This window comes from Cupressus sempervirens, chromosome 1, assembly GCF_028749045.1.
Source record: "Cupressus sempervirens isolate cs-2001-9-10 chromosome 1, ASM2874904v1, whole genome shotgun sequence".
In the NCBI taxonomy this organism is placed as follows: domain Eukaryota; kingdom Viridiplantae; phylum Streptophyta; class Pinopsida; order Cupressales; family Cupressaceae; genus Cupressus; species Cupressus sempervirens.
The window spans coordinates 813,355,221-813,427,309 of record NC_143118.1 but is presented as its reverse complement, the minus strand read 5'-3'; the positions used below and the strand labels follow the sequence as shown (position 1 = coordinate 813,427,309).

At 34.8% G+C, this 72,089-nt stretch overlaps 1 protein-coding gene across 1 annotated transcript; it reads left to right on the top strand.

Annotated features, from left to right (window-relative positions):
* The first annotated feature begins 35,810 nt into the window (after positions 1–35,810).
* LOC149580359 (large ribosomal subunit protein eL24-like) lies at positions 35,811–60,282 on the top strand. The gene is made up of 5 exons (XM_089790437.1): positions 35,811–35,890; positions 59,204–59,279; positions 59,536–59,637; positions 59,720–59,868; positions 59,957–60,282. Exons 1-5 carry the CDS (start codon positions 35,880–35,882, stop codon positions 60,105–60,107), a joined length of 489 nt encoding a protein of 162 aa, XP_089646563.1. The 5' UTR covers positions 35,811–35,879; the 3' UTR covers positions 60,108–60,282.
* The last annotated feature ends 11,807 nt before the right edge of the window (positions 60,283–72,089 follow it).

Below are 72,089 nucleotides of genomic sequence, written 5' to 3'. Positions count from 1 at the left end.
ATAAGTGTTAAAATTCCTCCATGAAGGAACTGTGGTGGATGAGTTGGAGGTGTTACAAAAGAGGGTTTTAGAGCCTTCCAACGACAAGTGGAAGCCTTGCAAGAAAAACTACAAAGAGGGATTGATATTGGTGCAAGAGACAAAAGTGAGGAAGAATATGAATAAGAGGGTTAAGTTGAAGAATTTTAAGAGGAAGATAGGGATCTAGAGGTCGATAGGCTTCTAAGGGTTATTTATGGAATTGGTAAAATACCCAAAACTGAAGTTTCCACATTTTCTAGAATCCTAAATCTAGAAGAGTTAATCGATTGGGTTAATGATATGGAGGAGTATTTTGAGTATGAGGATGTAGAAGATCTTGAGAGGGTCAAGTTTTTAAAGGCCAAGTTGAAGGGTTATGCTAAAATGTTGTGGAAAGAGTTTCAATTAGAGAGGAATCAAAGATGAAAGGTGAAGAAAACAAGATGGGATCAAATGGTGGACAAAATGAAGAAACAATACATTCCCATTGACTATGAGCTTGATTTGTTCAAGAAGATGCAAGGGTTGAGAAAGTGGGGAAGTTTATCCAAGAATATATAGAGGAGTTATCTCAAGTCCTCATTAGGATAGGTTATGCAGAAGCTAACAAGGAGAAGATTACATGTTGTAATAATGGGTTGAGCTTGGTCATTTAGGAGGAGTTAAGTTGGGTCAAAATGAATAGTATTGAAGAGGCGTAACATTTTTCCTCAAGGGTCAAGGAGAAGACAAAAAGAGGTTTGAATGAAAGAAAAGAGGGTAAGGCCAAGGAAGAAGGGACAGTGGTAGGTCCTTTGAAATTCAAAATGAGGAGATGTGGGTACCAATTGAAATCATAAGAATGCGGATTTCAACCACTTTCGTGATAAAGAAAACATGGAGACCAAAGAGGAATAGGGAGAGGGAGGACTGGTCAAGAACTAGGGAGAGATATTTTTAGAGAAACTTATTTCTGTTGTGGTGAAGAAGGGCATCAGACCTAAGAATGTCATCAACCCTAAGGAATGACAAATATGAGAGTTGAAGGCTAGGAAAGAGTTACGCATGCAGGTGAAAAAGAAGAATATGAATATTCAAATGACGTAGAGAAAGGATAAACCCTCATTGATAAATAAAGAGGACGAGTTAGATCACAAGAAGAGTTTGTTTTGCACTAGGTGCAAGTGTGAGGATAAGTGTTGTGGTTTGATTATCCCTCCTAGATTATTTGGGTATATTATGACCACACGAGCATGGTCAAAAAACAATTCTTAGTGAATTTCAAGATTAGAATCTACCATAATGAGGTACTATGTGACATCATACCCTTAGATGCATGCCATATGTTGCTCTAAAGGTCACGGTAGTATGATAGGCATGCTAGAAATCATGGCCATACAAACACCTATTCTCTGACAAAGGATAAAGCTCATCATAAGGTGAAACTATTAGAAAGTAAATTTGACCCACACAACTAAGAGAGGGGGTGGATCAATTGTGAGAAATTAAACTTATATCCAACTTATTAAATCCAACTTTAATAACCAAAAAATGAAGCATAAAAAGAGATAAACATATACAATGACACAATGATTTGTTGATTAGGGAGACCCTTTATTAGAGGAAAACCCCTTGTAGGGATAGTACCCACAAGATAGGTAATAATGTAAATATTCCTTGTGTAAGGATGTGACTCTATTAGGAGCCAAATATAATGTTAGAAAAATAGTTTGTATTAAAGGGAAAATCCATGTTAGAAGACCTTGAATCCTTATTAGTTTCTAACCCAATTAAATGCTGATAGGAAGAAAACTAAACTTGCTTCCCAAATTGCTTCAATCAATAATGAAGAGTGGATCTTCAAGATAAAAATGTAATATTCCAAATTGTCCAATACTACAACTCAATTTCCAATAGAGTTCCTTTAAAGTTCAATACCATCAACAAAATCTATATCTTCTTTTCTTTGATATTCCACCCTTCAAGCTAGCATCAATTGGCCATATACATTACATAAATAATACGTGGTAATTTCCCAATCAAGGAAATAACTTTCCTTTATACCCTATCCAAATAACTAATTAGGTCAGTATGTTATGGCTTCCATAATGTATAATTGATTACAAATGACAACACAAAGGAATATAAGCCTTCTTAAGTATTATTAGAAATATTACAATAAGGTTCCCACATGTTACAATATAATTAACACTTTATCAGATAAAGATAAACATGTTTCATCAATATAATTTAATTGTGAGTAAAACATATGATAAATTTTACGAAGGGACGGGAGTTGATTCTACTGTTGGAAGAATTATGAGTAAAAATATCATAATTTAACTGTTAAGGTGCTTAGTGTGTGCTAAAATGTTGTCACACTTCTATGAATCATTACATGTAAGAAAACTCAAGAATGAGCCCTCACAAATCGATCCATAGCTCTCTACTCATAGAGTGCAAGGGTTTGCAATGGAGGCCCTCAGTTTGACCTATTTTTGTGCCCATGCAAGTACACCATGAGATGAGAGATTCAAAGAGGAAAAGCAAGAATGCTAGTCTCCATGATCTTCAAATATGCATGAAAATAAGATCTAATCTATGAAAGAAAAATCTAATCTATAAATGCAAGATCTAAGCTAAAAGCCCATGATGGGTGCAAGAGAGAAAAAGACAAGAAAATAGAAGTTCTCCACAAAAAGCTTTTGTATTCAAACTCCTTCAAAAATTGGTCTTCAAACCTGCAGCATAACGATAGCATAATCATGGGTGTCTAACATGAGGAGAGGGCTCTCCTTTATAAAGGAAATTATGGAGGTGAGAGGCTTCTCACAACCAATATGGGATAATAGAGCTTGATCCATGTGAGACAAAATTCCACTAATGAGAAAAGAGGAGTAGTTGAGAAGAAAGTGGTGATCCATGTGAGACAAGATTCCACCAATTAGAAAAGATGAGTGGTTGAGGAGAAAGTGGAAAGATAAATCCCACTTAGATCACATTTTTAAGTGTAGAGAAATTAAATAAAAAGAATTTATTTTATTTCCTTTTTTCATCAAAAGAGATATTTAAGTGGGATTTTTATTTAATTAAAAGGGAGCAAGTTCTTTTTAATTAAATAGAAGATATTTAATTAAATTAAAAGAGAGGTTTTTCTCTTAATTAATTAAATGTGGATGAACTGTTTAATTAAAAGAGAGGTTTTCTTTTAATTAAATGGGGATTTTATTTTATTTAATTAAAAGAGAAGATTTTCTTTTAATTAAATAAGACTTGGAATAAAATGATCAATCTTAGAAATGAAATAAATCAAATTTGATCAAGGAAATTGATTTGAATTGATTTAATAAAATATTACAAATCATTGATTCAGAAAATTTGATAAATTGATAAATTGAATAATGGGGGCCCATAGTCTAGGCGACCATTTTTGGGTGCATACATTTGCCCCTCTTTGACTAATGTGTGATCGATTTGAGAACACATGTAGTCAAAGAAAGAAATTGAAGTGTGAGGTCAATTTGGGATCACAAAACAACCCAGATGTGTGGTCGACTCGGGAACACATCAGGACAAAGAATACAAATAAATTTTAACTTGAAAAAGTTGAGGATAAAATTGATAAAACTGAATCAAGGATTGAAATTGATAATTACTGCCCCCTCGTGATCGAAATCGAAATGAGATAAAGGAGAAACAACAAATTGATAAATTTGATCAAATCGAACAAAAGATAAGGTTCTTGACGTAAGATGAAAGATATAAGAATCATAGAACCAAGGTAGATCATCAAGCATGAAATATTATGCCCCAAAGGTGATTTAGAAGAAAAGAAGTGGGGAAAAAGAAAATGGAAGATAGAAGTTTGAAAGATATGGAAAGAAATAGAAATAAGAAAAGAAAATGCTCCAAAAATCAATCAACTGTTTAAGATAGAAATTTCGATTGAGATCACGAAAGAAAATAAGGAAATGAAGATCAAAATGTGACCACAATTGATTAAATATCCACAATAAAGATGAAAGGAGAACCCTCTCAAACTCATAATGCAGCCTAAAAATGCAAACTAACACGAAGTCTAATAATGCAAGCTACATGCAATGCAATGGTGTACTTGCAAAAGAGCAACTGTAACATAGGATTTTGTGTTCATCATTCATTAGAGAATGTAAAAGAACTTATTTTCATCATTGGGCCATTATTAACGGACATCGAAAAATCACACAATCATCACTAGTTACAAATGTAACTATGAAGATATGAATGCGATTTATATTGGATTGAAATGTGGAAAGATTCTAACATAAGCATCAAAGACATAAAGGTCAAGATGACTTCGATGTTAGCTTACCCAATTTAATATAGAAAAACTATGCTCACATCAAGGCATAGATGCCAAGATGACTATAAGAATGGTTGTGCAAAAACAATCAAGGATGATGTCTCAAATCTCCTAAGTGTTTCAAGGGGACAACAAAAGACACTCTAGAGTTCAAGACCACACCCACAAGCGAAAAATAAAAAATAAAAACATGTCCCATGCCCCAAGTCTTCTAGCGATGCATCATGGAGAGACTTATTAGACAAAGACACTCAACAAAAATCAATAACAGTTAGTACACAGAGAAAAAGAAAAAAAAAAAAAAAAAAATCATGACATAAGTCAAGCATTAAGTGTTGCATTAAAAAATTTAAGTGTGTTAACTGATACTGAGTTCTGAGGACAAGGATCAAATGCTTGCAGGAAGGTAAGATCACATGATGATACTGGGTAAGACCAAACCAATAAGTGTTGAAAAACACTCGATGTCAATGGGTGTTGAAAAACACCATTTGCGAGGTGTCCTAAAGACTCACACATCTAAGAAACCAAAGCTAACATAGTTATGCCCCCTAGACAAAGACCAATTCCAAACCAAGGTAACAAGGACAAGGCATCGTGGAGAAAGGCTAAGTGTTGAGGACATGTGCTAAGAAACGGGGGTGCAAAGGCCTCAAGTAGCACCCGTTTCCAGGTTTTCACCACTTGGATTTTTATTTATTTATTTATTTATTTATTTTCAGGACTTTTTATAATTTATTTTTTTTTGTATTTTTGCTACCAAGGCACCTGTTTCCAGGTTTTCACCAAGGCACTTTTTCTATTTTTTTGAATTTTTGAATTTTTTATTTTTTTTGTATTTTTGGAATATATTATTTTTTTGAAGATACATCAAAGTGCCTTTTGCTAGGTTGTCACTAAGATGATCATTTTTTCAGGACATTTTTCAATTTTTAGAATTTTTACAATATATCATTTTTTTGGATTTTTCAAATATATCAATTTTTTTGATTTTTTTTTTTTTTCAGGATCAATAAATATGTACAAATAATATGCAATGCCCCCAAACAAAAACAAGGGCCAAACTCTCAAGCAGGATCACATCGTGCAGTCTCAATGTCTAACAAGGTGGAGGACATGATGAAGCAATAAGCTAATGGATATGATGGATAAGCAAGGAGTGCATGAAGCAAGTGAAAGTGATCTTCAAAGGTTGACTCCACAAGAGTACACAAGCTAGGGAAAATTTGTCATGTAAAGAACATTTTGACAAGAAATGAAAGGCCAATATAGGATAATTCAAGAAAGCATAATGTAAAGGTGGGAAAGATGCAATCCAAAGGAGTAGACATGTCAAGAGACTTCATAGCATCATATATTAATCTATTTTATTAGATCAAGACCAAAGGGGTAAATGGGAAAAGGGTAGCAAAAGACTAGAATGAATGGAGGAAAATAGATATGAAAGCTAAACATGAAAGGAATGAAAACAAGATCATCATAAGATATCTCACAAGATAGCCAAATGTTTGTCTATAGGTCAACATTGTCAAGATCAAAGAGAGAAGACAAAATGAATGAAAGATGTAGAAGAACTACGCATGATGCCTATTTGTTAGGTTTTCATCATGGTACTTATCCAAGGCACCACAAGGGAGTGGTTTTCACCATAGGATGAATTTATTTCTCTTTACTTTTGCTACCAAGGTGCCTGATTACCAGGTTTTCACCAAGGCACATTTTCAATATTTTCATTTTTTTTTCTTTCTTTTTTTTTTTTCAATCTTTTTCAATTTTTTTTTTGGAAGAAGTCAAGCTTTTGAGATAATTCTCTTTGAATGTTTAAACCATGATATACAAAGGAATTCAAATGATATGCTCAAAGATGCTAATAGGGAAAGGAAGATGGGAGACAAAAATGGAGGATATGGCTTTATGCAAAGTGAGTGAGATTGAAAAATGGAAATGAAGGCAAGATCAATGTCAACACACATCTTGAAGGATGGTGAGAGGATGTAAAAAAAAATTTGAATGAAGGAATACGTGAGTAGAAAGAAGAGGTTGCAATTTAGGCACATGGAATGGAAGAATGCTTTTGGAAGAAGATGAAGTAGAAGTCTTTGGAAGCTTGAATGTCAACTTCAATTGTTGTTCAACATTAGACTCTCTTAAGAGAGACTTTGGAATCCATATAGCCATAGGCATTTTTTCATTTCTTTTTGATGATGTAGAGATAATATCTTCAATGATGGATTTTGGAACCCATACTTGTCTTGTAATTTTTTTCTTAGATATCTCTTTTGACTTAATTCCCCCATGTCGATTAGAAGTGACATGGTGGTCTTCTTTTTTATATGGATTCTTGAATTGCTTCTTTTTCTTGTATTGAACATTCAAGTTACTTCCAAAAGACTTGGGACTTGTGGAAGAAGAAGGATGATATAACTGATTTAGGTGAGTGGGTGGATGAAAAGGATTCAAGGATATGCATCTATGTTGATCTTGAGGAAAGATAGGAGAGGGAAGGACATAAGGACCCAAAATGGATGAAGAACTAGGAGAGTTGGGAGGGGAAAGTGAAGGGACATAAGGACCCAAGATGGAAGGAAAATGTGAAGGATTTAGTATTGGTGGGGGAGGTCCAAGGATGGATGTGGAAGATGCAAAAGGATAATCAATAAGTTCATTAACATCTATATGACAATCAAGGACATCAACATCTTTAGAGTGAGCATCAGAATTTTCAATAGGAACATAAACATCTTTAATAGGAGAAACTTCTTTGATAGGAGAACTTAAAGCTTGAGAAGACTTAGGAAGAGTAGAAAGTGGAAGGGAACATGGAGTGGTAGAACAAGAAGATGGAAGACTTTGATCTCGACAAGGATCTTTGGATAACATAAGCATAGAATTGTTCTCTTGATTTTCAATAGGCTCAACATTGGAAGTAATAGCATCATTTTTAATAACCTTAATGGAAGTATCATCTTTGGAAGGAGAAAGTGTACTAAGGCCATTTTTATTGTCAATAAGCTCAATGGTGCAAGCAGTATCTTGATCTTGCTTAGGAGAAGACTTAAGACATGGTGGAATGAATGAGAAAGGGTGTAAGGGATCAAAAGAACCATGAAATGTATCAGAAACATTATGAAAAGGATTGGATGACATGGAAGGTTCTTGATCTTGATCTTTTTTTATATTCTTTTCTTTATCATTTTTAGAGTCCTCTTGACATGAAGCCAGTGCTAAGGAGAAGGAAGCATGTTGGAATTGTATGGAAGACTTTGGAATAGATGATGAAGGACTAGCTAAAGTAGGAATTATAGTGCATGAAGGCTTAGGCTCTTTAGGTTTAGCATTGTCAAAGGTATTTGTAGCCAAGTGAAGGTTAGCTTGAGTTTCTTTAAGAGGTAGCCCTTGAGGATAACTATAGGGAACTGCATGAAAAGCATTAGGATCTTTGTTGGACGAATGATTGGTAGAAGATTTGAGAGTCTCAGAATCTTTGTTGGGCAAATGTATGGATAGTGGAGGAAGTAGAAGATGGAAGGGGAGCATCAGAAGACAAAGGTTCAACATTAACATGATCTTGCTCAAGAGTGTAATCTTTATTTTCAGCATGAGGGTTCTTAGAAGAGGAACTCTTATCCCATTGATGTTGTATTTCAGCACAAAAAAATGCTTTCTCTTCATCAAAAAATGCAGATTTATCATTTAGGTATTGTTCACAAAATTTATCAACGTTGTTTTCAAGATTTGATTCATGTGAATTACCATCAATATCTTTTTGTGACTCATCCCCTTTAAGAACAAGCATAGGACTAGGAGGACTTTTAGGAACTGTTGGAATGTAATAATTATCACCATCATAATCATTGTCACTAGAAGAATTATAGATAGGCATATCACAAGACTTTTCATGTTGTTCATTATCATATGTCTTAATAAGAGGAATAAGACTCTTGGTAGAAGTAGAAGAAGAATGATATCGTGAAAAAGAGGTAGGTGAAGAACTAAATGGATGATATCTAGAAGAGTCATGGTAAGATTTAGAATATGAAGAATGTGAATGATATTTAGAAGAATTATCATAAGACTTAGAAGATGAAGAATATGAAGGATATTTAGAAGAATCATGATAAGACTTGGAAGATAAGGAATTTGAACGATATTTAGAAGAATCATGATAAGACTTGGAAGATGGAAAATCTGTATGATATTTAGAAGAATCATGATAAGACTTGGAAGATGGGAAATATTTGGAAGAAGGATATTGTGATTTGATCTTGCACATGATCCTAGCAAAGGTGTCTGATTTATCCATTTTTTTAATCATTTTTGTTGCAACGTTAGCATCCATGCATCTATTGGAGTGACAACACTTTTCAAATTCAAGAAGGAGGTGGATTTCATCTGAGCTCAAATGAGGATTCCTAAAAAGATATCCAAGATCCATGGTTCTAGAAGAAGAAGAATCAAGTATGGAAGAAGAGAAAGAATGAATAGAAGAAGGTAGACTATATGATAATAGGAGGAAAAGAATCAAGAAGACATGAAGAAGAGGAAGAGTGGAAATGACAGATTAGAAAGACATGGAAGATAAAGAAGAAAGAAGACAAAGAGTCATTTTGGAAAATTGATACCATTCGAGATCATTTGGATGTTGAGCAACATGTAATAGCACTTGTAATCAACATGAAAGAAAAGGCACTAGTTGATAGGATAACCCTAAGAAACGTTGGTACCAAACTAAGATAGTAAAAGCTCTCACTTGTCCAAAAAAGATGTGATAAGATAGAATTTTGCAATAGGTGTAAACCAACACTGCCATAGAGGTGCCCACAACTTTGGGTAAATACCCTAGCACATATGGACCAGGAGGATGATTGACCCAAATTATAAATAATTAAAATTGAACTTTGATGAAAGTGAATGGACAAGAGATTACTAAGACTCTCCAAGTGTAATATCAAAGGATCCAAGTGTATATCTTTCTCAACAAGGACAGTTTCTAACTTACCAACTCCAAACAAGGTCTCTTGTGAAATCAATGATTACTAATTCAAGAGGTCAAAGCACAATAACCCATAGTGCAAAAAGGCTTTTAACAATGAGAAAAGTAGCCTAATCCAAATAGGATCAACCTAGGGAGACTCGAAATAATGGGATAACAAATTTATTCGATCGTAAAGTCTCAACTCAAGAACTCAGATTTTGTTCATTTTAAATATCCAACTAGATCTATCAATAGATTCTTTATCATAAACCAAGCACACAAGATAGAAAACAAGGATTTCAAGCAAATAGTCTTTAAACAATGAACAAGGGGCAAAGCAACCTTGCGCATGAGCAATCAAGTGACTTAGTTTATGCTAATCCCTAAGAGAGCTAATTGTGTATGTTCTCAAAGAGTTTCACAATCATTGCATACATCCCTAGAAAATAAAAGTTGGCCTCTCTAAGGTTTTTAGTAATGGTTTGACTCTGCAACTTTTATGATTCACAGGGGTGACCTCCAATCCTGGCGCATCGAGGTTTTGACACAGTCTGAGAACTTAATCTTCAAGAGCTACTAGGGAGATCTGACAACCCACAATGAACCATACCCCATGGAGATTTCTTCCACGAGGACATTTATATAGCGATTCTTGCAACCACGGTAGAAGTGGCTATTACCGCTTGAGGTTCTGTCTGCAGTTTTCCCTGTATAGGGATTGTCTGCTATGGTTAACCCTCTCTAAAGGTGACCGACTCACAATAGTGGATCATAAGGGGACTTAGCTTTCAGATCCAAGGTTTTGACACCTTTTCACTTTTAGCCCAATCAAAGCAAGCAGATTAATCTGACACGCTAACTAAGATTATCTCAAGATCTATGATATCAACCCCTAGTGATCTATCAACCTCTCCAGAGAAAGGATGCCTCAATCAACAAGTTGAAGATCCATCTATCTAAGAGATTCTCAAACTATCCTCCCCACCTACAAGGAATCCGTCTTTGAGAGGAGTTTCACTAGGAACTCACTCCCTCAAGATCCACGAATAGTATTCATGGGGCCTAATTACTATCTGTGTACAGATGTTAATTCCCCAAAAGCAAATCTATCCAAGAATAATCAAAAAGCACAAGGTGGTACACTTAACGCTTTAACTAATGCAAGGTGAGTCCAAAGATGTGGAACACTTAACCCCTCATACAAGCCAAAACGAGTCCACAACTCAAAAATTAGTGAGTTCTAGAAAGCACAAGAGGGTTGCCAAGTGGAGCACTTAACGCTTCTATCCTGTAGAGCCTTCCCCTTTAATGTGGTGCTGATCTTGCAACCACGGGGTGGAATGAGGGACCGACGGATTCAGCGAGTCCAATAACCCAATATAGCTATCTAAATCTATCACTAATAATCAAGCTTGCTAAATAAAAATCAATGGAGATTACAACCTAGTATCAATTATGCATGTGTTTGAAAACTAAAATCATAAGCAAAACACACAAGCTAGACACATGAGAGGTTCATTTTAAGGTTCTAAATCAAAGTGTTATCAACCAAAGAAGAATACCTGAAGTCCTCACAACGCGCTTAGTAGATCTTACCTATTTTTAACAACTTTAGCACTTTTTTCCAATGAAATCATAACTTGCTGCTATGTTGTTTCAAAAAAAATCAGAAAACACAAAAAAACCCAAAACAGTGAGCAGTTAGCAGAAAAAACTAGAAAAACACGAAAATCCCTGCAAAAAAAATATGAATAACCTAGTCAACATGATTAGACCTTTTTTTTGCTATGATTTTGAACCCAAAAATAGAAATGAAAAGAAGAGACCCCTGCTAAAAACTAAAGAGCTTTCCAAAAATGTAAGAAATTCAAAAAAAATTCTTCATTTGTGCCCTAGGGACCCAATTTTTCAAAATAGGCTAGATTCATAAAATTGAGTTTTTGATCTTTAATACGGCCTCAAAATTCAAAACACAAAGAAAGAACCCCCCTTAGAATTCAAAAATCTTTCTGAAAATGTAATTTTTTTCGAAAAATAAGCTGATTTGCGATCAGAAATAACTTTTTATGAAAAATAAAGAAAAATTCATAACTCGCGCAAATCATGTCAAAATGATCTGAAAATCGAACTGGGACATGTTGGGCACATAACCAACCCACAAAAAAAAATTCAGAACCAAACTCTAAGTGGTTTAAAAGATATGATTGAATCTTTTAACCAACTAGATTTTTTGCCTGCAAACCAATCTATATATGGGTTGGCCTTAAAACCAAAGTGAAAAATTTACAAAAGCACTTGATTAGATCCAATATGCTGCTGTAAAAAATTAGAGATGAAAAATAAAAGAAAATGGAGCTAGAAACTTGATTCAAGCCCCACGGTGGGCGCCAAAAATGTGTGCTAAAATGTTGTCACACTTCTATGAATCATTACATGTAAGAAAACTCAAGAATGAGCCCTCACAAATCGATCCATAGCTCTCTACTCATAGAGTGCAAGGGTTTGCAATGGAGGCCCTCAGTTTGACCTTTTTTTGTGCCCATGCAAGTACACCATGAGATGAGAGATTCAAAGAGGAAAAGCAAGAATGCTAGTCTCCATGATCTTTAAATATGCATGAAAATAAGATCTAATCTATGAAAGAAAAATCTAATCTATAAATTCAAGATCTAAGCTAAAAGCCCATGATGGGTGCAAGAGAGAAAAAGACAAGAAAATAGAAGTTCTCCACAAAAAGCTTTTGTATTCAAACTCCTTCAAAAATTGGTCTTCAAACCTGCAGCATAACGATAGCATAATCATGGGTGTCTAACATGAGGAGAGGGCTCTCCTTTATAAAGGACATTATGGAGGTGAGAGGCTTCTCACAACCAAAATGGGATAATAGAGCTTGATCCATGTGAGACAAAATTCCACCAATGAGAAAAGAGGAGTAGTTGAGAAGAAAGTGGTGATCCATGTGAGACAAGATTCCACCAATTAGAAAAGAGGAGTGGTTGAGGAGAAAGTGGAAAGATAAATCCCACTTAGATCACATTTTTAAGTGTAGAGAAATTAAATAAAAAGAATTTATTTTATTTCCTTTTTTCATCAAAAGAGATATTTAAGTGAGATTTTTATTTAATTAAAAGGGAGCAAGTTCTTTTTAATTAAATAGAAGATATTTAATTAAATTAAAAGAGAGGTTTTTCTCTTAATTAATTAAATGTGGATGAACTGTTTAATTAAAAGAGAGGTTTTCTTTTAATTAAATGGGGATTTTATTTTATTTAATTAAAAGAGAAGATTTTCTTTTAATTAAATAAGACTTGGAATAAAATGATCAATCTTAGAAATGAAATAAATCAAATTTGATCAAGAAAATTGATTTGAATTGATTTAATAAAATATTACAAATCATTGATTCAGAAAATTTGATAAATTGATAAATTGAATAATGGGGGCCCATAGTCTAGGCGACCATTTTTGGGTGCATACACTTAGTAGGCAATAAGCCCAAGGGATAGGAGTTGATTCTACTATAGGATGAATTTTCTTACAATAATTTTGTGAAAATAAGTACTAGTAGGTCGCCATTCCAAATTGTGTATGGGGGTAGTCCAAGGACTTGACTAGAACTGAGAAATATGGATCAACGAGGCAAGACAAATGTTAAGGTAGAGGACTTTGTTGAAAATGTCAAGAACCTAGATGAGGAAGTGTGTGAGAATAACACCAGAATGACATGAAGTATAAGGCTAGGGCATAACAAAAGAGGAGGCTTAAAGAGTTCCAAGTTGGGGATTAGGTTATGGTGTAGTTATGAGAAGAGTAGTTTCTAGTTGGCACCTACAACAAGTTAAAGATGAAGAAATTTGGTCCCTACAAGATTTTGAAGAAATGTGATTTAGGGAATGCATATGAGGTGAAGTTTCTAGATAAAATCCATAGTTCTTCTATTTTAAAATTTTAGACGTAGCGAGTTATCAAGAAGGTAGTGTAGAGAAGGAATCAGTATTGAGGAATGTCCAATTTGTACATTTGGAGAGGAGGAGATTGAAGAAATATTGGGTAGTTGCATAAGGAGTCTAGGAACAGGTAGTATGAGGAGTACCTAGTGAAGTGGAGAGGATGACCAATGTAAAACTCAACCTAGTTATCTAAGTTGGAGGTTTATTATTTGGGTTTTCCTCAAGCAACTGAGATGTTACAGATTCACTTCATAAAGTACCCTCGGTGTCTAATGCTAGAGCATCCAACTATGTTAGGGAAATTATGTATCACCCAAAAATGTGTCTAGTGATAGTTTCTATTTGACATGTTTTCATTTTTGGATACCCATTTGGGAAAATTAGAGATTCCAACTCTCAAAATTTTCATTATTACTTTTATGGTCAGTATTTTAGCATACATCAGGATTTCTAAAAAATGTGAAATGTAGGAAAATGAGCTATTTTGGTAGAGGGACATAATTGTGAAGAAATAGAGGGTGTGAGTTCAAGGTAAGTTTGTCATTGAAATTTTAAGCACTATGGAAAAAGAATCAGGGTTTTCAATAGAGACCATAACAGTCCTCCCCTCTCGAATTTTCTTGTCCTCAAGCAATTCATAGCTTAGATTCATTCTCTTTCCTATAGTTGTGTTAAACATTATCCAAGGTATGTGTGTTAATATATGATAGCCTATGAAGAAATTAAGAATATATGAAGTAGATACATCAAAGCATAAATACACAATGAAAATATGAGGTAGACACACAAATGCATGAAGACACAAAGAAGCCACAAAGCAAACATATTAATGCATAATGACACAATGTAGACATATAGTATACATGATAATAACTCTATTAGATTACTTTTTATAGTTTGAAATAAGAAGAGGTTAAAGAAATGTTTTACTAACTTTGACATTGAGTATCATGCTCCTTTCCCCTATTTAAAAATAAAAAGTTCTTGGAGATGTGTATTTTAACAACTTTTCTTTAGTAGTACTATAGTAGGGCATATAATTTTGTAACAGATGGTAACTTTGTTAGAAATGTTTAGAATAACTAGGGGGGGTGTGAATAAGTTACTCGAGGTCCTTAAGTACCATTTGAATAATTAAACATCAAAACATTCGTTGTTCTACTTATCATGTTGTTGCTTGGTCTCTACTATACTAATAAACAAAATTATTGTCCTAAACATAACATATTTTGTTGAATGTAAACCTTATCAAATGTAAAACATATAAAACATTCAACACAAGTTTGACACTAGGATTTTATGTGGAAACCTAATTTGGGAAAAAACACTAGCAACATGTCACCACTTTTTCACTCTTTCGAAGTGAGATTTGTTAGGAACTAGCCTTGTTAAGGTTACAATACACAATGTTAAATGTGAACTAGTTAGAGGATTTAATTGCCCTGTTAGGAGTGACATTGTCAAAGGACTTTGATCATTCCATTTAGAATGTCACCTTTTATTAGGAGCCAACCCTATAAAGGTTACAATTCACACTGTTAAATGTGACTAGTTAGAGGATTTAATCATCTTGTTAGGAGTGGCATTGTCAAAGGACTTTGATCATTCCATTTAGAATATCACCATGCTAAAGGATTTACATAGATTTTTAAGTCCTTCAAATGACTGTTAGGTCAACCTTTGTTAAAAGGATGTCAATACAAACAGCTTACAATGATTGGAAAGAAAACATTAGGGTTTTGATTTGTATGATTACAACTCACTTTGCAGGTTCATATCATTGTTTGGTTCATGTGTTGATTCATTGATAAGCTCCCCATTGTCAACTATGTTCTTGATTCACTTGGCAACCCTTCAAGCAATCAATCCTCTCCTTTCAACAAAACTTAAGCCATTTTCTCTAATTCACTTATCAATATCAACAACATCTAAACAAGCAATCTTCTTTTTCTTCCCTTCCACTCTTACACACTTATCTTCACCCTTGTGTGTCTGTGTTCCATATTTCTCTGTGCGCATACTCTCTAAGTTTGTCTCTATACATCCTTAAATAGGTAGTTCTTATTTTTCCATTTTCCATGATCATCATAGATCTTAGGGTTTACGACCTAGTTCATCAGGTTCATTGTATTTGTTCATCTTTCTTCTTTCCTAGAATCTTCTCATTCATTGAATTGGATCATAAGTATTATACCCAGTTATCTCCTTGAATTTAATGATCCAACTCATCAATCTTATCTTCAACATGGTTTACATACCCGAAGAAATCAATCGAGTCAGCTAGAAATCATGATTTTCTCAAATTTATTCAAAATGTTGTTACTCAAAAATCACTGAGTTCTGACACTCAGTCATCACTTAATCACTCGATCAATGTAAAACTTCTGGTTCAGCATCAACTATCTTGCTCGGTCAATACTGATGCTTGTTTAACACTAGATTTTTTGATCACTTACTATGGCTCGGTTGACACTAGCATCAATCGACATTCTTTAATCTTTTACTCTATTGCTTAGCTTGGCTTTAGAAAATAATCACTTTGTCTTGTCAGAGTATAACTAATCAAATGTTCATTGTAGCTTCCTTTCTATAGCTCAACCTTTCCTCTAGGTGCTATTGTTATGAGCAATTCTCTCAAAACCTTTTCATCAATCAAATAGATATGACATTTTGATTAGGTAGCAATGTGTATTATTAGTAGATCTAACATCAATGAAAAAACAACAATTGTTCCAATTGTAAGTTTCCAACAATCTCCCTCTTTGGCATTAATGGCAACACCTCAATATCTTAACATCTCAATGTATCCTACAATTCATATCTTTACAACAATCTACCTCTTTGTTACCATGCAATCCCAAAGATTTCACTTATTATGAGTGATCAATATCCTTAGTTTTATTCTAATTCTCATCTCTGCAAGTTTAGAAACTTCCTCTATCATTCTCTCCCTCTTGGGTACATCTCTCTTTGTCTTTAATGATTCTCTCCCTCATTACCATAACACTCCCTCTATAGTATATATCTCCCTCTTTGATGTATCTCTCTCTTTCTCTCTATAGTATTATCTCTTCCTCTTTGATAACAATGCTAAAGACATTTAGCTTTCTTGGCTTCAACCACTTCATACATCTGAATTATGTAGATATTTGCATGTCTGGTTGATCTTTGTCATCTGTCTATGAATGGTCTATTACATTGTACTTGGTTGCCTACCTTAGGCATCTCCCAAACTAGAGTTGTGTTGCATCAATGTGTAAGATAATATGATTAGCACATTTGATGCAATGCACATTTTATTCTTAAGTTGCCTTGTTTAGGGGAATCACCCCTAATTTACCTCTAAGATATTCATGAGCATCCTTAGGTAAGACTTTAGCGAATATGTCAGCAATTTTTTCTTTGGTGTGCACATATTCTAACTTCACTTCTTTGTCTTTAACTAGTTCCCTCAAGTAGTGATACTTGATAGCAATGTGTCTTGTCTTTGTGTACATCACTGGATTATTTGATATGTTAATAGCACTTGTGTTATCACAATAGATAACCACTGGATTGGTAGTTTCTTCTTTCATTCCTTTTAGTAATTTTTTGATGCACATAATGTTTGAATAGTTCACTCCAACTACTACATACTCAACTTTAGTTGTTGATTGGGAAATATAATTTTGTTTCTTGCTTGTCCATGATACCAATCTCTCTCCTAGAAACAATACACCTCTACTAGTGCTTTTTTTGTCATCAATATTTCCTACCCAATCAAAGTCAGTGAATACCTTTAGTTCAAATCTATCACTTCTCTTGTAATGCAATCCATAGTCTTTTGTACCTTTCAAATATCTCATTATCCTTTTTACCGTCATCATGTGATTTTCCTTAGGATTTTCTGAAAATCTAGCAACTATCCCAACTGCTAATGCAATATCAAGTCTACTATGAACAACATATTGCAATTTTCCAATCATGGATCTATATAATGTTTGGTTCACATTAGCAGATTCATCATTCTTAGATAGCTTATGTCATGTAGACATAGGTGTGTTCACTGGTCTTGAATCTTCCATTCCAAAAGTTTTTAGTATCTCCTTGATGTATTTGGATTGAGTAATGAAAATACCAAACTTCATTTGACATATTTGCAATCCAACAAAGAATTTGATTTCACCAAACATGGACATTTCAAATTCCTTCTTCATTTCATTAGAAAATGATTTTCATAATGCTTCTCTTCCTCCAAACATAATGTCATCAACAAATATTTTAGATAGTAGTACTTCATTTTTCTTACCCTTCTTCAAATATAGATTATTGTTATCATTTGTCCTTTCAAAACCAATCTTCACCAAATAATTATGCAGTCTTTCATACCATGCTTTTGGGGCTTGTTTCAATCCATAAAGAGATTTTTTTAGTTTACATACCATGTTCTTCTTGTCTGGATCTACAAATCCTTCAAGTTGTTCGATGTACACTTCTTCCTCAAGCATACCAGTCAGAAATGTAGATTTAACATCCATTTGATATACCTTGAAATTCTTGTAGGCTTAATATGCAAGCAGAGTTCTGACTTCTTCAAGTCTTGCCACGAGATCAAAAGTTTCTCCATAATCAACTCCTTCTTGAGCATATCCTTTGCATACCAGTCTTGTCTTGTTTCTTGTAACTTCACCATTTTCATTGAGTTTGTTTTTGAAAACCCATTTTTTCCAATAACATTTTTGTCTTTAGGTCTTGGCACTAGGGTCCAAGTATTGTTTTTTTCAATTTGTTCAATTTCCTCATTCATTGCCTGAATCCAATCTTCATTGTGTAGAGAATCTTTTACTGATTTGGGCTCAAATTCACAAAGTAAGCATGTGTCATCTTTGATACTTTTCCTTGTCATAACACTTGATTTGGCATCACCAATGATTTGTTCAGGTTTGTGATGTCTTCTTACAAACTTGGCTACCACAGGTGGTTTCCTTCTCTATTCTTCAACAAGTTCATCTTGGAAAATAATCTCAAGCTCATTTGCTCTTTCTTGTTCAAGTGTTGGTCCATATTTTTCATGCTTGACATTCTCTATTTGATGGTCGACATTGCCTGTCTTTGACTCTGCATCTTCAATTTGTTTCTTGGCACCCACTATCTGTTGCTTAACAATTTGTTGTTGCACTTCATCATTTCCTATCTACTGGGAAACTCAACTTGGTTTGCTTGTTCATTTGGAGTGTTAGGAGCACCATCATCCACATAGATGAATGTACTATAATATTTAGGTTCTTTATTGCATTCAATGTCACTTCTTTCTTCAAAATCATCAACTTTCACATTTGCACTTTCCACAATTTTGTTAGTGTAAGAGTTTAAACACTTGTAAGCTTTACTCTTGGTGGAATATCCTAGAAATATACTTGCATCAATCTTTGGATCAAGTTTTTCATTCCTATTATCTTTAAGTATATGGCATTTACTTCTAAAGATTTTGAAATATTTCGCATTAGGAGCATATTCATACCAAAGTTCAAAAGGTGTAGCACTTTTACCTTTCTTGACTTGTACTCTATTCAAGGTATAGATAGCAGTATCAGTAGCTTCTCTCCAATACTTCTTTGATACACTCTTCTCCATCATTAATGTTCTTGCACAATCATTATTAATCTATTTCTCCTTTTAGCTATTCCATTTTGAAGAGGGGTCCTTGATGTTGACATCTATCTTTTGATTCCTCTATCATTTCAGAATGTATTGAACTCATTTGAAATGAATTCACCACCTCTATCAGATCTCAAACACTTCAGACTCTTCCCTATTTCTTTTTCAACTTTGGCTAAATACCACTTGAATAATTAAAAAAATCAGATTTAGCTTTAAGGAACATCACAGTCATCATCCTAGAATAGTCATCAAAAAATATAATGAAATACTTATCTCCACAATAGATTTGAACATCAATAGGTCCACATAGGTCAGTATGAATCAATTCCAAAATATCACTAGAAGTGTATGTTTTTCTCTTAAAACTAGACTTGGTCATTTTTCCCAATTGACATCGTTTACACATAGCATTGTCAAGCTTCTTCATTTTAGGCAACCCTCTTACTTTATTCATTTTACTAATATTCACCAAATTGTCAAAGTTCACATGACATAACCTCTTATGTCATAACCAAACATCTTCTTGTTGTGTAAATAGACATGTCTCATTAGATAAATCTAGATAGAACAAGTTACCTCTTGTCTGATCACCACTTCTAATCAACTTATTATCAACATCATATATATTATCCTTCCTATGATGGAATTCAACTCTATAACCTTGATTGTTTAATTGTGAAACACTCAATAGATTATAGTTAAGTCCTTCAACCTAGTAAACATTGTCACATTTGATCTTGTCAGCTAGTTGAATGGTACCTTGACCTTTTACAACACATGGGATATCATTACCAAATTTAACACATCCGCCTTTCTATGGACCAATATCCTCAAATTTATCTTTATCACCATTCATATGATTGGAGCATCCATTATCAATTATCCATTTTCCACTTTTGTTTACATGTGAAATTAATGCAATTTTCTCATCTTCATCAGAATCTTCTTTCAGAGAAACATAGACAACTTCATCATCATTACTTTTAGATTTATTATCAATTTCTTCTTTAGCAATATAATAAGATTTCTTACCTTTTTCATCTTTGTTTCTCTTGTAGTCTTGGTCATCTCTTCTTCCTTTGTACTTGCTTTCCTTTCTTTCATCCTTGTCCTCTCTATTAGGACACCTAGCAACAATATGACCAACTTTGTTGCATGAGAAACAAATAATAGGTAGTTTACATTTATATTTACCTCTTCCTCTTCCACATATTTTTGCAATAAGGACTTCAAGTTCATGAAGTTCATCATCAAAACTATCAGTGTCACTCTTCACATGCTTTCCTTTCTTTTTACTAAGAACCAGTTGTGACTTAAAGGTAGATTCAATTGTAGCAAGTGTATAGTTATCAAAGTTAGACATCTCAAAAGCTACAAATCTACTAATTACACCTTCCAAGGTCAAAGTGTTACCTGGTGTGCATCTCATTTCTTGAGTTGCAGACACTCTAATGAAATATATAGGAAGTAGAGTCCTCAACACCTTGCTTATCATTGTTTCATCTTTGATTTCTTCATTCGCACCACAAATAGCATTAAAAACTTCTTTGACTCTTGTGTAGTATTGCACTATGTTCTCACCTTCCATCATTCACATGTCATCAAATTTACCTCTCAAGCTCTCTAATTTTCCTCTCAAGACATTGTCATCACCTCCATATATGGTTTTTCAGCTTGTCCCACATCTTCTTTGCACTATCACATTCTTTTAGACATCAAACTCAACATAACTTAGGGCTAAGGCAATTTCCAACATTTCTTGATTGTGTTCTTGCTTCTGCTTTAGTTGATCAGTTGTTAGAGGAGTAGTTGTTATCTTGACATACTCATTGTCCACAAAGTTGATAGTTGCATCATTGATATTGGATATATGCAACCTCATTAAGGTTTTCCATGTAGGAAAGTTCTCCTTGTTCAACTTTGGTACCTCTATATTGTGAGTCATGATCTTTTACTTCAAGTACCTTCAAACTTTTCTCTGTAAAAACTTAGCTTTGATACCAATTGTTAGAAATGTTTAGAATAACTGAAAAGTTGGGGGGGGGGTTGAATTAGTTACTCAAGGTTCCCATTTGAATAATTAAACATCAAACCATTCATTGTTTTGCTTATCCTATTATTGTTTAGTCTCTACTGTACTTATAAACAAAATTATTTTCCTAATCATAACATACTTTGCTGAATGTAAACTTTATCAAATGTAAAAGATATAAAACATTCAACACAAATTTGACACTAGTATTTTATGTGAAAACCCAATTTGTGAAAAACCACCAGCAACATGTCACCACTTTTTCACTCTTTCGAAGTGAGCTCTATTAGGAGAGAACCTTGTTAAAGGTTACAATACATACTGTTAAATGTGACCTGGTTAGAGGATTTAATCACCCTATTAGGAGTCACCTTGTCAAAGGACTTTTATCATTCCATTTAGAATGTCACCTTGCTAAAGGATTTACATTGACTATTAAGTCCTTCAAATGACTGTTAGGTCAACCTCTATTAAAAAGATTTTAATACAAACTACTTTTAATGATTAGAAAGAAAATAATAGGGTTTTGATCTCTATGATTACAACTCACTTTGTAGGTTCATATCACTATTTGGTTCATGTGTTGATTCACTGATAAGCTCCCCATTATCAACAATGTTCTTGATTCACTTAGCAACCCTTCAAGCAATCAGTCCTCTCCTTTCAAAAAAACTTAATCCATCTTCTTTGATTCACTTGTCAATATGAGCAACATCTGTGCAAGCAATCTCTTTTTGCTTCACTTCCACTCTTACACACTTGTGTTCACCTTTATGCATCATTGTTCCATCTTTCTCTGTGTGCATACTTTCTAAGTTCAGCTCTATACCTCCTTAAATAGATCATTCTTATTTTTTGATTTTTCATGACCACCATAGATTTTAGGGTTTACGCTCTAGTTCATAGGTTCATTGTATCTATTCATCTTTCTTCTTTTCTATAATCTTCTCATCCATCAAATTAGATCATATGTATTATACCTAATTATCTCCTTGAATTTAATGATGCAACTCATCAATCTCATTGTCAATACAATTCACATATCCCAAGAAATCAACTGAGTCAACTAGAAATCATGATTTTCTCAAATTCATTCAGAACACTATTACTTAGCAATCATTTAGTTCTAACACTTGGTCATTGTAAAACTAGCTTAGTGGAGTAGGAGCACCTAGGGTAAGGTAAGCCCTAATCTAAAATTCTGGTTTGTATATGGTATAACCAATGATTGGGGTAATAAGGGCTAACTATAAAGTCCCAAGGTGAGTTTAAGTGGATTGAATAGATAGGATGTGGAGTGTGAGTCAAATCTTGTCAATTAGGTCTTGATAGGAAAGATTGCTAAAAAGTTGCTCTAGGTGGAAAAATGTGGTAAAATTCTCCAAGAAGGGGCACAACATGTGTTAGAGGGGTCCTTAGGTGTACTAAGTTCATTTTAGTTGGTTTAGGAATAGAATGACCAAGTTTGGAGGTCTAATGAGCAAAATTGCAAAAGTTGTCAAAAAAGTTGAATTGACAACTTTGCAATTTTGCAAAGTTGCTTAGCAACTTTTTATGTAGTTTTGGAAGAACAAACTACTTGGGTATTTATGGTTCAAATTGAATGCCAAAATGGAGCATGAATTCTATTTAATCCTTTTCCAACTCATTTTCAAGGATTGGATAGTTGGGTGTACAAACAACACCTGTAACAGAGCAATATTGTGAACTAGAACATGGTTTTTGAAGGTTGAATAGAGTGTTTGAATTGAATAACCTACTATTTTTTATCGAATAGATATTTGAGATCATGTTTTGAATCTATGTGCATTTTTTTTTTTAAAGAAGGCATTTGATCAACTTTACAAAATTATTTAGGTTTAGTAATCTCGTTGTCTAGTTTTGCATTGCCAGTATGAAAATGGCTATGGCTTGAGTGTCCTTGGTCAAAAAACCATGGCTCTTGGAGACTGAGCAACAACCTTTGTATATAGTGTAAATAATTTTTTTGAGTTTGTGGAAGGCCAATAGCTATTTTTACAAGCGAGCCCTAGGCAAGCAAACAAGCTTGGCAAGATGCAAGGAAATGTTTGTAATGGATTTTTGTGGTGAACAAAATATTGGCACAAGTCAATCTTGAATTGGAAATAAAGGAGTAGTGTGTCAAGATTTCATAACTCAAAGGAGGAGGTTGGGGATGGAATTTGACACTTGTGGTAAAGGATACATGAACATTACCTTTGAAACCCTTAAAACAAGGGTTTTCTAAAGTCGTACTATATGGTCAACCTAGGAGCCCAAGACCTAAAAAATATTCAAGGTTATGTCATAGGGAATAAAATTCCTAAACACACCAAGGGGCCTTGTTAATTTTGCAGTTAGACATATGATATCATCTAATAGAAGGTTCACAGATGTTCGAGAATAAATTCCTAAAGATTTGTATGACATACTGGTAAACAAAAATAAGAGGGTAGAAGAAGAAGACAAGGCAATATGAGAAAGATTTATAAGAAAGCTTTCTGAAATAGAAAATGAAGAGTACCTTCAACGAATAATGAAGAGTCTTGAACCCCTACTAAGGAACAAGACAAGATATATTATGATAATGAGAGGTAATTATGAAGAAATCAAAAAAGAGTCAGAGAAGCTTATAGTTAAAGTAATGATAGATCTTAAGGACACTAAAGTGCAGAAGACATTAGAAGACAAAATAATGTCTTCTACAAAACTTAGCAAAGGAGAAGAAATCACATTGATAGGGGGAGAAATCCCTACTCATACCACATCAACAATAGTAGAGAAAAAGGATAAAGTAGTTCTTAAACCTGCAACAGTAGAAACAAAGGATACAGAGATGATAGAGGCAGGAGGAAGTAAGGAAACAATAATGACATCATTAGAGGCACCCCATATTACAATTAACACATATATAATGAATATTGATAGTACCAACATAACCATTGATATAACATAAGATCATTTTAAGGATTATGATCCTAGCGTTGACAATTTGGTAAGGTGCACTAATTCTGAAAATGAAGAGGAAGAAAAAGAAGAAAAAGGAGAGGTAGGAGAAGAAAGGAAGGATGAAGAAGAAGAGAAGAAAGAGAGTATAAGAAGAGAAAAAAATTGAGGAAGAAGAAAAGAAGAGAAAAGAACAAGAAGACAATCATAACTTACATCCACAAGTAGTCACACTTGTTAAGGATACAACCAAAGAAGCAACCAATACTTCAAAATCACCATTGGAGACCTTGATTGCTAATATGATGAGCTCTACACCACAAATGCCTACATAGGATCTTGAAATGGAAATGCTCAACAAGATATCAACTTTGGCCACCAGAAGGACGGTATAGAAAAATTGAAGGGATTAAGAACACCTTGGAAATCCTTGAGAAGATGACAAGGAAGATGAAGAGTTTAATGAGTATCTAGAACAATAAGGAAAATCCACAGAAGAAAGTAGTAAGAGTTTTGGAAGAATTTGATAGTCAATTCAAGACTATGGTAGAACTAGATATAGTTAAGGCTTAGGCAGAGAATGGTGCAAACATATTTAGAAAGGTATGCCAAAACATGAAGGATGACTTTGGTAATTTAGATATACGTATTAAATAATTGAGGAGATGTATTCATAAAGGAAAAGAGCTTAATAAGAAATGCCCACTAACACATGAACACATGATCACTTGCACATCTTAGATCAAGGCTAAAGAAGATGAATTGAGAAATGTGACTAGTGAAATCAAGAATGTAGATGATCAAGTGGTTCACTTGGAGCAAACTATCATCAAATTTTATGATGAAAGGAGAATTTTGGAGAGCAATAGAAATCAACTATTTCAGAGGTTCTCTTTATTAAGAGAACATCTCTCTTTGAAGATTAACACAGTGTAGAGACAAGTTGAAGATTGTTTAAAATAAAAGACACCATTCAAACACTTTAGCTATCCAGACTTTCAAGCCACAGAGTTAGCATCCTGTGGATTGCGTGCGCTTCTTATAGTATCAGAATTAGTAAAACAAGCATGGAATGATGGGATGGCCAACTTGAAGAGTAACTTTGATGATTGTATTGCATTGTTAAATAATTCATCAATATGAAGGAGAGCAAGGGAGACCTAGAATTTTGATTTGTATATAGTTTTTGACTCACCTTTGTCATTGATGTCAAGGGGGAGTGTTGTAAGGAAAATTGTTTATGTAATTTGTAAAGGAAGATATAAGATAGAGAATAGTCAAAGGGGGAGTAATATGTAATCTTGTAATTAGGAGATATAAGGATGTAAGATTGTATAAATATAAAGTGATCCACATTTCAAAATTTTGTAATAACCATGTGAAGATTCACAGATTTTAATTTTTTGGGACTTTGACAATTTTCCCATATGTTGCCATGAATGCCAAAGGGGGAGATTGTTGGCAATTTGGATATTGAGGTTTTCATTTATGGAAATATATACTCTATATTAACTAAGCAAATTATGAAGATGAAGTTTTGCTAAGATGACTTAGAAAATTATCTAAGAATCATGAAGCTTATCTAGCAGCAGAGAAATAATTTTGATTGGTGAGATTCACAGAAATATTATTGAGATGTGCGTACCTACTAGATGATAGAGTGGACATTAGATGATATGCTTGCAAGTGTGTGAGTCATTTGGATCAGTACAAATAGAGTTATTATGGATTTACCAGTTGCAATACTGAACGGATAGAACATGATAGAGTTAAGAAATTGGATACTTTAAGTTACAAAATTATTTTGTTTACGAAAATAATTACTTGACAAATTAGGGACAACATACTAGATGTTAACCCTAAGTGGGAAAAGTATAATTTTGCATTTTGGGATACATGTGAAGATATGAAGACCGACAGTACAAAAAAAATGGTATAAAGAACAATTTTGGAAATGTGAAGTTGTGTGCAAGTGTTATGAATGTAATGCTATTATTTTGTGATGCAAATTTTGTAATTAGAGTAGTAAGAGGAAGCATATGTGATGATTCTGCAGAGAGCTATAAAGACCATGTCAGATATTGAAGATATTAGCATTGAGAAAGAGGTTTTTGTATCTATTCCTTTTGTATACAAAATATCATTATATATTACATGTTTGGGTAGTGGGATCGTCTTGCATACATTTTGTAATTGCAATAACAACTGCTAATAGGGTTGAGGATTCTAACAAGTCCTAGTCCTCTAATAAGGATCAAGACACTACATAGACGTAATCAATTCCTAACAAGGTCAATATCTTTCACAAGATACTTTTGATTTGTGGATCTTTTTGTGGGTACCATCCCCACTAAGGTTTTCCCTTGGCTAGGGTTTCCCTAGTTCAAAAATAGTGGTGTTATGTGTTGCATTGATTTATGGGTGTGTTTATTATTCAACTTGATCGGTTTAATTTGCTTCGCAAGTTATAAGATTGTTAATGATATCCATAGTTGGGCAAATTTTGTGGAATATTGATTTGCCCCCCCACCCCCACTCCTTTTAGTATTTCCTATTTATAACAATATATAAATTTTATAAAAATAGTTATCTTGTCCATGTATGTTTTGTCCTTCATTCTGAGGGTTCCTTAGAAGGGCATTGCATACATGCTAATTATGCAGAATTGATTTTTCTTATGATTTGGATCTAGGAGATGAAGAGTTTCCTAATTGCTTGACTATTCCAATTAACATTATATTATCTAACAATGATAAACCCAAAACAAGAATGATTTAAGATATTTTACTAAGATTTTAGCCTCAAAATCAAAGGCTTGGATATTTCTTTTATCATCATACATTTTCATCATATACCAAAATGAATGGTTAATTCAAATCCTTTAATGGAACAAGAATTGGACTTCTCTTTATCTCTAGATTCATAGCTTGGCAATGGCCTTAGAAATCTTATGGAATAAGATCGTTAATTTTTTTTCATTATAGTTACCAACACAAACTTCCCTTGATTTGTAGAACCATTTTTCCTTTTCCTTTTTTGTCAAAATTTATTAGTGTTTGTTGGATTTTTTGGATCCAACTAGTTCTTTCTTCCCACCCTTTTCCTTGCCTTTCATAACTCCTATTGCTCCTTTGAAGCCTTGATAATACACAAAGTTTACAAAAAATAGATTCTATTTAACTAAAAAGCTACTCTTCATAGCTACATTCTTCAAACATTAGCTACAATAATCCAGTGTAATACATATTTTCACAATTTGACATCATAATGACTAATGTGATGGGTATTAATTCAAAGAAATATAAAATATTACTCTAACATTTAGGCTTATTATGTAATCTTGTACCTAACAATGAATATATTTGTCTTTACATTGGACAATAATGAACGATGTCATGTCAAACAAGAGCCTATAACCCAACGGTAAGTCGTGAGCCTCTCATTTGGGAGGTCTTGGGTTTGAGTCTACTCGAGCTGAACACATAATACAAATTAATCTCAGCAAATAATAAAAATTAATATAGGTTTTGGCCCATTACCGCTCAAAAGAAATATGAACAATGTCATGTCAAAATACTATATTTGCAAAATTCCATTTCAATGGCTACAACAAATAATCTAGGTTTTGGCCCATTACCGCTCAAAAGAAATATGAACAATATCATGTCAAAATACTATATTTGCAAAATTCCATTTCAATGGCTACAACAAATGCATTGATATTACATTATTGTTTACCAATTTGACATGTATACAAAAAATAAAAACACTTCTAATTAAAAAGGGTTAAAAAAATATTAGCAAATAAAAATTGCACTAATTTCAAACTCAGGAATATTATTTATTATTCACAAATTTTCTAAACAAGCTCATTGCAAAAAAATCACATGCTTATTATATAATTAGGTTTCCTTCTAGGTTGTATACTCAAAATTTACAACAACATTAGTTCAAATTAACGATAAAAATATTCCAAAACATATTTTGTACCACTATATTTTACAATGATAAAGAAATACAAACTAAAATGTTAATATAACAACTTACACAACATTTACATTTAGATCACCTTTAGCAAATAATTCGCTTAATAAGCAAAGCAACACGGGAGACGATTGGACATTTGTATGCAAGCACTGAAATACATGTGCCATAGAAACAAACACAACATCAATAGGCATACAAAGTACATCAACAAAGGAAGGCGATAATCCCGAGCCTCCCTTCTAATGTACAAAACAAATTTGATTTTCTTATCATCAGCGATGCCACTTCTAATTACCTATGGGAAAACTGTAACAATTTTGGGTTGATTGCATTTTGGAGCGGTAGCTAGGTATCAAACTACGGCATCTCTAAGTGGTTCTCTAGAATATATTTAAAGGTGATGTATGGTCCACTATCCAATGGATTTACTTTTGTTGAATGCTTAGGTCATAATTTGAACAATGAATTTCTCTATGGTCCCCCTCTTTTTATTAAAGGTTTTGTAATCTATTTTTTTGCTTGGAAAATTGATTTTGATCTTTTGCAAGCTTGTCTTGCATTAGCATAATGACGGATTGAGTTTTATGACTTCCCCGTTGAACTTATGAATAGAGACATTCTGGCTAAATTGGTGATTCTCTTGGGGGCTCTAGAGGATTACCAAAAATTATTCATACCTCCAACTCTGTTAAAGTTTTGGTCAATTACCCTATAACTAAGGTCCTTGAATTGATAAAAACAATATCAAATAACTCAATCTATGAATTGTACTCATCCTTCTTCAATGACAATATTCAGGCTAAGATCCTTTTCACAAATCCTAAGATTGAAGAATAATTTTACAAAGATTCTAATATCACCAGGGTTTATGCTAATCAAGATTTTCGAATAAAATTTCTTAGTAATGGAGGTTTTAGTTTTTTCAATCAAGCTCTTTCCATAGAGCTAGAAGAAGGAGAAATCCCCAACTCTCCCAATTCCTTTATACTCAACGACCTCATTTCGCCAACTAGGCATACTACTATTTCAAGTCAAACCAACCACATGCCACTATTGGATATGCATGTCTTCATCCCATCGATCACCTATAGTAAAAACTGTGATCAAGTCGATCTCTGGATCTTTTGTTCCACCCATTAGCATTCTTAGCACATCTATTATTCCATCTACTAGTCAAGAGGTTCTTTTGCCTATCAAGGATCTTATAGATAATATAAAACTTATTAAAATTGCAAATAAGAATGTTAGAGCAAAAATAGATCCTCAAACAGACTCTGGACATATAATAATAAATGCCAACATAATTATGTCCAAACCGTTAAAGGTACAAGATAGATTGTCACCAGATAACGTTCAAGAAGAAATTAAGATTTATGTAAATACTAGTACCAAAATAACAAGTAATTGCATTGAGGTTGATGAGATTGATAAGAATATTAAAAATTAAAACAAGTACTTAACTCTAATCTGATCTCAAATTCTTTTTTGGATGAAATTGTCTCAGGTGAAGAAGACTTATGTGAGGAATTTGATTATGAATCAAAAGACGAAGACAGTAAAGAAGCAGTAAAAGAGAAAATATGATTCATTGAAAAAATCTTGGCAATGAATGCCAAGGAATTAGAAGACAACTAAATCTATCCAAGAAACTTGCAAATATTTATTAACAAATATTTAAATGTTTTCCATACCCTTGAATACAAGTCTTAATAACATAACATTATTATATTTTGAAACAATATGTAATTTATACTTAAAGAGATGTTATTTTCATCAACTTTTTCTATAATAGTATATATCATAGTAACTTAATTGGGATAGATGAAGTTTGTGTTAGAGTAATTAGATATTTTCTAATTATCTCTAGTTTGCTTAAGTTAAATTGTAGGCATATAATAATTAATTATTATTATGCAACCTAGGTTAGACCTTTTTTGGGTTTCGATCTCCTTTATAAGGACAATCTCTCGTTGTAATATCTAATTCACTTATGATAATAGCAATTTCTCTTTTTGCTCATCAAGAATGTCTCATCTATAGATCTGGCAATTCTAATCTCCATAGCTTTTTGCTTCTCTCTTTCTTTGTGATAGGTGTTTGCATGCAGGTGATTCTTGGGAGCTGCGGGGTTGATCTTTCATCAACTTCAACATGGTATCAAAGCTCCAGATCTACATGCCCCTATTCTATTTTTGAGAGATTTGGCATCGATTTTCAAATCTAAGCTTTCAATGCTTTTTTATTGGATTTGCGGGGTCATTGATTTTCAAGGCACTTTGAATAAAAATGCACATCACCGTTGAGATCAAAGCGCTCAAAAACCCCCATTTCTATATAAAATACGTCCTATTTAGATGTTGAAATCTGTGGCAAACATTTTTTAAACCTAGGTTGTTTTGACCTGGGCACACAAACTGAGGAAAAATTAAGAAGAGGCATGCTTATTTGGGTTAGCAACAGATCTCTTCGAGCACCCCTGTCAGCAACATTTTTTGGAGGCTATGTTGTTTTTTGAGCTGATCCTTGTTCTTTGCTCTGGACCCAACACGTGTTTTACATCCTTGGTTTCTGTACCTCACTGCATGTGTTGGTGATTGGGCATCAAATGCATTTAAAAAAAAAGGATGGGGTCAAACTCCATTTTGCATGCCACCATGTCTGTACCTTGGATTGTGCTTGACCTTTTTAATTGGCGGGTGTGATCTATTGTGAGATAGGGAGATCAAGTATGCAGAGAAGTTGGAGTATGTGAAATAGGTGGACTAGGAGGAGCAACATGGCTTCTTTACACTTAGGAGCAACATGGCTTCTTTATGCTTACGCCCAATTCCTCTGCTTCCAAGGATCTTATCAACGATATTACAACGTTTATGGAGTTGTTTTTGGAAGGGAATTTTTTTTGGACACCACGCATGCCCCCTATCCTTGCATGTATAGTGACTCCAATCATAAAGGCATTTTTATTAGACAGTGATGCACATTTTTTTGAAAAATTCCCATAGACACTTTTGTCTCTGGTTCTCGCGCTCAAGCATTGGATTTTTCTATACAATTTTACTCCATGGATCGTGCCCATGATTGGTGGGCTGATTGAAAGTTATTAGTGGTTTGGTGTGCTTGTTGGAGGATTTATGGAAAAGGAGGGAGAGACAAAGGCTACAGTGGGAAGGAAGGTAGACTTCTATTTCTTGCCATTCATAATTGTTCCCCAACCACCATGCATTCACCACCACCTTGCTCTCATGAGGAATTTGATAGCTATTCAGCGTGGCTTCCTTAGAGTTCATGTGCGTATGGTCTTGATTATTGTTAGGGGCACATGTTTTGTTTTGAACCTCCTTGCCCTTCACATGGTGTCCAACGACCACATCAACACGTGTAACTTCTTTGGCCACCACATTTTTACTTTGGCATTGGCTCTTTGATTCGATGACAATGATTTTTTTGACATCTCTGTCTTGTTTCTAGCAATTAGATTTTTTTTCAGTAGAGGTTATTTTTCAAGAATTTTTTGCCTCAACAACTATTTCACCACCAAATTTGGGCTCGTCACTTGCTGACATCAATGCCATGTCAGCACTACATCAATGTTCCTATCACCTCCTCGGGCTCTGTTTGGACCTACCTTATTGCATTGAGATAAAGTGCCATATTGCATTTGTATTTTTGTTTAGTTGTTTTGCCTTGTTTTGCTTTCTAATTCAAGCAGTGTCATCTAAGGACACTCATGCAGATTATTATATCCTTGAAATTCACCATATCTTGTGCCTTATTATACATGCACAACTCATGATTAAAATGCCATGGGGGGTTGATGTTTTAACTTTTTTTGCCATCTTCCTTTGTCTAGTGAGTGTCCTTTCCGTGACATTAGCCTCATGATGTGTCTGAGATTGATAACCTCTGCACACACATATGTACTCTTTTGTGCATCTTGATTGTGGTTCCTTGACATGTAGTTCTTTTGGCCCATTTTTCAATTACTTGTCACCTCACCCTTGTCTGCATTACGGGGTTTCTTCTATTATATCTCATGCTTCCTTTGTTTGATTGATCAACTCTTCAGGCTCTGGTGTTTCATGTCGTCTGTATCCTCAAGTTCTATTGTTTGCCTTTGTAGATTATAGTCTTATCTACTTGGTCAACTTCTATTTCAATGGAGGTTCTTCATATCAACAATTACTTTTGACAGAGCTTTGCAACTTCTACATGCTTCAGTGGTGTTCTACATGATCATCTTTTGTTCCTATCTTCTAGGACATTGCCTAGTTTGGAGGCTTCTTCAGTCCTTCACTAGTTTCTTTTCAGGATTATTTCCATCTCTTTTGGAGTAGAGTTTTTCCCATGTGGTTTTCTCTATTTCTCTTCTTTACAAAGATTTGGTTGTGCTTGGGCACCTTATCAGGGCTTGTTGTTGGGACCTATTTCTACTTTCAGTAGTCGTTTCTGGGTTATTAGCTACTCCCTAAGTTTATCTTAAGGCGGGGGGGGGGGGGGGGGGGGGGGGGTGGTGGTTAGAGTAATTAGACATTTTCTAATTAACTCTAGTTTGCTTAAACTAAACTTTAGGCATATAATAATGAATTCTTTTATTAATTATTATTATTATGCAACCTAGGTTAGACCTTTTTAGGGTTTTGATCTCCTTTATAAGGATGACCTCTCATTGTAACATCTAATTCACTTTTGATAATATCAATTTCTCTTTTTTCTCATCAAGAATATCTCATCTACGGATTTGACAATTCTAGCTTCCATAGCTTTTTGCTTCTCTCTTTCTCTATGACAAGTGTTTGCATGTAGGTGATGATTCTTGGGAGCTGTGGGGTTGATCTTTCATTAGCTTCAACAGTCTGAGGTAAAGATTTTTCAATTTTCTTATCCATATTTTAATCTATTTTAGGAGGCATGAAAATTTTGATATAGCTCCCAACTATATGACCTTGTATTTGGCCAAAGCAAACTAAGATGTTATTTTTAAAAGAGAGACATTAGTTGTTCTTTTTTTTGTATCTCCTCTGTCATAAAGTTGAGTTTATTTTAGTAATCAATTACATTAAATATCAAAAAATAAACCTAAGCAAGTCAAGAATTTATATAAAAATATATATTAGGAAATTTCCTTAAACAGGGGGTAAAACCATTCTAATTAATTAAAAAGATTAAAGGAATCAAACAACAAGCAAATCCATTGACAGTTAATAGAAAAGGGATCAATTATGTATATGTGTGTGTGTGTGTGTGTGTGTGTGTGTGTGTGTGTGTGTGTGTGTGTGTGTGTGTGTGTATTTCTAATAAAATTATCCTAAAATGGAAAATGCAATGAGATACTTTTACAAGATTGATAAATAGAAATGCTCTAACCAAAAATTTATTTTTTATTTTTGAATTGGAAAGGTCTACTAATAGGGATCTTCGCTGAAAGCAATATGTAGGATCAAAGATTTTAAGATTTGGAAGACTATTTTCTCAATTGTGAGGGCATGGTAAAGTGGGAAATGGGAAAACAACTAAGAATAATTTGCCAAGGCGCATTTCAGAATCCACACCTAATATGTTTCCTCACGCTGATGCTATGTAATTCACATTCACAATAAATTGGTGTACTAAATTTGATACAAATGTAAGAGAAGGCATGCCTTCTTAAAAACCTCTATTGAAAAAAAGGCATTGTATTATTAAGCAAATATGACATTTCCATCTGTGCTGGGGTTTTCTTGCCTGTTCTTTTTCCCCGACACTTGCACTTTGAACGAGAAAATAATAATAATGTAACCTAAAAAATTTAATAAAATATTGACAAAATCCTTTTACCGATAAAAATTAAATAAAATTTTGTTTCCTCCAAATAAAAAATGTAATATGATCTTTATCTAAACATGTACAATCATGACATATTCAAGAACACCTAATATTATATTTTTTGATATCAATAATATTACTTATATTTTCATATTTCAAATAATTAAAAGTTTTTGTTTTGAAATAAAATATGTATTCTTTTAGGCAAGAGCCTAAAAAAACAATGGTGAATTGACGACATCTCATGTGGGAGATCTTGGGTTCAAATCTACTTGAGCTTAATATATAATAATAATTAATCTCAACAAATAATAATAAATAATCTAACTTCGACCCATTACCTATTTTTTATTTATTTTAGGTAATCAACTGAAGCCTAAATTATATATTATTCATTTTTTGGATAGATAAAAAGTCATGAGGTCGAAGATTGTGTTTAGATTTAAAAAACCATCTCAATTGGGCACCAAAGATCAGATATGGACATGTATCCTTGGTGTAGCCCCAACATAAATATCCAATAGTGATTTATCCAATTTTAGCGCCCATTTTTTAATTTATGAATTTGTAACTTTGCTCTTGATACTTCCTTGTGAATATAACTTGAAAATTAAACTTGGCTACAATCAAGTTGTTAGAAGGAAAGGAAGTATGGAACTTATATCCTATTAAGTTCAATTTTAAATTCAATTGGTATATAAGGAAAAATTTTGAATAACCAAAAAATTGTTGCTTATTAACATTAAACTTCCATGGTAAACGTACCAGACGGAGCTCTAGGAAAAAAACAACTGAGGGCACTGTGAGATCTGCAGTTAATACCATCCAAAGTACTACAGAGGCTCGAAAAAAGGTGGTCCAAATGATCAAAGAACTACAATAGCAGTTTTTTTGTGTTTCTAGTTTCTGGTCTCAGTCTTGGTAGTTATCATGGTTTCTAGTTGATTGTCTAGATTTTTTATCTGGTTTTGTTGTTTTAAAACTAGGTTCCAGGTCCTTGTAAAACCTAGTCTCATTTTTTGGTTTTATCTTGTGGTTTCAGTTCCCTATAAAACCTGATTTTGAATCTTTTAAAACTGCAAGTTTCAGGTCCTTGTAAAACCTGGTGGAACTTAATGGTTTATCTTTTGATTTCTTGTTAAGGGTTTCGAGTCCCCTTCAAAACCTGTTTTTACCTTAATCTAAAACATTAAACTTCCATGATATGAACTAAATTAACATGTTTATTTTGACAGTAAAAGTTCTAAACCAATTCCACTTCAAGAACAAGTACTTGACTTATAATATTAGCTTGTCTTATTAGAATATCTTCTCCATTTGCTCGTTTGTTAGCGAGATTATCTGCGTCCCTATTACCTTCCCTATAAGTATGTTTTATGAGTGTTTCTTCAAATTGATCAACGATGACTAGGGCATATTTATTATTAATTTATTATTATTGTTAATATTAGTTATTATTATGTGTTAATCTCTAGTAGATTCGAACCCAAGAGCATTGTGGGCTCTGGCCTAAAAAATATGTATTATTTTATAGTAGTAATATATACATTGTAAAACTTACGACTTCATCATTAATATGCATCTAATTTTTAGAATAACTTAAGAATTCTCTTATGTTGGTGAATATACATGAATAAAACATGTGAAACACCATTCTTTTTTCAAAGTCATATAATTGTAATTTGAAATTTTTAGATGGAACATTGATTTCTAATATCAACATCATTAATCAACAATAAGAACAACTATTTAAGCTCTTGTAGCTTGCTTAACCAACAAGACTAAAGTATTAGTGATTTATGACCTTTTGATGATAATTCCTTTTAGTAGTATTACTATCTTTAGTCATTGATTAGCTTTAGGTGTGCACTCCTCCATGATGCTTGAGTTTGATAGTCATTTACCAATATTTAAAAATTCTTTATAAGATTATATAATAATTTGATATAATTTTATTTGAAATTAAAGGACAAGTTTGACCTCATAGATGTAATAAAAGAATTAGCTTGACAGGCAGGATCGAACGTCAAATTCAGCTTCCTCTTCTTCTCACCGTTAGAATCTGGTATAGAAATATATCCATGCAGTAAACCTAGTTATGTCCAATACAAATACATAGATTGAGTTTTTGTCGTTGTTGAGAACGGTGATTTTGTTCGGAACGGAGGAAGACGATTCAGAGTAGAGGAAATTTAATCCAGTGCTATGGTGCTCAAGTAAGTTTCTGGAAAATACCCATGCCAATAATTTGAAAGGAAAATCGAATATCAATCATCCTATTATACACATCTATATTATAAGGTATTGTCCAGTTTGCATTTTAATAGATAGCCCAAACCAAAAAATAGGGTTTTGGCACAGTGGAATTCTTTTGGTTTTTCTTAGCGGTAAAATGATGTTATTAGGGTTTAGACTTAAATTTTTCGCTGAAGTACAAAATACAATAATGAGTTGGGATTCTGCTTGAACTGTAATTTTATTTAATTTAGACTGGATCTGACAGATCGGTCTCCGTGAAAAATGATACATTCCGGTCGTGAGGAGTATTTCGTTTATGGACAGCTGGAAATATCAATCACTTTTAAAAAGACGGTCAAGAACATTTATTTTCTTAAATAGAATACCCTTTAATATGGGGTCTTAGCCTGCAATTTCTCCGTAAGATGTGGTGGGACTTTTAGTGGGTTTGCGGCGTTATCATAAAATCTGATAATTTTTGTGCAGGTAGGGATTGAACTGCGACGTTGTCAGTGCGCTACTGTTTTTTCCCCCAAGTTTGCTGCTTTCTCATCGTCAGATAAATAAGAGAAATAACAAGCCTGTTTGATATGGTTAGATGATAGTTTCCAATAGAAACCCAAGATGTTATCTTGATTGCAAGACTTTCACGCTCGGATTATAGGTTTACAACATCATTTGGTATTCTTTACAGTATGGATGTTATTGTTTTTTGTGCACAAAAGGTTTTTCTGTGCAAAGAAAAATAAGAAAGTTTCTTCTATGTCTTGCTCTTTCTCATTTATGATGCTCTTCAGCTTTTCAATCATTGAGTCAATGACATCATATCTCTCTCTCAAGTAAGTTTTGTCTATATTTTTACAAAGAATCATACTCAAAAAGGGCTCAGTGAAACCAAGGAGATGCTTTGCATGATCCTACAAAGTCATATAGGATTATTCACTTAAATTTTTTTGCGCTTCCAATGTTGTTCCGTCTCCAGTAGATCAGGTTTGGCTAATGAACATGTTAGAAAGTACTTCATGAACCTTCACAAATTGTTTTTACGACAACCAATTGTTAAAAGGTGAAATGGGTTTCAGCAGTTTATTAAAAAGTGAAAAATAAAATAAAATTAAAAAAACCAAATTTTAGAGAAAATAATAATTTATTCTTGGTAATAGATTTTTATTTTATTAATACAATAAAGTGCGTTTACAGTAAGAGTTCAAGAACTGACAGACCAAAAAGCTCCATAAACAGCCACCAAACCACTGTTTACATCTTCAAACAATTTGCAGACAGGATTTTTAAAGAAACTGTAATGACCCTTACCAACAGGCCACTAAAAAAAAAACCCTAAATTTAATACTCTGCCGAAAGTATATTGCTGAATAAAAGAAATTGTTCTACTTAAATAACTGATGTAAAATAGTGCCAATGTATTCATTCAATGATAACCAAGTGTTTTTACAAATGATATGCAATTTTCAGCACCGAAACTTACAACATGGCACATTGCAAACAAACCCTAACTGACTGAATTCAATTGAGAACTTGTTACAACTACAGACTGAAATGAAGACCCTGGATTGATCAAATGCTGGAGACTGAATGCTGAAGATGATATGATGAAAGTGCAACTCCAGTTGAAACTCCAAACCAGCAATTAAGCACAAGTGAAAGGACTGAAATATCCTTCCCACAACGGCAATAATTTAGGTGATCTTTCACACCCTCAAAATTGCGTACCAATTGAGAGTTTTCGTTCTCAATGGCCAATTGTGACTACTTGTAGAAACCCTAGGCTCCACAACGCACATCAGCAAATATCAATAATAAATCTCGATGATAGGCAATGAGCCCTCAATGCCTATTTATTCTTTTTTTCTTCGACAGGTCGGCTTCCTTTTTAATTTTTTCTCCGCCTCTTTCAACAACCTCTAGAACATTATTTTATTTAATAACTTTATAAAATATATCACTTTATTAAATTAATTAAATATAAAGTTACCTTGTAATATATTTTTTAATTGATAACTTTATAAATAATTAGCTCCTCCAAAACGGGGACATTATAGGTCCGCCCCTTCTAAAATTGCTAAGCCTCAAGCAATCTTAATGCTGGAAGCTGCAAAATCACTTCTCCCTCCCAAGTAGCATCTTCAACAGGTAAATCTTTCCACTTAACCAGATACTCTCTGATTACTCTACTGCGAAGCTGCTTCTCTCTACTATCCAGAATGGGTTTTGGCACTAAGATCAATTTCCCCTCATCATCCAAGGGAGGTAATACTGCAGAAGGCATCACATTATGACCCAACGCCTTTTTGAGGCGTGATACATAAAACACATTGTGCACTCTACTGTTTGCGGGAAGCTCCAACTCATAAGCCACCTCACCAACTCGCTTGATGATCTTGAATGGTCCATAATAGTGTGGCTTGATTTTCTTTGCACCACTCTTCTTGAGAGTGGACTGCTTATATGGCTGCAACATGAGGTGAACCATATCATTTACTTCAAAACTACGCTCAGTCCTCTTCTTGTCTGCATACTGCTTTTGCTGGTTCTAAGCTCTAGCAATGTTGTCTCTGAGAGTAGCAACTATATCCTTACTTTCCCGTAATAGTTCACCTGCACGGGGTACCTGACTGTCTCCCAACAACAAATCTAAGAAACTAGGTGCCTCATAACCGTAAAGTGCCATGAAGGGTGTCATTTGTATAGTCTTATGGTATGTAGTATTGTAACAATACTCACAAAGATATATCCATCTGACCCAAGCTCGCTGTTGATCTGCCACATAATTCCTCAAATACCCTTCCACCCAATTGTTTACAATCTCCGTTTGACCATCGGTCTGTGGGTGATAACTGGTGCTAGGTGTAAGCTCAGTGCCACACAACCGAAATACCTCTTACCAAAAGTGACTCATGAAGCGGCTATCCCTGTCACTCACAATGCGCTGAGGCAAACCATGTAATTTGAAAATCTCGCTGAAGAAAACCACTGCCGCCTGAGTTGCTGAGTATGTAGTAGCGATAGGGAAGAAGTGAGCATATTTTGTTAGCCTATCCACCACCACATGGATACAATCACGCCCCTGGGCCCTGGGCAAGCCTGTGATAAAATCCATAGAGATGCACTCCCACTTCTTGTTAGGAATAGGAAGTGGCTGTAGGAGCCCTGCTGGATAAGTGTGCTCTTGTTTGTTCTGTTGGCAAACATGACATTCACGCACATACTGCAAAACATCATCCTTAAGCCCCTTCCAAGCGAATTGCTCCCGTACTAACCTGTAAGTCTTGAAATATGCAGGATGGCCTGTTGTAGGTGAATTATGGAATGCTCTCAAAATCAACTGCTTCACTTTTGATCTTGGGACAGTAAATCCTGTTCTTGTAAATGATCAAATCATCTATGAGAGTGTACCTGGTGTCGATCTTTGTTCCCTCCACTATATTAGAGGCCTATGTGTCTCTGGCATATTTTACTACAATCAAGTGTCGCCAATCCTCTAATATTTGAATCATAGAAGTGAGGTGTGGCCTACGGGATAAAGCATTTGCAACAATATTCTGTTTCCTTAACATGTGTGATATCAAAATCATAGGCCTGTATCTTACTCACCCACTTCTGCTGATGATCATTCAGGTCCCGCTGTTCCAAAAAGTGCCTCAAACTATTATGATCAGTTTTAATACAAAATTTGCTGCCCACAAGATACTGTCTAAATTTGGCCAAGGCATGCATGATGGCCAACATCTCCTTATCATATATGCTGAATGATCTGTCGGGCCCTCTGAGTTTCCTACTCTCATAAGCTATAGGATGCTTGTCCTGCATGAGTACATCACCAACTCCCTCTCCAGGAGCATTACATTGAAGCTCAAATGGCTTCGTGAAATCAGGCAATGCTAATATTAGGCATGCAGTCATTATTTCCTTGAACCGCATAAAACAGTCTTGTGCCTCCCGAATCCACACAAACGCCCCTTTCTTCAACAAATCTGTCATGGGTGCTGCATGTTGTGAGTAGCCACCAACAAACTTGCGATAGAATCCACATAGACCAAGGAACCCCCTTAATTGTGTAAGGTTCTCTGATGGTGGCCAATCAACAATAGCGCAGATTTTTTCAGGATCCATTCGCACTCCTTCTGCACTAATGATGTGTCCAAGATACAACAGTTCTGTCATCCCTAAATCACATTTGGACTCCTTGGCATATAAGGACTCCTTCTATAAAATGCTCAATATTGTCTCCAAGTGCTCTAAATGTTCCTGCCATGTCCTGTTATAGATCAAAATATCATCAAAGAACACTAGCACAAATTTCCTCAACTGATGGTGGAAGACCTTGTTCATGGTGGACTGAAAGTGGTAGGTGCATTAGTCAAACCAAAAGGCATGACTACAAACTCGAAGTGCCCACATTGACATCTGCCCACATTGACATCTGAAAGCAGTTTTCTCAATATCCTGCTCTCGAACTCTAATTTGGTGATAGCCTGATCTCAAATCAATTTTTGTGAAATAACAAGCCCCATGCAATTCGTCTATCAACTCATCGATGCGTGGGATGGGATAACTGTTCTTTATAGTTCTCTTATTCAACACCCTGTAATCAATACACATTCGTAGAGTACCATCCTTCTTTTTTACCAAAACAATAGAGGACGCAAAAGGTGACTTACTTGGTTTGATGTGTCCCATTGCTAGCAACTTCTTGATGGTCCTCTCGATCTCATCTTTGAGTCGTTTTGGGTGTTGGTATGGTGTGATCATGACAGGCTTAGTGCCTTCCTCCAGCTCGATAATGTGCTCAATGCCTTTGTCTGGTGGCCTGCCTGGTGGAATCTCATTGAATACCTTCTCATACTTGATTCTCATTTTTGAATATTTGGATGATATTTAGTCTTATGTTGCTCCTCCTGGGTAGGCATCAAGGCACATATTGCTGCCCACTCTATATTGTTATGCCCAGCTAATCTCTCCAACCGCCTAAATGAGATAGTCTTGACATCACCATTATGGATAGCCTTCAACACATGAGTCCTGCCATCCACCTCGAATTGTATCTCCATATCCTCCAGTCTTAGGGTAACCTTCTTTAAAGAATGTAGCCACTGCATCCCAAGTACTATGTCCATGTCACCCATGTTGACCACATGATAGTCCGCCTTGAACTCATAGTTGTTCAGGCGCAAAGGTAGATCTTGCACCATCCTGTCACAGCGAAGAGTATATCCATCAACGACCTTGACTCTCAATCCTTTGAACTCCTTAGTAATGAGTCCACGCCTCTTCACAAATCGTGCATCAATGAAATTATGTGTGGCACCTGTATCCAATAGAGTAATAACCTTTTGTCCTGCCAAGACTCCTCGGAGTCTGAAAGATCCCTCTCTTTAAATACTAGATAGACGTGCCTCCTGTAAATGTAGCTCTGGAGCCTCTTTTTTCTCAGCACTATCTACCTCCTGTTCACCCTCTACCTCATCAAGATCCTCATCATGGTGCTCTGAGCTGTCTGAATTTGAACCCTCGTAATAAGCCCACATCGCCCTGTTAGCCTTCCCCTTAGGCCTCATAGGACAATCATGACCAAACTCATAGGGACCTTTGCAAAAGAAGCATAGCTTCTTCTTACGTAGGTCATTAAGCGTTTCCTTATCGAAAGGTGCAGCTTACTTGCCTTTTGAGTCACTAACCTTCTCTTTACCCTTGCTGAATTCCCCTTTGTTATCTCTAATGATGAAGAACCCTTCGAACTAAACCGGTTTGCTAGAGCTGCAAGTTCCATACTGCGGGCTTTCTTCATGACTTCTTATAATGTAGGAGGATCAAAGGCCTTTACCCACCCCATGAGTGGTTCAGTTAATCCCTTTGTGAATAAAATGACTAGCCTCCGTTTTGAAATGTCAGGCACCATCACTGCAAGCTTCTGGAAGTCATTGATAAATTGTTCTAAGTCTCCTGATTGTCTCAATTGGGCTAACTCCTGGAAATAAACTTTAGGATTTTTTTAATCAAACCTTTCTATCAATTTATCCACGAACTCTTGATAAGTGGTTATTTGATTGTGTTGCAATGTGATCATGCCATGTGTCCACCAATCATGTGCTGCCCCATCTAAGTGTAAAGTGGCATACTTGAGTGCTTCAAATTCTGTCATAGTCTTTAGAGATAGGAAAATATCCACCTTATGAATCCAAGCACGAGTAGTCATTTTTCCATTGCCATCAAATGTGGGTAATACCAACTTGTTGGTGACCTATTGCAACTCACTGTGTTTATTTGCCTGCTTTTGCCTGGCAGCTCCGTAGTTCAGGTACCTATCAAATGTCCATCCATCCTGTACATATGCTAGTAATGAATCCCACTCATTCCTCGCTTGTCGGAGTTCATCTCAATATTTGTTACCATAGCATCAGGTGTGCGTGTTGGAGTTTCTTCCCTGAATGTAGGACGTGTGGGTCTATTAGCTGTTCCAGACTGTGTCCTATGTTGTGATCTTGCTATGCTCCTGTCATCCTGGTCATTATTATGATTATTTCTCCTATTTTCCCCAATCAAATGTTGCATCATAACCATCATTGCTTATTTAGTTGCCTCTATTGATTGTAGAAGCCTCTCTTGATGCTGTAAAGTCTCATCATCTCGCATAATTCTGGGTGGGCTTTGAGAATGTCTCTCAGCCATATTCTCAGTGATGCTGGTTCCCTCTGTAAATAGAGCTCTTTTGGTTTTTTTACTTTTGTAAACTAAATTGGTCGCATAAACCCTATCAAGTTGGCAGGAAACCGCTCTGATACCACTGTAATGACCCTTATCAATAGGCCACTAAAAAAAAAAAAAAAACCTAAATTTAATACATTGCTGAAAGTATATTGTTGAATAAAAAAATTTGTTCTACTTAAATAACTGATGTAAAATAGTGCCAATGTATTCATTCAATGATAACCAAGTGTTTTTGCAAATGATATGCAATTTTCAGCACCGAAACATTACATGGCACATAACAGACAAACCCTAACTGGCGGAATTCAACTGAGAACTTGTTACAATTACAGACTGATATGAAGAACTTGGATTGATCAAATGCTGGAGACTGAATGCTGAAGATGATACGATGAAAGTGCAACTCCAATTGAAACTCCAAACCAGGAATTAAGCACAAGTGAAAGGACTGAAATATCCTTCCCACAGCTGCAATAATTCAGGTGATCTTTCACACCCCCAAAATTGCGTACCAATTGAGAGTTTTCGTTCTCAATGGCCAATTATGACTACTTGTAGAAACCCTAGGCTCCACAACGCACATCAGCAAATATCGATAATAAATCTCGGTGATAGGTAATGAGCCCTCGATGCCTATTTATTCTTTTTTTCCTCGATAGGTCGGCCTCCTTTTTAATTTTTTCTCCGCCTCTTCCAGCAACCTCTAGAAAATTATTTTATTTAATAACTTTATAAAATATATCACTTTATTAAATTAATTAAATATAAAGTTACCTTGTAATATATTTTTTAATTGATAACTTTATAAATAATTAACTCCTCCAAAACGGGGACATTACAGAAACCCTAATCCCACACCTACATTCATCAGAGATAACGGAAATTGTAGCTTGTTCTACCTAAGAAAATTGCAAGGTTTATGCCCACAACCCACGGACCATCCACATTATAGTTTCGTAACATATTAACAATAAGAAATTTTAACAAAATTTGACACAAAAAATACTAGCACACTGGCTCCAATTTTGCATCAAATCCCTCCATTCCATCAGCTTCCTGACATTGCTGCACCTCCAACTAACCTCACCATCCTTATGCCAATTTCTTGGCCAAACGAAAGTTCAGGCCAGTGGCCATGTTTAGTTTTGAATCAGAATATAAGAATGCAATGATCAGAAATACAATAACAGATGACACAATTATTATCCTGGGAAAACACTCATTGAGGGAAAAACCTAGCCATTCCAGAAAAATAGTTCCTTTATTATGTTCGAATCAATTACAATGTTTTCATGCTTATGATTGATAACTTTCAGTCAATCAATAAGCCCTTTGTCAGCATGATCACTTTAGCTATATAAATATAAAATATTCAAGACTAAGTATCTCATAGTTTTTTTTTGCAACAAGAATGTCTCTTTTACAATCAACGATCCCACCCTTGTGTAATCAGAACAGTTCTGAAGCATAAGACACACACACAACAGTGGATATAAAATAGTCCCGTTAATACATGAATTACTAGAACTGCATATATGAAGTATTCTAACCATCTTCAGAATGATCAAATGCACAATAATAAATTCCTTAAATTATGCAACTAATACACTTCAAGAAACAAATAGTCTCCAATTTGTGGAAATTACCATTAAACACGGACCAGAAAGCAGCCAACATATCCTTGCGATACAAGATACGAGCCACCTCAGACATGAAGGAGTCATAACGCCAAGTCATCCATTGAATAATAAACACATGAAGACGATATCATATGAGAGAAACTTGCAGCTTGACGTCGAGCATAATAACATTATAACATTGTTTGCTGGCAGTTACAGAAAGAGTCAAATCATCTTCAGAAAAAATACAAAGTCTCTACTTGCAAATACTTAGAGACGGTAAACGCAATATGGAAGATCTTGAGGCAGCTCTCAGTAGTTCACAACAAAGAAACTAAAAATGCAAAGAACATCAACATTGGTATGAATGAAATCTCATGCAGCTACCCAAAAACATTAGCTCTCCCTCTTAGTAAGTGAGAGATTATTCATATAGAGTCTCTCAACCTGACAAGTAAAATGGTTATATGTGTCAGCAGTAACCTTTTTCACTAATTCTCTCAATGTGATTTTGTCATCTCAACATGATGAACATAAGCAGTTGCAACAAGGATGTCTGTAACAGAAATCTCATCTCAGATATTTCCATGGCTGCTCCTAGAGGGTGAACCATAAAAGCATAAGATTGAAGTCCTGGAGTCACACAGATGCCTTAGAAGAACACATTTCCCCCATGCCTACTCGCTGAGGGTGGATCCAAAGATTTCACTTTGAACTTCTCTCGCAAAGAACTCATTAAAGCACATGAAAGCTTATTAGAAAGTTGAGACTCCCTCTCAATTAGGACTCCCTCTCAATAGGGACAACATACTCACAACGTTGAATATCATAATAATTGGTTGACTCCAACGATTGACCAAGCAAAAGAGCTTTTGCATTCTCCTTTTACCTCACAAGCTTCCCCTAGATATCATTTCTTCCTCTTGAAGAAACTAATCATAATGACAACTTGTATAGGATCTCCCTCTTTAATGAGGTTATATATCACCAATTTAGTCCCATGACTGCAAGCAGTGCCCCGATGTTTATTTCTACACTTTGCACAACTTTGCATAAAAACTCTTATCATCTTGTGGCTTCTCGATTCATCTTGCAAGCAGGAGAGATTAATGAGAATTTATAGAATCAACTTATCAAAAGAGAAATATATAGATCAATGCTTAAAAGCACACACTATTCCTGGTGTTATAAGACAAATTTATGAGAGGTCTTGGGTTCGAGTGTACTCAAGCTAGATAGTGCGCACAAAATGCCTTCTCTTGATGGATATGCAATTCAACACACAAGTGAACAAGAAAAATTCGCACACATGGGCACATTGATGCCTCCAAGGTCTCAATCACTTCTTGCAATAGATAAAAATCCAAAGGTTTCAAGTGTCAAGGGTAAGAAATAGAATATGGATTTGCAATTCTAATGAGCAAGCTAAGGATTCTCCTTCACAACATACCCTTGAGTCCAGGCTCTCTTCTAAAGAAGCTAATGATTCTCCTTCACAACATACCCTTGAGTCCAAGCTCTCTTCTAAAGAGGAATCATTCAAAAGCAAGTTGAAATGTGCGTATTTTGAAAGATAAGGACATGATGAGTATATTTGTTCTAATAAGAAAAACTTGCACACCTTCTTTAGAAGAACACTAGACTGCCCTCATAAGTGTCTCCATCAACATCACAACCAACAATATCTTAACTATAGGAGTCTCGCATGGTTTCGATAAGATGATAGATAAATGGTTGATGGCTTCTTGATTCAAGAGTATCTCATTATATGGCATCTTCTAAGGATATGTTCTCTTCTTTTGAGCCTTTTAATTCACCTAATATATTGATAGGCAACAACACATACATGAAGGTTTGTGGGCAAGTTCTATTGACATGGCAGAGGGATCTTAAATCATGTACTTTGTGTTACTTGTCATCTAATCTCCTTTCAGTATATCAAATTACTCATAGTGGGTAAGGTAATAGTTTTGAGTTCACTATTGATTATGTTGTAAGGTAATAGTTTTGAGTTCACTATTGATTATGTTGTTAGGGAAAGAGAGACTGGAGATTTCATTGAAACACAAATGGTTGATCATTCATCCCAATCGTAGTCATTTCTCTTTGATCTTGATGACAATAGTGTTCCTTTGCTACACACCTTTCCATCAAGAGTGAGTCATTTTAGTGATGAGAAGTTTGGTCATTTGAATCCTTGGTATTCTTGAGACCAGTGTTGAGCTTCCTACTCCATCTTTTGCCTCTCTAGTGCATTCATCATAGCATTTTTGATCTTGCTTTGTGGGATGAGTATTTGGCAAGTACTTCAGACTTGTTTGTGGAGTCTCACACTGTAGGTTGAGGATATATTTTAGGGGCTTTCTCTCCTCTTTGATGACAGTTTGAACACAATTGTTTGTTCATCTTCATCGTCTTTGGAGATTGACATTCATGAGTTTCCTCCTCATAATTTCTCATATTTCATAGTTGAGTTTCATCATGATTATGTGGTGGCTTATTCAAGCTTGGAGACTCCTACTTAGTTTTAAGAGACTCATATTTTGAGACCTCCTCCTCCTTTTAGTTGGACATGGAGTGGATTCATCATTCGATAAACTTGTTTCTTCCTAAGGGAAGATGCCTTGCTTGTAGGCATTGGATATATTTTGTTTTTTCAGGCATACTTCATTGGCATTTGTGTGCTTTCATTACGGGATGATATACTTTGTGATAAACCAATGGATTTATTCTCAAATGGCTGCCATAACTTAGTTTCTTAAATATATTAATTGCTTCGCTGAATTTATATTCTGAATTTATTCGTCAATTGGTTTATGAATTCTTTCAATTGCTTATTGATTCTCTTTTTCAATTGAGATCTTTCCACTTTTACATCTTCCCTAGTTTAGAGAGTCGTAACCCATCATTTGTAAGGGTCACCACTCTTCATAACCCATCATTTTGTAATGCTGCCTTGTGATTATGCTTGGTGATCGCTACCTTTTATTAATCTTTAATAAAACTGAGTTCTCCTTTCAACAAATCTCTGTCTGCTCTGTTTTAAAATAAATTGCTATTCATTTCCTTCAAATTCTGGTGGGCCCTTTAAATTAGTTTCTGCCATCTTAAATCCTTTAATATTGGTTGGTCTCTTACAATGAATTGCTATTATTGTATTGCCTAGGTTTTTATCAGACTACTCTCTAGTAGGGTCAAGACACCTACGATTGCTCCAGTTTTGAAAATGATCTAAATATGCCTTGTGAAATGTGGTGGTTGGTGATTAATATTTGGATCTCTTCAACTTTTGTATATAACTTTTTTGCAAAAAGAGGGGTAAAAATTTATTAAGACAGAAAGGAATACAACAAGGAGAGCTCAACAAGGAGCTCGATCTTGAGCAACAAGATCATCAAATTCTTGCACCATCTCAAAGGACAGTTGCCTCCTATCCCTAATATTCCAACCCGGATCATGACTAGATGCCCATTTGGCTAAACAATCAGCAGTTCTATTCCATTCACGAGGAATATACGTGAACGTAATGAACTGAAAAGAGGAAGAGAAGAAAAGAATCTGCTTAACAACAGTGGCCAGCTGCCAACTAACATCCTCAAGCTCTTGCGAAGAAAGCATGTTCACCACCACCTGGGAATCAGACTCACAGATAATCTTACTCCATCCCTGCAAGCAACACTGTTCCACAGCATATAAAATAGCCTGAGCTTCCATGAGATTGTTAGTGTAATCACCCTTATGAATTGAGAAGAAAAATTTAACATCCCCAGAACTACAACAAGCCACTTCGCCAATACCAGCCGGACCAGGATTCCCACGGGAAGAACCATCAGTGTTAATTTTCAGAACTCCACAGGGAGGAGGAGTCCAGTGCCCATCCCGGTTAACCCGACCCTTCCTCTGATGGTGAAGTTGCCTGGACATAGAAGGAAACCTATGAGCTGTAGCCCCATCCTGCAGATGAAAATTGAGGCGATTACAGATAGCAAGATCAACCGGATCCATACCCCCATCAAGCTCACACTTCACAGGAATAGTTTCCTGAAGAGAATGTGATATTTTCCACCAAAGATGCAAAAAACCAAGCCGAACATCTTGGAATATGCGACGATTCCTCTCCAACCAGATATGCCAAAGCATGAAAGATGGGCCAGCAATCCAAGCAGCATGGAGAAAAGAAGACTTGGAGGGAGCAGTACCCAAGCGGGCCCAAAACTCAGGCAAAGAGGAAGCATGCCGACAAGAGCAACCCCAAGCGCTCCACCAAAGGTGCCATATCTGAGTAGAATAGGAGCAATGGAAGAATAGATGGGAGACAGACTCCTCTCCATTACCACACAAAACACAATAAGAGGGGCCCTGAAATCCACGTTTACAAAGATTATCCCAGGTAAGACAACGGTTGTGAGCCACTAGCCACATGAAAAAATTGCACTTGGACCAAGAAACTTTATTCCAAACTTGCTTCCACCAAGGAACCTCAGCATCCCCAAATAATTGTCTAGTTATCTCCTGATACCCAACAGAGACATGATATTTACCAGACAAGGTACCGCCCCAAGCCAAAACATCTGGACCAAGCAAAGAAGAACACTCTCTAGAGGCCAGAATTTGAGAAAGCTCCTGACGATCCATGTCTGTACCTCCAGGAGGCCAACTGGAAGAATGCTTCCATCTGTAACCAACAACAGGTCCCAATTGATAAGGAGTCTTGTAATGAGCCACTTTATCCCATCTAGCGGCAAGAAAAGAGTCACAAAGAGGCTGAAGATGAGGGTATATGGATAAAATGGAAGGGAATCCATCCCAAGCATCAGACCAAAACAAAGCCTGAGAACCTCCTTTACATATCCAAAACAGACCCCTCTTTACCAACATCGCACCTGTCTTCAAAGTATGCCAAACCATTGAGCCACGACCTTCAAGAGGAAGTGCAGAAACAGAGCAAGGATCAGCACCATGAAAATATTTATGAGTGATAATACGAGCCCAAAGTTGATGTTGTCCGGAGCACCATCGCCAATAAAGTTTAGCAGCGAAAGCTTGACTACTCAATAGAGCAGATCGAAGACCAAGACCACCCTCCTTTTTAGGCCTACAAACAGTTGCCCAATTAACCAAGCTCCATTTAGTACTACACAAATTACCACTCCAAAGGAATTGTCGAGAAAGAGCATCAAACTCCTGGAGAAAGTAAATAGGTGCAGCGTGAACCATGCTTCGATAAGTAGGAAGAGCTTGGATAACAGCTTGAAGAAGAGTAACTCGGGCAGCAGTAGAAAGCCATCTATGAGTCCAATGATTTACCTTATCCTGAAGCTTGGTAATCAAATTTTGCCAGAAGAGACGTGGCTGCCTAGAAACAGCAATAGTGATGCCAAGATAAGTCAAAGGAAGTGATCCTATCTGAAACCGTAGGATACCAACAATCCTGTGCTGAATAGAATCAGGAGTGTTAAAAAGTAAATGGAAGATTTGTGCTCATTAACTTTCTGGCCTGAAGCTGCCAAATAAACGTCCAAAGCATGTCGAAAGGCTTCAGCTTCCTTGATCCTAGCAAGACCAACAAGAGCAGAATCATCAACAAATTGAAGATGGGAAAGAGAAGGTAAGCCATTAGCCCACCGCCAGCCTTGAATAGAATTTTGGGACACCTGATGCTTAATGAATCTGCCCAAGCCTTCAGCCATGATGATGAATAGATTTTGGGAGAGAGGGTCACCCTGGCGGAGGCCTCTAGAAGCACCAAATAGTTGAGAAGGTTGACCATTAATAAGAATAGAAAAAGAGGCAGAAGTAACACAACTCATAATCCAACTCACCCAGTCAGAGCTAAATCCAAAAGAAAGAAGAATACTCCTTAGGAAGCTCCATTTAACTCTATCGTAGGCCTTAGCCATATCCAGCTTAACAAACATGGCTTTCTCCCTTGAAGTAGCCATAGAGTGAATAGCCTCAGTAGCAATAACCACCCCATCCAAAATTTGTCTGCCAGCAACAAAACCACCTTGTTCTTCTGAGATAATAATGGGAAGCCACCTTTTCAATCTCTCAGCAATCAACTTAGTAATAACTTTGTAAACCACATTACATAAGGCAATTGGTCTAAAAAACTCCAATTGATTAGCACCCTCTCTCTTAGGAATAAGAGTCAAGAATGTAGAGTTCAAAGCACGAAGCATCTGCTTGCTAGCATAGGATTCTTTAACCACCTCCAACAAATCATGATTAATGATGTCCCAAAATTCTTGAAAGAATTCAACTGGAAAGCCATCAGGACCAGGAGCCTTCCCCTTAGGCATGCCAATGACCACCTCCTCCAACTCTTCCAAAGAAATAGGACGCATGAGATAATCATTCATTTCTTGAGTGATAAGGGAAGGAATACAGGACAAAATAAGATTTTCTTCATTATCAGCAGGAGGAGAGTTCTCAGAGAAGAGGGTAGAGAAGTACCAAATAGCCTCCTGGAACAAAGCTGGCAAGGAATTTAGTTGGATACCTTGAGAATTAACCAAAGAATAGATAGTGCTCTGATTCCGGCGAGATTGCATTGTTTTATGGAAAAAGGCAGTGTTACGATCACCTTCCTGGAGCCAATCAACTCTAGCCTTTTGCTTCCAAAAAATTTCCTCTTGAAGTTCCCATTCTTCTAGAGCTCTAGAAGCAAGGGATTCAGCCTTGCCAAGATCCTCTGAGAAACCTCGATCTCTAATCTCCCTTGTGATGACATCAAGATCTTCTTGAGCAAGCCTCTTCATAAAGTGAAGGTTCCCAAAGCATTCCCTATTCCATATCTTGAGCTGCCTTTTAACATATTGAAGCCTTTTAGAAAATGAGAACATTGCAGTACCATATGCAGGAGCACCATCTTTCCACCAACAAAAAACACAATCATGAAGAGAGGAGTCTCGAAGCCACATCAACTGGAACTTAACAGGAGGATGCTTCGGAACATAAGCCCCTATAGCGGAAAATTTGATTGGCCAATGATCTGAACCCCTCCAATCAAGGATTTGTGAAGAGATAGTAAGGGTGCCACTAGCCTAGAAGCAAGAAACAAGAAATCTATCCAGACGTTCTGAGATAGCAGCAACACCAGTCCTGCGATTATTCCAGGTATAGAGACCATTGGAAGGCTTAACATCAGAGAGATGCAAAATAGATATATGTTGCCGAAGAAGAGCAGAAGAAGGCCCCAATCTAGCCAAACCACCATGCTTCTCCTCCAGACTTAAAACTGAATTGAAGTCCCCTGCTAACACCCAAGGATGATAAGGATGACAATTTCTAACATATTGAATATGTTCCCAAAGTTCCTCCTTTCCCACAAGATCAACAGGTGCATACACATTAGTAACCATGATTACCTCTCCTGAGTCTAGAGCAGAAGCTACCATAGAGAGAGCTGAGCGAGAAGACATCCAGCCAAGAGGAGAAATTTTTTGAGGATCCCAAAATATAGCTATACCACCCGCACTGTCTGTTGCCCCAACACACTGGCATTGGCCAAGAGACCAAATACTAGAGGCATGTTGGACCATAGACTCCACAAAGAGCTTAGTCTCTTGGATACAAAAAACATCAGGGCTATGATCAACCACCAAGTTATGAATAGCCTTTTGTCTAGGGATGCTATTCAACCCCCTTACATTCCATGAGAGAATAATCATCATTGGGTAGAATTGGGAAAATGAGAATCCAAAGGTTTCACTGACCCAGACTCAATCAATATATCTCCTGTGAGTTTAATCTTCTCTTGGTCTGTTTTGCGCCCACTCCTTAGAGGAGTAGAAGAAGCCCGCTTAAAGGGTCGAGACATCAACCCCAAGGGGAGAGGAGAACCCTTGCCCTTACCTGATGGTAGCACATTCTTAACCAAGTCATCTAAAACAACATCATTATCCTCCAACACTGCAGGAGTCACCAGAGCCTTTGTCACAGGAGCTACAGGGACCTCACAGTTCTGATAGACTACAACTTGGGATGCCCCACAAGCATCATTAGGAACAGATCTCTCATATGGGCAAACTGGATCAGAAGAGATAGGAGGAGGAATACCCTCCTCTAGAACCATACTATCCAGCACCTCAAAGCGGTTAAACCCTGAATTAGATAATCTTTCTTTCAAAGGCCTCTTTTGACCACGACCCTTAGCACGAGGGCGAACAGGGGTAAATCCATCCTTATCCTGCATTTGAGCCTTACCCTTACCTGTAGCATCTTGCGGATTCATCCCCTTGGTAGTATTAGCCATATGAGATTGTCCTTTCCCTGTAGTATCTGCCAAACCACCAGTATTGCCAGCTGTAGAACCATCCACTCCTTTGAAACTTGAGTTACGGGGGCACTGACGCAGTAAATGACCATACTCATGACAAATCCGGCAACGGAAAGGGAGAGATTCATAATCTAACTGCTGCAACCAAAAAAAATCCCCCATACAAATTTCCAAAGAATCTGGTAATGGGTTATTCAAATTAATTTCAACACAAATTCTAGCATAAGAAATAACCTTTTTATTGAGGGATTGATGTGCGATCGCAGCCGGCTTCCCCAAAAAAGCAGCAATTTGTCGAAGGATGTCTTCACGCCAAAATTCCAAGGGAAGACAAGGCAAGCGAACCCAAACTGGCACTGTTGAAAGGAGATCCTCAGCAGAATTAAAACCTGAATGCCAAGGTTTGACAAATAACCCCACATGGTTGTAGAAATAAGGGCCTCCTTCAAAAACACGATCTCGATCAGACATGCAAGAGAATACAACAAAAAAATAACTATTCCCCGCCAACATAATCTCCATATCGCCTTCCACCTGCCATGAGCGGCAGATCCATGCCTCAAGAGCGGATAGGGAAATCCGGATTCCAAGAAATTTGCATATCAAAGCATGCTTGGTCCAATTTTGGCTTTTAATCAATTGATATGCAAATTTCTTGGAATCCGGATTTTCCTATCGGCTCTTGAGGCATGGATCCGCCGCTCATGGCAGGTGGAAGGCGATATGGAGATTATGTTGGCGGGGAATAGTTATTTTTTTGTTGTATTCTCTTGCATGTCTGATCGGGATCGTGTTTTTGAAGGAGGCCCTTATTTCTACAACCATTGGGGTTATTTGTCAAACCTTGGCATTCAGGTTTTAATTCTGCTGAGGATCTCCCTTCAACAATGCTAGTTTGGGTTCGCTTGCCTCGTCTTCCCTTGGAATTTTGGCGTGAAGACATCCTTCGACAAATTGCTACTTTGTTGGGGAAGCCAGCTGCGATCGCACATCAATCCCTCGATAAAAAGGTTATTTCTTATGCTAGAATTTGTGTTGAAATTAATTTGAATAACCCATTACCAGATTCTTTGGAAATTTGTATGGGGGATTTTTCTTGGGTGCAGCAGTTAGATTATGAATCTCTCCCTTTCCGTTGCCGGATTTGTCATGAGTATGGTCATTTACTGCGTCAGTGCCCCCGTAACTCAAGTTTCAAAGGAGTGGATGGTTCTACAGTTGGCAATACTGGTGGTTTGGCAGATACTACAGGGAAAGGACAATCTCATATGGCTAATACTACCAAGGGGATGAATCCGCAAGATGCTACAGGTAAGGGTAAGGCTCAAATGCAGGATAAGGATGGATTTACCCCTGTTCGCCCTCGTGCTAAGGGCTGTGGTCAAAAGAGGCCTTTGAAAGAAAGATTATCTGATTCAGGTTTTAACCGCTTTGAGGTGCTGGATAGTATGGTTCTAGAGGAGGGTATTCCTCCTCCTATCTCTTCTGATCCAGTTTGCCCAGATGAGAGATCTGTTCCTAATGATGCTTGTGGGGCATCCCAAGTTGTAGTATATCAGAACTGTGAGGTCCCTGTAGCTCCTGTGACAGAGGCTCTGGTGACTCCTGCAGTGTTGGAGGATAATGATGTTGTTTTAGCTGACTTGGTTAAGGATGTGCTACCATCAGGTAAGGGCAAGGGTTGTCCTCTCCCCTTGGGGTTGATGTCTCGACCCTTTAAGCGGGCTTCTTCTACTCCTCTAAGGAGTGGGCGCAAAACAGACCAAGAGAAGATTAAACACATAGGAGATATATTGATTGAGTCTGGTTCAGTGAAACCTTTGGATTCTCATTTTCCCAATTCTACCCAATGATGATTATTCTCTCATGGAATGTAAGGGGGTTGAATAGCATCCCTAGACAAAAGGCTATTCATAACTTGGTGGTTGATCATAGCCCTGATGTTTTTTGTATCCAAGAGACTAAGCTCTTTGTGGAGTCTATGGTCCAACATGCCTCTAGTATTTGGTCTCTTGGCCAATGCCAATGTGTTGGGGCAACAGGCAGTGCGGGTGGTTTAGCTATATTTTGGGATCCTCAAAAAATTTCTCCTCTTGGCTGGATGTCTTCTCGCTCAGCTCTCTCTATGGTAGCTTCTGCTCTAGACTCAGGAGAGGTAATCATGGTTACTAATGTGTATGCACCGGTTGATCTTGTGGGAAAGGAGGAACTTTGGGAACATATTCAATATGTTAGAAATTGTCATCCTTATCATCCTTGGGTGTTAGCAGGGGACTTCAATTCAGTTTTAAGTCTGGAGGAGAAGCATGGTGGTTTGGCTAGATTGGGGCCTTCTTCTGCTCTTCTTCGGCAACATATATCTCTTTTGCATCTCTCTGATGTTAAGCCTTCTAATGGTCTCTATACCTGGAATAATCGCAGGACTGGTGTTGCTGCTATCTCAGAACGTCTGTATGGATTTCTTGTTTCTTGCTTCTGAGTTAGTGGCACCCTTACTATCTCTTTAGAAATTCTTGATTGGAGGGGTTCAGATCATTGGCCAATCAAATTTTCCGCTATAGGGGCTTATGTTCCGAAGCATCCTCCTTTTAAGTTCCAGTTGATGTGGCTTCGGGACTCCTCTCTTCATGATTGTGTTTTCTGTTGGTGGAAAGATGGTGCTCCTGCATATGGTACTGCAATGTTCTCGTCAATTCTGTTGCCAATCTTTTGTAGCATAAGTTTGACTCAGTTAAATTACGTTTCCAGTCTTTTTTGGCAGAAGGTTGAGATATTGGATTCTACAAGGTGTTCAAAAGAAGTGTGAATAACATGTCTCAACCAACAAATTGAAAACTCTTCAATTCTTGGCATTGTCTGTTATGAGTTGAGCAACAGTACGGGGTCCCACTTTGTCAATGGTTTGATGAGAATATTAACTATAAATTAGCCACCTCCATGTCTCTTGGAAACATTGCCCCTTTAGGAGACATTGAGCAAGAGCTGATTTTTAGCACTTTTCCATTCATTGGAAATAATGGATACTGCTGTGTCAGCCCCTGAATCTTCTACAAGCTGGATCTCTTCTTCTATAAAGGCATTACACATGTTTTCGGGCCCTTTATTGTTCTGTAGCCTAATTGATTATTCTGACCATTTCTCGCTAATATGGTGAGTGAAGAATATTTAAAGCTAACCCATTTTCATAAATACATCTTGTTATGTTGATCAATAATGCCTAGAGTCTCGTGTTGAAAGTCATTTGCAAAACTCCTTTTTGTTATTTATTTGTAGTGGGTTCTTTAGGAGTGGCAAAAAATAGGAGTTCGTTTACCACAACATTGGGAAGAGATGGGACCATAAGGTTCTTCATTCCTTTTGATGTTTTTTTGGCTAAATGATGCTTTTCTTTATGGCTTACTAGTTCATTTTCTTTTTCTTGATCCATAATATATGCCATCACTTGCTCTGATAGCACAATTACACCGTTCTTATATTGTAGTGTCCCCTTTTGGTATTACCTGATGTTTTGCCCTAGAATCACAAGTTCAATAAAAATAAGGAACATAATATACTCAGAGATATAACTTTACCCAAAGAATGTAAAAGCAAGATAGATACTAGTTGATTGTGTAAAATTAAAATAACGTATATCCACCAGCGTTGAAGAGCATATATGCAGTCATCTTAATAACACACACACACACACACATTATTATAATATATTTAATTCTTTATTTGGGTTCAACCATAAGCGAGCTCAGATAAGGAGACATAGGGTGCCCAAAGTGATCCTAGTGCTAGGCCCAAGAGTGGATTGCCATCCCACTTGGCTTCATGTGGCTTTCCGCTATCCATTCTTAATGAGGTGGTGTATCTAGTGAGCTTGCTTGTATCTGCCCTTTATTTGTCCTCCTATTATTGAAACTCCTTTGAATCCATTCCAACAATCAACCATTGTAGAGGTTGGAGGGGAAACTGCAATAGGGTGCCCAAAGCATACTTCCCATCTAAGCCCAATGTTAGAATACACCTTGGCCTCATCTCATGTGACATGCTGTCAGCCATCCAATACCTCATGAGTTTTTGCCTATTTGTATTTCCTTCCTCACCTCGCCATTACTGATTGCTGCAATTTGATGAATAGACTGGAACCTAGATATTCCATATTATTGCTTATATATAATATATAAAAGATGTTATGTATCAAGTATATTATTTGTTGTATGCATACAATTGCCTATATTAGTAAGTAAGGAACTATGCATTAAAATATTATCATGCTGCATACATCAAGTATACATATTAAATGTATATCCATGCATACCACAATGTTTACTAGATGAGGGATGACTATATTCTGAATTGCAGACTTCCTTAATGTACTAGCCTATGCTTATCTTCATTGACGTTCGCTCTTCCCACTTGACTGCTGATTAAATACTTATACTGTCCCATTTGACTGTTAATCTCAATTGATTGTGAATTACACTTCTGAATTGCTGTTGTGAATTGATGGTCTGAATTGATATGCTGACCCCCTATTTAAATAATTTATTTTCTCCTTTTTATATGCTAAATGAGAGGAAGTCACACCTCTTCATTGAAGCTAGTATCTTTGCAAGGGATACAACCCTTCATAAATTAAGGGCTACCTTCTATTGTTAATTCGATTTATGCGCTGTTTGGTAACTGCTGGTTACTAATAATCCTTAATTAATCTCAGTTGGCTCCTTATCAGTAATTTGCTGCCATGTAACTTTTTATATTTAATTTCCATCGTTGCCCTTTGTGCATAAATAATCACTGCCTTTATTCTGGTTGCTGTTCTCGCTATTTAAGATAATTACTCCTATTATATGTTTTTGTGCTCATCCTTAGAGGCAACTACACCTTTCCACTTCCTAAATACACACCCTTTGTTTCAAGGTAGAGGGCCGTAAACAATATAATTAAAATTCATTCAAACCTCAAACAGATCAGCCTCCCAAAAATAATTATGCCCAATATTCATTCATTAATTTGGGTTGGACTTGCACTTATTACATTGCCCAGTATTTGGGTATTTAAGCTGCAATTGATGTGTATTTTACCCTAGTCTTAGGCAGGGTATGACATTTTGGGGCAAGATTTGAAATCTAGTTTAAGAAGCCTGCTTAAATGGGTCTCCACTTGACTATATGAAATTGAGTACCTGACATCACACCTCGTAGAAATTCAAATATGTCCACCATCACCTAGAATGTGTTGTATCATATCAACATAATTCCAAAGAGAACATAAATCTGCTTTTTAAATTGGGTTGCCTTGTAGAATTAAAACTAGTAGTTGTGATTTTTACGATAAGATTTTTTCTAAACAAAATATTCAGGACACATAAAATTCTAGAAACAAAAAATAGATAAATGAAACCTCGGCCCTTTAAAAAATTTAAAATATGGTGATACATATGTAGATAAATGAAAGAAAATCAAAGCAGAGAGTTTGTTTCATGCTTGGAAGACACAAACGCAGGGACAAAAAACTATTTGTCTCTTTTCAAGAATGTTCTTCAATAATATTCCTTGCTGCTATTAGACCCTTGCAAATGCGTACGAATGGCAATGCAATTACTGTGGATCCTTTAATGATCAATTTTCAGCTCCTTTTGTTTAATGATTGGCAAAATGAAAGTTCAGCTTTCTGGAACAGTATGTCTTTTGCAATAAAAATGAAATAAAATGAGTTTCTTTGGGTGCTTCAAATGCTTTAGAAGGCACTTTTAGGGTTAGAAATATATTTTAGGACGACTAGGTCAAATTCAAAAGAGGAGAGAAGTGTAAAACAATTGATGGGTTGACAAAACCGTCTCCTCAGCAACAACCCCCTTCTATAGCCACAGTTGGACTTAACTGGACCTAGATCTGGCTGGTCCCCAGGCAGAGCCAGTAACATGAGCTTTTAATAATATCTTTCTGTGTTTCTGCATCAAACTGGACCTTGATCTGGTAAGACAGGTTTCAAATAATACCTGTATGCATTTATGCAAATCACATAATTTATGTAGAGCACACTTAGAATTCTGGAGCCTTTAACACTGCTAGTCTGTATCTGAAATGTGGTATCTTTTTTAGGGTCTCATGGACAATTCTTATAAATGCTCTGGCCAGGCAGAAAGAATTGGTCAATTCTTGTCTTCTGAAAAAGTGTCTATGTAAAAACTTCCAAATAGTTTATGTTTGTATTACTCGTAAGTTTTTCCAAAGTATTTTTGGACATTCATTGGTACCAAGAGTCTTGTTGATCGTCTGAGTTCACAGGCCATTTGGTAAGTTTTTTGCCGGGTTCAGTCTAACCTAGTGGTTGTGCTGTTGTCACAGGACATTGCAACACCCCAAAACTTATGTTTGTGAGGCAGCTTAAAGTTTGGCAATAGCATATAAGGCAATATAAGGAGCTACCATAGATGATAATAAAATATCTCTGTTTTAAATCCAGCTGAATTATGTTGGAACGTATGTGCCTTTGTGGTTGTGTGTTTCAACGATTAAATGATTGGCTTAATACATGCAAAGTATCTGTTAATTATTGTCTTTCTTATGTTTTCTTTTCAGTATGCTAATTATTCATTATAATTATTGATGACGTCTCTTGTGTAAACATAAACTATCTTTAATAGATTTTGCACCATCTTTAATACCTTCCAGGACAGAAGTTTGCCGCTTCAGCGGTTCGAAGATTTACCCTGGGAAGGGTATCAGGTTTGTCCGTTCAGATTCACAGGTATGTATATTTTATTATTTTATAAACTCTTGTTTTTTAATTAGTTATTTGGAAGGATCTGGTTAATTCTATATAGATTGTATCACATTTAAAAAAAAAAGCATCTTAATTACTTATAAAACAGTCAAACTGTAAATGCACAATCTTCTTCTGCATTGAGTAAAATCTTCATATCATATTTGTATCTGTTTGAATTGTTCTCTAATCTGGAATTACATTTCAATTATCCTGATATGCATTAAATGAAAATTTACAGGTTTTCCTGTTTCTCAATTCCAAGTGTAAGCGGTACTTCCATAACCGTCTGAAGCCATCCAAGTTGACATGGACTGCAATGTATCGGAAGCAGCATAAGAAGGTGATTTATCATTTAATGCACTAAAATCTGTATCATGAGGTCTGTTATTACTACTCACACATCATGTTGTGATTATTATCAGGATATTAATGCTGAGCAAGTCAGAAAGACAAGACGCAAGACAAGCAAGCCTTATTCAAGGTCCATTGTTGGTGCTTCTTTGGAAGTTATACAGAAGAAAAGATCCGAGAAAACAGAAGTTAGAGCTGCTGCCCGCGAGGCTGCTTTGAGGTATGATCTTTTCTACTTAGTTTTTGTGACAAATCTAAGATTGTTGATTCTCATTTATCTGACCATATTTTTTACTTGAAAATTTCAGAGAAATTAAAGAAAGAATAAAAAAGACCAAAGATGAGAAGAAAGCAAAGAAGGTAGAGACTATCTCAAAGTCTCAGAAGACACAAACCAAGTTGCCTAAGGCTGCAATGCCTAAAGGTCCCAAACTTGGTGGTGGAGGCGGAAAGCGGTGAAGAGGAAGTTGTTCTTCCTAGTTTTTTCCAAGGAGTAATTGCGGCTGCTTTAGTTATTTAGTAGTTTTAAACGATTCTGAGGATTTATTTGGAAATCTACTTTGTGATTTAACAAGTTTTGTCTCATGAGTTTTAATTACACGATAAATAAATAAATTTTTGCAGTATTTTTATTTGTGTTGGGCTTTTACCACACTTTTTTTCCTTAACTGTTATTTTCAAAATGTGAATGAGTCTTAATTGCGAACCATTTTCCTTGGCACAAATTTTAAGTTCTGTAAGATTTCTGTTCGCCTTTTAAAATGACAAGAGCAAAAGAAGGGCTGTGTCTAGATTCTCATGCCTTATAAGTACATATTTTTGTGCATTTAGAGGATTGTGTTTGCAGATTCAATCACAATCATAACCAGCTTTTTCAATACTTCCGTTTAGTTATTAATTTAATGCAACGAACTTTTGCACAGTTTGAAATAGACCCGAAATTCCCTGATTTATGGAGATAACTCTTGATTCAAACTACAGTCAAGATAGGTATTCTCATACCTAATGGAGCCAAAATATCTGAAGTCATATTTTCCTGAAGTGCAAGATAGGAGTTGCTTATTTGGTGAGCTCTATTTCAATGTTTGTGATTTGAGTCTCGAAATAATTTGTGGAAAGAGCATTTTGTTATTGATAATCCCATTTTTCAGTGAGATACTGCCCTTTGTCCAATCCGGTCTTAACCATTATGTTTTAAATTATTTGAGCACAAATGATGATAGTGGGTGAGGGGTGGATGATGATAGTGGGTGATGCGGTATGGGGGTATTTAAGTGTGTACATTTGATTTTACTCAATCTATTTTCCAACTTATTATTGGTTGCTGTCTCTGCTCAAGCTGTCAATGCCTTACCTCACAATCTGGCTAAGTTCTCTCAAGGTTTCTGTGTCCTTTCTTTAAGTTATCAATGAGGCTGTACTCACGATGTGTTAGCAATTGCAAGAGATTTTGCACATGTCCCATCATTTATCTTTAATGATGGATTGTGGCAACTGTGTTTAATTGAGTACTTGTCAATTTCCAGGCAGTCTGTTAACTGAGACACATTGGTGGCCCTTAAGGAGTGTGAACAATTCAGTTTGTATGTGGTCCGTGTAGATGTATTTCATTTTTCAAATGAAACATATCTCCTCTTCAAGAGCAGCTGTATTAGTCTCATTTTGAAGTTATTTTCAATTGACACTTCTTTTGGAAAACAAGATTGTATTCCTCAGGTTCAGTACTGTTTTGATTCCTTGTCTCATTTGGAGGCCTTGATTGGTATACATTCGTTCTTGTGTCTTGGTTTTAGCAGATTTACAAGGTTTGTTAAAACAAAATATTTTGAGTTACAAAGTTATCTTGTTTTTGTGGACGTAATGTTACATGATGTGCTAGTGGGAGTTTTTTTTATGCAACTCAAAATACCAGAAATGTCTGACAACTGCCTGCAAGACAAGTTATGCTTTTCTCATGCATGAGTGATGTGGAGATGAGATTTTATCAGAACCCATTTGCAAGTCCTTTTGAGATTATTGACAAAAGACCATGGCCTTGGAGGCAAGTTTTCTTACCTTTAAAATGTATGGCATCCCAAGGAGATTTTCAGTTCACATAAAAGTGACTGGATATTTGTCAACAATTCAGGATTTGTTTCAGTAAGGTCATTATTAGCAGGGTACATAACCCCGACTTTAAATCTAGAAGCATCAGGACCTTTGTTGTTGTTGTCACCTTTGGGGGATTTTTCTAAGTTCTCAGAAGACCTCTGTATTCAGATGCCAATATTTTAATTACAACCAATTCAAAACTTAACCATAGTGATGGGAAGGTGCAGGAGTCTTCCTTAATTTTGTTTGAAAAATCATAAGCAATTTTGAGGATAGTGGTGGATTACAGTTAACTCGTGGCCCAAGCCATTTTTGGACTGCCAGTGTTAAAAATTAAGACATTTTTAAATTTGAAAAAAATGCTAGCAAGTATACAAGGACAACTACATTTAACAATACCAAAATCCAATCTAAGCATAAAATAACCAAAAAGAAAAAAGAAAAAACTCATTTTCACATTTGCAAAGGAGAAGAGCAGTAAGAGCAGTTGGTCAAGGAACGAAGAACAATTGAAAGTGGAGGTTAGGACATCATATCGACTAGATTTAGACTTTTAGATCTATCAGTGACTCGATATGGATAGTTATATATTATAACAGACATTTACTGTTTAGAAGTTTACTGATAGTATTTATATTTTAATATTTTCTGTCATTTCATGGTTGAAATTTGGAGCTTTTGGCAGTTTGCTACGTCTTTGCCATATATTGACAATGAAACCATTTGAATTTTGTAATTTGCATATTGATTCATATGTGAAATGTTAATTATAAGTCTGATGTTATGTACTATGCTTTTAAAATGTCTACGGAAAATGGTTCATCAATGGTGATGATATGCATATTTAAAATTTCTAGATACACAAAAATTTCCTTATATTTTTCATAGCCATCTTCCACCGTTCCCTAAGAATTGGCCGTAAACTGTATCCATTCTGAAAATAAGCTCCCATCCCCTATAAACCGTTCCCATCCCCGTCTTCAAAACTCTGTGGAAACACAGATTTTGAGTTGTGGTTATGTGCGCCTACCACCTGTGCGACCTTACCCAATATAGGAAAGCAAGAACCAATCTTAGGGGCTCAATAGATACCCACTTGATCCTACAATTCAACTAGGTTTAGGATTTGCTTGCTTTATCCTTGCACTGGACACCCTCATGTTGTCACGATGTTGAAGTTTGAAATGAGCTAAAAACCCTGGTCCCGGTATGTTGGCACTTCATAACACTCTGATCATCTGTAAACTCTTTAAAGCCATTCCCACTTCTCCGGATTATTGTTTTACTAATTTCTTAAATAAATTATTATCATTCAATTAATTTATGTAATTACTTTCAGATTAACTATTTTGTTTTATGGTTGGACCAATTCAAGTTTATCTTTATTAATCGATTAAATACAATTTAATTTGCTGGGCTAATTAATCAAATTATAATGCTTTCTTCAAATTTTAGAATTTTATTTCACAGCACTAAATATCAGGAGACTTTGTCCTTTAATTTACACAGCCCACTTCAAAATTGATGATCAACTCACTCTTGGCTTTTCATCTTTACGTCTCTTTATTCAACTTGTCTCCAACTTGTTTCCACTCACGCATTTGAACGTGCAAGACGGAGTCTTGATCTTTCAGCTCATTTCTCAATCTCCACCCATCGCTTAAGCTCACACGTGCGAGTTGTAATAGGCGTGAATGTTGGCGTTCCATCTCATCCGTTACTAATTAACCTCATCTCTTATATTCTTTCTTCTATCCTCTTCTACCGCGGCACCAGCTATACGGTGCAATTGCATTGCACCGTAGAAAACCGGGCCAAATCCTGCCCTGTTATACTGACTGATCCTGTCATTTCCCAACACCATAAATTTTGTTAATGTACTTTACTTTCATTTTTAATGAAATTCCACTTTTTTATATTATATTTGATTATAATATTTGGATTTATATATTGAGTTGATAAATTTTTTAAATATTTTTTTATATATTATTTTTTATGTCAAGAAAAGAAAATTTGACTAATAAATCCATATTTAAGAAAACAAAAAAAGATGTATAAGTATATTTAAAATTTCAAATTTTTTTCACTATATGATATAAAATGTTAAAAAAATGTTTAAGTATTAAATAATTTATGCTTAGCCTATGCATTTTAAATGAATGATTTATTATTAGTTGATAAAAAGTTCAAACATTTTAAGTTCATAAATTTAATTAAAAAATTCATATATTTATCAAATCTTTTCTAGTGCTATATGTTTCAATATTTAATTTCAACTTAGAAGGCAACAAGTTTATTACAATAATTTTGTTTTTTTATCGGTAAGAGGTTTATTAAGCTTGTGTAGAGTCAAACCCAGATAAAAGGCTCACAAATTACCATTGGCTCTTGCCTAAGTTTATTACAATAATTAAAGTGGAAGTTATTACTTAAATTATTGTCAAATAATATTAAAAAAATAAGAAATATAGATTTATTATTAACATATTAGCCAAACTTAATATTAACAAAAAAAATTCAATAAAATGGAAGTGAGCCAAAACAAAAATATTTAAAATATAATATAATAATAAGCTTGATTTTAATTTCTATTTCTCCAAATTGTTAATATCAATTTATCTATTTTAAATATAACTTTTACTTATTTTAAAAATTCTCTATCTTTTTAAAATTTATTTTTTATTTAAAATATTTTTAATTTTAAAACAGAAACAATTTATAAATACATTCATTCTTTTTAATATATGAAAACTAAAACAATAGTCTATTATGATAAAAATGTTTTCGGATTATTAAATTAATTAGATTTATACATTAAATTTACTTTTATTACTTAATAACTTTTTTTACATTTTATATCATATAATGGAAAAATTACATTCAAATAAAAATATATTTATATATTAAAAAAAAAAAGAAATCATACATAAAAATAAATACAAAATTTTACCAATTGAATACATAAATTCAATGATTATTTTGCTTAAAAAATATAATATAAAAAAGTTGAATTTCATTAAAAATACATATTATAGAGGATGCATTTAAAAATGAAAGTGAAGTACATAAACAAAATTTATGGTGAAACAACAACGAGTTAGTACATTCGGGCAGGGCAGGATTTGACCGATTTTCTATGGTGCCAAATAAGTTTTTATTGATGAGCCCCTACCATTTTCTGGAAATCAGAATGGTCGAATATTATAATAATTTAATACCCATTCTGTTGGTTGGATAGGCGCTTCCCCATTTTCTCATGCCTCTTTTCAAGAGGTTAGGTACCCTTGATCTCACTCTCTAATTGTAACCCTTTATATGGAACTTAAAAAGTCTAATTAAGAAGGCTTACTCAAATGCGGATACATCTCATAACTAGTTACGTTGAAGAGCATCATAGCCAAGAGCATTTTGGAATACATTACAAGGATTAGATTGAGGTTTAATAGCTATGTTACAAGGATTTGTTTGAGGTTTAATAGCATCATAGCTAAGAGTGTACACATCTCAATCAAGAATTAAATAACATCATAGTTAAGAGTGTACACATCTCAATCAAGAATTCAATGGAGGGTTGATGCTTTTTATTAATTGCATTGATCTTGTTATTTACTTCTAGGGTTTATTTTGAGATTGAATTTATTTGTGTGGTTTATGCATTTTAAGTGTCTAGTTCAAATTAGATGTTAAATTATCATATATGGAAAAAATTGTATATACTTGAAAAATAATGTAAGATTAACTCTCTTAACTAAATAATAGTAACTCTTGAATATATATTCAACATATATTTAAAAATTCTATATATTTTAAAAAAATATAAAAAATTGTATATATTTAAAAAAAATATAAGATTAGTTCTTTTAACTAAATAATAGTAACTTCAATGAATATATAATATAATATAAAATAAAATAAAATTTAAATAATTTTTACGTAATATAAAATATATCTTCAAAATAAATAAAAACAACTCTTTATTAAATAATGTGAAAATAGTTACATACAATTGAGACAAAAAGCTATATATAATATGATGGATAGAGGAAATATGATGTCTAGATCAACATATTTTATGGGAGGGAATTGTGGAGGGAAGATAAGTAGTTGTAGAAGCTTTAAATCAAGATTTCAAAGAGGTTATCAACTTTACCATTTTGAAAAATCTCTCCTTTTTTCCCTTCATCAATTAACAATCATTCATTTCTCTTATGTCTTTCTAATGACAACTCACATAATTTGATTTCAAATGTTGAGGAAACACATAAATGGTTGATATTAGAAGCTATGCATAATAACATGATGTATTATGAAAATCTCATGTCTATAAGATAGGATTCTTTAAAGGTTATGGGCACAATTTATAATAGAAGGGAAACATATGTTTTGGGGATGGACCTATGTTCACAAAGATGATCTTGCACCAGACAAAGTAGTTGCACAAGACAAATTAGAGCTTGTAAAATTGGCATATTTGACAGTGTGATGTAAAATGACTATTGATAGTAGAAAATAACATTTTAGATGAAAATATGACTTTTGTAGTTTCATATTGAAAGAGGATTCTTATAAGGATTGAGAGGATGCTCTAGCATGGACATTGATTATAAATAGGAAAACATGAAGATTAATAAAATGTATTAAATGAAAGATGAATAGTTTCATTGGTTTTGAATAGTTTTTAGACAAGGAGACAATTGTGTAAGAGTAGATTTTATATTTAGCAACTCATCACACTTAAATAAATGTTATTGAGGTATTAATGCATTTGCAATTGTTAAATATGGGTTTTCCATTTTGAAAGTTTGAAGAGCTTAAATTTCCTCATTGTGTTGGATTCCTCTTTATTCTAAAGTGTTATTTCCCCATTTTAGATCACTATTCTTCCATCCTTTGTTAGTATTAAAATTTCATGGAGGATCTGCTGCAATTGTATTAAGTACTGCCATTGTATTTGGTATCTATGTTCCAAATGGCAACAACCTCACTATAATATTTGGGGTCAAATTGCAATGACAATTTGTGATGATGGTGTAATTTGTGGTGATTTTCATGTTTTTTTTTTCCAATTGTCCTCGACACCATCGCAATACCGATGTTGGCATTGTAATTGTGATAGCCGTGTGAGTATAAACAAAAAAAAAGAAAACATGACATGAATCATTCCCCATTTGTTTTAATTGTGGAGAGTTGTGTGCGAAAGAGGGTGGAGAGCTCCGAATGAGGGTAGAGATCTCTGAACATTGTCGTGCCCTTGTGATTGGTGCATTTCATTGCCATGCTCTTGTGATCTCTGCATTTCATTGCTGTGCCCTTGCTTTGCAATTTTCTTCAAGGGCTATGTAAATGTTCTTTTCTTTTCCTTCTAAACATGTATATCTTTATATTTCCTTTTAGACATGTATATCTTAGAGATCTTTTTAAAGGTGCTTATTACATCTTAGCACAACAGAAAAAATTAATCTAGTTGCATAAATATTACAAAATCCAAATAATAAAACAATAAATTTCAACTTAGGAGGCAACAAGTTTATTACAATAATTTTGTTTTTTATCGGTAAGAGGTCTATTAAGCTTGTGTAGAGTCAAACCCAAGACCTTTCGGATAAAAGGCTCACAAATTACCATTGGCTCTTGCCTAAGTTTATTACAATAATTAAAGTGGAAGTTTTTACTTAAATTATTGTCATATAATATTAAAAAAAATAAGAAATATAGATTTATTATTAACATATTAGCCAAACTTAATATTAACAAAAAAAATTCAATAAAATAGAAGTGAGCCAAAAAAAAAATATTTAAAATATAATATAATAATAAGCTTGATTTTAATTTCTATTTCCCCAAATTGTTAATATCAATTTATCTATTTTAAATATAACTTTTACTTATTTTTAAAATTCTCTATCTTTTTAAAATTTATTTTCATTTAAAATATTTTTAATTTTAAAACATAAACAATTTATAAATACATTCATTTTTTTTAATATATGAAAACTAAAACAATAGTCTATTATGATAAATTAAATATATGAAAACTAAAACAATAGTCTATTATGATAAAAATGCTTTCTAATTATTGAATTAATTAGATTTATACATTAAATCTACTTTTAATACTTAATAACTTTTTTTTACATTTTATATCATATAATGGGAAAATTACATTCAAATAAAAATATATTTATACATTTAAAAAAAATAAGAAATCATATATAAAAATAAATACAAAATTTTACCAATTGAATACATAAATTCAATTACTATTTTGTTTGAAAAATATAATATAAAAAAGTTGAATTTCATTAAAAATAGGATGCATTTAAAAATGAAAGTGAAGTACATAATTTTTTTTATGGTGAAATGACAACGAGTGCAGGGCAGGATTTGACCCGTTTTCTACGGTGCCAAATAAGTTTTCATTGATGAGCCCCTACCATTTTTTGGGAATCAGAATGGTCAAATATTAGAATTTATTAATTCTTTGAAATTTATAAAACAATGAATTTATAATTTTAATTAAATATTAAATAATAATTTAATACCCATTTTGTTGGTTGGGTAGACGCTTCCCCATTTTTTGATGCCTCTTTTCAAGAGGTTAGGTGTATATCCATGCAAAAAATTTTTAACCCTTGATCTCTTCCCCACTTGACCCTTGATCTCAGTCTCTAATTGTAACCCTTTATATGGAACTTAAAAAGTCTAACTAAGAAGGCTTACTCAAATGCGGATACATCTCATAACTAGTTACGTTGAAGAGCATCATAGCCAAGAGCATTTTGGAATACATTACAAGGATTAGATTGAGGTTTAATAGCTATGTTACAAGGATTTGTTTGAGGTTTAATAGCATCATAGCTAAGAGCGTACACATCTCAATCAAGAATTCAATAGCATCATAGTTAAGAGTGTACACATCTCAATCAAGAATTCAATGGAGGTTTGATGTTTTTTATTAATTGCATTGACATTGTTATTTACTTCTGGGATTTATTTTGAGATTGAATTTATTTGTGTGGTTTATGCATTTGAATTGTATAGTTCAAACTAGATGTTAAATTATCATATATGGAAAAAAATTGTATATACTTGAAAAATAATGTACGATTAACTCTCTTAACTAAATAATAGTAACTCTTGAATACATATTCAACACATATTTAAAAATTGTATATATTTAAAAAATAATATAAGTTTAGTTCTTTTAACTAAATAATAGTAACTCTTCAATGAATATATAATATAATGTAAAATAAAATAAATTTTAAATAATTTTTACATAATATAAAATATATCTTCAAAGTAAATAATAACAACTCTTTATTAAATAATGTGAAAATAGTTACATACAATTGATACAAAAAGCTATATATAATATGATGGATAGTGGAAATATGATGTCTAGATCAACATGTTTTATGGGAGGGAATTGTGGAGGGTAGATAAGTAGTTGTAGAAGCTTTAAATCAAGATTTCAAAGAGGTTGTCAACTTTACCATTTTGAAAAATCTCTCCTTTTTTCCCTTCATCAATTAACAATCATTCATTTCTCTTATGTCTTCCTAATGACAACTCACATAATTTGATTTAAACTGTTGAGGAAACACATATATGGTTGATACTAGAAGCTATGCATAATAACATTATGTATTATGAAAATCTCATGTCTATAAGGCAAGATTCTTTAAAGGTTATGGGCACAATTTATAATAGAAGGGAAACATATTTTTTGGGAATGGACCTATGTTCACAAAGATGATCTTGCACGAGACAAAGTAGTTGCACAAGACAAATTAGAGCTTGTAAAATTGGTATATTTGACAATGTGATGTAAAATGACTATTGACAGTAGAAAATAACATTTTAGATGAAAATATGACTTTTGTAGTTTCATATTGAAAGAGGATTCTTTTAAGGATTGAGAGGATGCTCTAGCATGGACATCGATTATAAATAGGAAAACATGAAGATTAATAAAATGTATTAAACAAAAGATGAATAGTTTCATTGGTTTTTAATAGTTTTTAGACAAGGAGACAATTGTGCAATAGTAGATTTTATATTTAGCAACTCATCGCACTTAAATAAATGTTATTGAGGTATTAATGCATTTGCAATTGTTAAATATGGGTTTTCCATTTTGAAAGTTTGTAGAGCTTAAATTTCCTCATTGTGTTGGATTCCTCTTTATTCTAAAGTGTTATTTCCCCATTTTAGATCACTATTCTTCCATCCTTTGTTAGTATTAAAATTTCATGGAGGATCTACTGCAAATGTATTAAGTACTACCATTGTATTTGGTATCTATGTTCCAAATGACAACAACCTCACTATAATATATGGGGTCAAATTGCAATGACAATTTGTGATGATGGTGTAATTTGTAGTGATTTTCATTTTTTTTTCCAATTGTCCTCGACACCATCGCAATACCGACGTTGGCATTGTAATTGTGACACCCGCATGAGTATAAACAAAAAAAAAAGAAAACATGACATGAATCATTCCTCATTTTTTAAAATTGTGGAGAGTTGTGTGCAAAAGAGGGTGGAGAGCTCTGAATGAGGGTAAAGATCTCTGAACATTGTCGTGCCCTTGTGATTGGTGCATTTGATTGCCATGCCCTTGCTTTGCAATTTTCTTCAAGGGCTATGTAAATATTCTTTTCTTTTCCTTCTAAACATTTATATCTTTATATTTCCTTTTAAACATGTATATCTTAGAGATCTTTTTAAAGGTGCTTATTACATCTTACCAGAACAAAAAAAATTGATCTAGCTACATATATATTAAAAAATCCAAATAATAAAACAATAAAACTCACTCAACCCATGCTAAGTGACTTACCTCAAGATCTTGTACAAAAATAATGTAGACTAGGAAAAATGGGCAGAGTTCACAAGAAATTTTACAAAAACATATCGTAGGATATATTTTTCTAAAGAAACTAGCCATAACCTAGTTAAATGGGTCTAGTTGTTGATTAGCTAGGTTGATTACAAATTCATGTAGAACTGTCATTAGATTAGGTACAATAAAATAAACAATAAGCTATTCCTAGCTAGCAGGATCAAATATAGTTTTCCAAGGTAATAAAATTGCATATGTAGATGCATCACTCACATTGTAGGCATGAAGCACGATCCCCAATTTATAAGAAAGGTTGGATATAAAGGCTTGATATGCTGGCCCAACAATGAAAGCCAAGGATGTCGCCATGCATGTAGTGGCACTCTCCCGACGAGGATCCCAAGAATATACTACTACTATTTATTTAGGCATCACTATATGATCCAGAATATGAAGTGCTAAAGCCAGTGGTAACTTATCCCATGTCTCCATAAAACATAGCATAGGTTTAAGGTCCCTTGGCTCCTAGGATTTTGTAGCAGCTATTTTCATTACTAGAAGAATAACTTTAGTGAAGAGTTGAGTGTAAGGAGTTGAAGAAGCAAGGTTTGCTTCTATGTAAATGTCATAATCATGAGGCTCATTCCCTTGTAGAAGCCTTTGCCACAATGACGTTACCTCTAAATCATGCAAAGGATGTTGAAGTGGTTCCCAATTTTGAAACACTCTTATAAGAAAAGGATACTTGGGATCATCGCAGGGATACTGTGCCAATACTTGAAACACTCTTATAAGAAAATGCAGATGCAATACATGACAAATTGCACAACTTGTAGTCCTCTAGATATTTGGACTGTAAATTCTCCAAGACATTTATAAGTGATTCCAATGTCATAGTACCTACTGCAACACTTTTTTGGATTCTATCCAATGGCTCCCATAATGCCCTCTATGTTGTCTACCTGTTCTTTCTGCCATGCAATCTCTTTCTAAAGCCACCCCTTCTCCTCTCTTGTGCCTTAAATTTTGATTATCAAACTTCTGAATATCTGCCTCTACCATATCTAAAATCAACTTCACATTGTGTTGTAACTCTAGCATAGGTTATTGATCATTGATAGCTTTCATTTCAACATTCAAGTTTTCAAGATTGGTCAACATCCTCACTTGCGGGTCTCTCATGTCAAGCACTTTTTGTATTGTTTCAACACCATGTTTTTTCTTTTGAGCTAACAGTTCTTGAGGTGTATCTTCTTGGAAAAAATTAATTTTTTTGAACAATTATAAACTCTTAGAAAGTGCATTGTTGTTTTCATGTATGTATGTATATACATATGTATATGTATATATATATGTGTGTGTGTGTGTGTGTGTGTACATACATACACACATATCTGTGTGTCTATGTGTGTATATATATATATATATATATATATATATATATATATATATATATATATATATATAGATATGTATATATGTATGCATGTATACACACAC

Excerpts from the sequence above, each read along its gene's own strand:
- LOC149580359 (XM_089790437.1), top strand. Across the intron at positions 59,638-59,719 it reads ATCGGAAGCAGCATAAGAAG|GATATTAATGCTGAGCAAGT; the intron begins GTGATTTATCAT and ends GATTATTATCAG. Across the intron at positions 59,869-59,956 it reads GCCCGCGAGGCTGCTTTGAG|AGAAATTAAAGAAAGAATAA; the intron begins GTATGATCTTTT and ends TGAAAATTTCAG.